The following is a 72,089-nucleotide window of genomic DNA, read 5'->3' on the forward strand; positions in this document are numbered from 1 at the left end:
AGCTTAACATGATCTACGAAAATAAGTGAGATTCTAGGTAAGGGTTCAAATTATTCCGAAGGGAAGGTGTTAGGCATCCTTCAGAATCCACAAATGTTGTTCCCGGCTGGACTAATTTAACTATACGAGCAATGTGTAAAAAGACTTGATTATTATTTACAAAAAAATATATATATATTAATAGAATTTAGACTAAAGAATAACTAACATGAATGTTTATGTAATAAAAGAGAATAAACATTTGCATGTGTGTGAAAATATGTATTATAAGATCAATAAATAAAATATGTAAAAAAGTTTTTTTTTTATGAACAAATATTTTAATGAATGTATATTGAAAATTAACTTTTAAAGAATAAAAAAAAGAATAAATTTATAATTTGAATATAATATACAAAGAAGCTTCAGAGGATGTAACAAATCTTCTGATGAATAAATAGCTAACAAATTTTTGACTAAAGAGTAAACCAGTATGAAAATAATTATTTACAACTCTAGCTTTAAGAGAATATAACAGGAACGTATTTGTTCTATATTAACTGATTTGCTTTTGAACAAACAGAAGATAAAAAAAATACATGTGAGATAAAATCAATCAAAAGTTATCTACCAATCAATTAACTTTATTATAGGAAAAGGTATAAAGATTGCACATGACACTATTCTAAGCCCAAGTTTATTCGATTTAACGTGAGCCAACTAATTTTAATTAGCTAAATGCATACACCTAACTAATTAATTATTTATAAGATCACATTCTGAATGGTAAATATTGAGGTAAACTATCCTAATTATTATTAACTAAAGTGTGCCAAGCAATAAAACTAATAAACATGTTAACTATAAAATACTAGCTACTACAATTAATAAGTGAGCAAGTAAATATATAATCTCCTCCTCTTAACCCGAGAGTAGCGTTTTCACTTATTTTATGCTTTCCAGAATTTTAAGAACGTAAAAAATAAAAATAAACAGAGAACCCGAGAAGCCGTTTGAACTTCTTTCGAGTGCCATCTTCAAGAAATAACTTCGGACACCTGCGTGAGACTTAATAAAAATATTAGTAAGAAAATAAATAACTATCGGACGAATTAAAGAAATAATGAATAAACTTAAAATAAAAAACCCGTCTTTGTACATGGAAGGCCTTGGAAATCGACGAAAATTTCTTCATCGGCCATAACAAATAGTCATGAGTCGACTTGTTATTAACCTTATCGCAACAAATGAGTGCTTTCTTTGACTTTTCAATTTCAGAAGCCATGTTCTAGTACACCAAACCTTAAGTTATTTGCAGTAACACTTCACAAAAGCCACAAAATTATTTGTGAATAAACCCCTTTTTCCATCAAAACATCAATTTCTTCGCCACCAAGAACTCATCTTGGAATAGATAACTCCAACTTCTTCATTAACTATCCATCCAAAAACCAGCGATTTTACAATATTACCCTAAAAGGACTTCCTTTTTATGTCAAAACTCTAGCACCTCTATTCAAATTCTTTGAAATACTACCACTCAGTAATCAATAAGACACCAAACTTCAGTAAACCATCCATCCGTAAAACAGCAACTACAACATTACCCTAAAAAGGAACTTCATGTGGATGTAAAAATTCTAGCACCTCTATTCAAATTTCTTTGCAATACTAGCCACACTCAACAATCAATAAGAAATCAAACCTCCAGTAAAAATTCAATCTTTCTCATTTTTTTTTATTTTTTTTTCAGTAAAGATTCAAACTTTCTGATTTTTTTTTTTCACCAAGATTGAAACTTTACATATATTTTAACTCCGAGTGATATTTGTGAAGCGAAAAGAAGAAAACAAAATACATAAGATACACACAAAAACAAAACAAAACAAAAAAAATCGTTATAGAGGAGAGGAAGATAGCAGCAACGTGGTGTGCGGGCTGGTGGTTTCGTGGTGGGTTTTCTGTTCGCCGGAGCTCGGAGCTCCGGCGTGGAGGGGCTGGCGGCGGCGGCTGTTGTGTGAAGTAGAGGAAATAAAAATGTTTAGGTTTTTATGGAGAGGGAGGAGTGAGAGGGAAACAAAGTGGGGCAGTGGGGTGAAGAGGGGTGTGACGGAGTTCGCCGGAGCTCGTAGAGAGCGGCGGCGGCTGGAAAGAGAGGTGTGAGGAGAGGGAAATGTTTAGGGTTTTGTTTTTTAGAAGAGAGAGGGGAGAGAAAAAATGTTTTGAGAGAGAGAGAAAAAATCCGTGTTGTGCTTGTGTGTGTATGTGTAAGTGTTGTGTAGATGTATAGAATGAAGACAAAGGATGAAAAAAATAAAATTTAACCCCACCCTTTCTTATAATATCAATGAACACCCTCTTTTGTCCAAAAAATAAAAGAATGCATCCCTTTGTCCCCTCAATGCTTATTTTAATCCCTTTTAAAAAAAAGTGATGAAACCTTGACTTGATCGGATTTTACTCCGCGTTTAAAAATTAATTACTCCGATTTTCTCTGCACTGTCAGACTGTACTAAAATATAGTTAATTAATACATATATAAATAATAACGCAAGTATAAAATATAAACATTAATGTCTATGATATGAAAATGTATTGCTATAAAATTAAGAAATAATTATTAATTGCACAAAAAATTGTAGTATCACGCTGTACATGTGCAAAATAATGATTCTTGAAAAAATGACAATAAATTGAGAAAATTCCTAAAATAAGGATAATCATCAATAAATTGTTGAAAAAATGTAAAAATGTGTAAAAATGTATTTCGTGCTTTTTAACTAATCAGCCCCCCCCCCCCCCCCAAACGATAATTTTAAGCACGTCGAACCAAAATTAGGTGTCAACAATATATTTATACTTGGAACTAAAAAGTTCTAGCGGTGAGTTCGATGAGCGGGTCGACGACTCGTCGATGTGTCAACGGTCCATCGACTTGCTCCATCGACCTGTACCTACAGATTAAAGGCTGCAGAAACACAATGACGCCGCATAATGACGATCCGTAGACGTGTTGACGGCCGGTCGAAGATGACTGGTTTCTACAGATTTTCTTGAGTTAGTTCAGGTTGTATCAATTCGATTCGTTCAACTTCTAATCCTGTAAATTGCCAGGAATAGCTACTGGTACCTTTGTACACGGGGTAAGACACTTCCTGTCGCCAAAACTGGGGCTCGGGTCTCTATTCCAAAGGCATACCCGACTAGGAAACCATAAGTTCTCTTACGACGAAAATGAGAGGCGTAACATTCCCCCGCCCCTTAAGGAACATTCATCCTCGAATGTTCAAACAAATCATGAGCTACAGGAATTTCGGGAGAGTTTCCCCTGTAATTATACCAACCCAACCTGCACACAGCGACCCAAAATAATACTACACAAGGCCACATATTACAACATACAATACGGTGGGCTCACACGACCAATCACGATAACTGAAAATGAAATAATACTTGGGGGAGATGATGCCTCAGACTGCACCTCATGAAATGCCGAAAACAAATACGAGTGCTTAATCTTCATTGACTCTTCCTCTTCCCAAGTCACTTCCTCAACATTATTATTCTTCCACAAAACTTTAACAGAAGCTATATCCTTGGTTCTCAATCGACGAACCTGCCAGTCTAATATAGCCACTGGAACCTCTTCATGTTATAACTGCTAGGTCACCTGGATATTCTCTACCAGTACAACTCTTGAAGGATCTTTGATGCATTTGCGAAGCATAATCACATGAAATATTGAATGTACAGACCCCAACTCAAAAGGCAATTCTAGCTCATATGCCACCTTACCCACAGTATGAATGATCTTATATGGCCCAATATATCGAGGGCTCAACTTAACCTTCTTACCAAATCTCATCACTCCTTTCATAGGCAAAATTTTTAGGAAAACCCAATCGCCTATCTCAAACTCTGACTTGCACCTTCGGTTATCTGCATAAGATTTCTATCGACTCTGGGTCGTTAGTAACCTCTCTTGGATGACTTTCACATTGTCAACTGTTTGTTGTATCAAATCTGGGCCGACTACTTGATCTTCTCAGACATCAAACCATCCTATAGGCGATATACATTTTCGCATGTATAAAGGTTCATAATGAGCCATCTGAATGCTGGAATGGTAACTGTTATTGTATGAAAACTCAATAAGAGGCAAATGGTCATCCCAACTGCCTTGAAAATCAAGTACACAAGCTCTAAGCATATCCTCAAGGGTCTGTATAGTACGATCTGCCTGTCCATCTGTCTGCGGGTGAAATGTGGTACTAAGACTCACCTGAGTCCCCAATCTATCCTGAAAAGATCTCCAGAATTTAGTCATGAACTGTGCCCCTCTATATGAAATAATGGTTGTCGAGACACGGTGAAGTCATACAATCTCCTTAAGGTAAAGCTTCGCGTAATCTTCAGCTGAGTAAGTAGTTCTGGCAGCTAAGAAATGAGCTGATTTTGTTAGCCTATCAACTATGGCCCGTATGGAATCATACTTCCACTGAGTACGGGGCAACCCTGTAATGAAATCCATATTAACTACCTCCCATTTCCATGTGGGGATTTCCATAGCTTGCAATAAACTTCCGGGCTTCTGATGCTCTATCTTAACTTGCTGACAATTCGGACATTGAGCAACAAATTCTGCTATCTCTTTTCATACCATCCCAGCAATAAACTTTCTTGAGATCATAATACATCTTTGTTGTACTTGGATGAATAGAATAACGAGAATTATGAGCTTCTCCCATAACCTGCTAACGGAGCCCTGCAACATTAGGTTCGCACAATCTACCTCTATATCGGAGTACTCCATCTCCTATAATCACAAAGGGTGTCTTTTCTTTCTGAGATGTTGTATCTCAGTAGTGAACTAGAACAGGGTCTTTATGCTGATGCTTCTTTATCTCTGCTGCCAAAGATGACACCACTGTATTCTAAACTGTAACTCCTACATCACCTGAGTCTATCAACCGGACTCCGAGGCTAGCTAATTGGCGAACTTCGTGTATTATCTCTTTTTTCTCTGGCTGCACATATGCCACGTTGCCCATGGATTTACGATTAAGAGCATCGGCTACCGCATTAGCTTTTCTAGGGTGGTAAAAAATATCAACATCATAATTCTTTAGCAACTCTACCCATCGCCTTTGTCATAAGTTCAAGTCCTTCTGCTTATAGATGTACTGGAGACTTTTATGATCAGTACAGATATTAACATGAACACTGTATAGATAGTGCCTCCACATTTTCAAGGTATGAATCACCGCAGCTAAATCAAGATCATGAGTTGGATAATTCTTTTCGTGCTTCTTCAGCTGTCTAAAAGCATAGGTAACAACCTTACTGTGCTACATCAGTACACATCTAAAACCACTACCCGAAGCATCACAATATATCACATAGGCATCTGTTCCTTCTAGAAGAGTCAAGACAAGTACTGAGGTCAACTTATCTTTCAATATCTGAAAACTCCGCTCACATGCATCTGTCCACTGGAACTTGGCCGAATTCTGAGTCAGCTTGGTCAATGGGGCCGAAAGAGAAGAAAATCCTTCTACGAACCTTCTGTAATAACTAGCCAGGCCCAAGAAACTACATATTTTCGTTGGTGTCATGGGCCTTGGCCAATCCTTAACAACTTTAATCTTTTGAGTATCCACTCTAATGCCTTCATCTGAAATATTGTGGCCAAGAAAAGCCACAGAGTTCAACTAGAACTCACACTTGGAGAACTTAGCATACAACTCCCTGTCTAGAAGGATTCTAAGCACTACTCGTAAATGTTCTGCGTGATCCGCCTCTGACGGCTAATAGACCAGAATATCATCTATAAACACAATCACGAACAAATCTAGGAAAGGCCTGAATACACGATTCATCAAGTCTATGAACACAGCTAGAGCATTAGTTAATCCAAATGACATGACACAGAACTCATAGTGCCTATATCTGGTTCTGAATGCCGTCTTCGAAATGTCTTCCTCCTTCACCCTAACCTGATGATACTCTGATCTCAAGTCTATTTTTGAGAAATATTTGGCTCTTCGTAGCTGATCAAACAGGTCATCAATTCTCGAAAGTGGACACTGATGCTTGACAATCACTTTATTCAATTGCCTATAGTCAATACACATTCGCAAGGATCCATCCTTCTTTCTTACAAATAATACCGGTGCTCCTCACAGCGATGTACTAGGCTTGATAAAACCCTTCTCAAGTAAATCCCTCAACTGCTCCATTAAATCTTTCAACTCCGCAGGTGCCATCCTATAAAAAAGAATAGATATTAGCTAAGTATCTGGCAATAGATCGATAGTCAAATCAATCTTCGCTCTGGCGGAATGCTTGAAAGCTCATCTGGAAACACCGCTGTGAATTCATTAACCACAGGGACAGACTGAAGGATCGGTGACTCTACTTGTATGTCCTGAACCTGAACCAGGTGATAAATGTACCCCTTTCTAATCATATTTCTTGCCTTAAAGTAAGAAATAAACCTACCCCTCGGCGAAGCAGCCTTTTCCTTCCACTCAAGAACTGGCTCTCCCGAAAATTGGAATCGAACTACCTTCGTTCTGCAATCAACATTAGCATAGCAGGAAGCCAACCAATCCATACCCATGATCATATCGAAATCAATAATGTCTAACTCAATCAAATCTGCTTAGGTACGGTGATTACAAACTATCACTGCACAACCTTGGTACACTCGCCTAGCTATAACTGGATCCCCAACTGGCGTAGACACCTCAAATGGTTTAATCAATTCAGGCTCTATCCTAAACTTGTCATCAACAAATAGAGTAACATATGATAAGGTAGAACCTGGGTCAATCAGTGCATACACATCATATGAGGAAACTGACAATATACCTGTGACGACTTCAGGAGACGACTCACAATCTTGCCTATCGGCTGGTGCATACACGCTGTGCTGAGGACTACTCGAGCTGGATGCTTTGCTCGTCCTTCTACCTCGTCCTGCTGGTGTCTGGAAAGCTTGCCCTGAAGGGCATACTGCAGAAGAAGAACCAGCCATAGACTCTTTAGGCTGAACCATACCCCCACTCCCTCTCGTCAGACACTGCCGCATCCAATGACCTGGCTGGCCACAAGCATAACAAACATCTGATCCCAGCCGATACTGACCTACGTGTAACTTGCCACACTAGGCACACCGCGGCAAAGGGGGCCTCATTTGGCCTGACTCCTATCTGTGCTGAGGACCTGAAGCTCTAGAACTCTGACTCGCTCCGGAATAAGAAGACTGATCGAATCTCGGACCTGAAAACAGCGGAGGTGCACTCCCTGCCGAATGGAATGGATATCAAGGATACTGCTGTCTCTGTCCTCCCCTAGACTCAACTCCGATATCTAAAGATCTGGCCCTCTTGCCAGCCCCGATCACGATCACGGTCACGCTCTGTCCTTCACTGACCCTTGCGGTCCTCCAAATTCTGTGCATATGCCTGTATACGAGAGATATCCATGCCCGGCTGTAATGGGGCAGTCGTACACGCATTTATTAAATGTGGCCCTAGACCAGTCACAAAACGATGAACTCTGTCCTCCATCTCGGCCACCATGGCTGGGGCATATCTAGCCATAGAATTAAAATACACACAATACTCCTGGACACTCATACTGCCCTGCTCAATACGCAGAAACCTATCTGCTCGGGCTCGTCGGACTTCTAGAGGTAGATAATGGCGGATAAAATCATCTAAAAACTCTCGCCAAGTCTGATACCACTGTACCGCAATATCACGAAGTCTATACGAAGCCAATCCATAGACTCGACCTCATCCGCGTGCATAGCCCTCAAGGTCTTCTGCATACCGTCAATAAAGTCGTGAGGGTCCATATTTTGCTTTATCACTGAAAACTCTGGAGGGTCTAATCCGAGGAAAGTCTTAACTCTCGAACTACTAGCCCTATCTGCCTGATCAACACCAACCCCCTGCCGCTGAGCTAGGGCGGCTACTAATCTGGTCAATAACTATACAGCATCCCGCACATCCTGGCACGGTGCAGCTGGCTGAGGAACTGGGGCAGGTGCTGGAGGCGGGGTATGTGAAGTCTGAGATGGGCTCTCACTTTGAATCTCATCCTTAGTCCGAGTAGCCCGCTGGGCACGACTAGTAGCCTCATAAGACACTCTCTTGCCCTTCTGGGCAGCTGTAGCTTTCTTGTGAGGCATCGTTAAAATCAGAACAAATCATTAGAAGGCGAACTCTTAACATATAGCTATATCGCACGATTTAGGAGTGAAAGAATGACATCATCCTAAATGTCCTGTAGCCTCCTATTTATAAGCGTGGTGCACAACACACCCGTAAATAGGACTCTACTAGACACGGTCTGTAGACAACCCTAGGACGAAAATGCTCTGATACCACTTCTGTCACGACCCAACCCGATGAGTCGTGACACGAGTGTCTGACCTTTAGCGACCAAACACCCCTATACACATATCTGAACCTTACTGAACATCAAGGGCCCATAAGTTACTTAAACTGATCTCATACTACCTCATAATTGGGAGTGACAAGATAAACTCTGTACAATCTGTATATACATATACATGTTGAAAATACAGTGCAAGACGGATATGCTGCTACATATACGGTACACAAAAGAATAGAGGCCGACAAGGCTACATCATCTGACTAATACATACAACTGTCTATAGACCTCTACTGGAATAAAGCTGTAGAAAGGACGGGACAGGGCCCCGTCATACCCATATGCATATACATCTCAAAAGGGGCATACTAATGGGGAGTCAGTACGGATAATGTACTGAGTATATAAGGCATAAGAACAACATGTATATATAAGAATCATAAATAAAATCTGAACTTATAAGCTGAAATGACTATCTGCATATAAATGTACGAACTAGTATCTGTATGTACCTACAAAAATCTGTATAACTGACAACGCCTTTGTGGGCACATAATATGCATGCTCTCAATGATAATCGTGCTCATGTATGTGTGTGTGTGTATATATATATATGGATCGGGCCGTACGTTTCACGGCACTATTATATGAGATATGTATCGGGCTGAACGTTCCTCAGCACCATGGCATATATATATGTGTGTGTGTATATATACATATACATATATATGTATATATCATCATCAAGGTGCACCAGCTGATCAGGTGGTAATGCGTATATAACACCTATCCCTTTTCCCCCATACCCCATATACATATAATACGCGCATATATGACGCCTATGAACTAGTATCTGTATGTACCTGCAAAAATCTGTATAACTGACAACGCCTCTGTGGGGGCATAATATGCATGATCTAAATGATAATCGTGCTCATGTACATATATATGTATATATATAGATATATGTATGCATATATATGTATATATGTTTTTTTTTAAAAAAAATAAATCTGTTTTGTTATGAATCTTTATTACACTGTTCATCTCTTTCTCTTAATCTTGGTTCTTAATATCCGTCTTATTTAACCACACCCCGGTTACCATGGCCAACATCGTCCCTTATCGTTTGGACATTAAAACGGCCTTTCAAACACCTAGGAATTTACAAGTTAATCCATCGAGTATATCAAGAAATTAAGAGAATAACCATATACTAAGAGTAATAGATTCATAACAACAGGTAAATAATTATTCAAACATTATCAACATAATATTTTAGTTGAACATAAAATAATTTACATAGTAGAGAGATTAGTACAGAAAACATAGATAAAACCCGGGGTGTGGTTAAAGAAGACGGATATTAAGAACCTAGATTAAGAGAAAGAGATGAACAGTGTAATAAAGATTCATAACTAAACAGATTTATTTAAAAAAAAAAAACACACACACACACACATATATATATATGTCATGGTGCTGAGGAACGTTCAGCCCGATCCATATCTCATATAATAGTGCCAGCACCATGATATATATATATATATATATATATATATATATCATCAAGGTGCACCAGCGGATCAGGTGGTAATGCGTATATAACGCCTATCCCCTTTCCCCCGTACCCCATTTACATATAATACACGTGTATATAACACCTTCTGGTCATGGGTCAATATGCATATGTATATGAATGCAATGCATAACTGAAATGTGTACATAGAACGCTCAGAGTGACATAAGGCCATATTATCTCCGATAGACAACCTTTGAGCTAACATCGTCAACATAAGAAATCTCAAGACCCATGAACAGAAGGAACAATTATGCGGGGGTATAGGAACATCAAAGACTGAAATACTCCTAGTGCTTCTAAGAGTAGAGTAATATGGAAGCTCTTCTACTCACTTGTTGGTTCATATCATAAGATCATGCCAAAAGAAAGAAAGGATAATCTTAACATACCTTGAAGTATATCTAATCATCTACCTTCTACTTCTCGAACTCGTAGCCCTACAATCAAGATAACATAGGCCTTAATTAGACTATTTACCTTGTTTACTAACTATTTAAATATAAAAGAGCTTAACAAATTGTGGACAATATTTCCCTTGTAAGCTTAACAACCCTTCAGCTTCCTATTCAATCCGACATCAACTTCAATATCCACAACAACAATGACAACACTTTACATATCAAAATATACTCAAATCCTTTCCCAATCATTTTCTTAAAAACAACCCCATTATCACTATTTTACCCTTCAACAACTTACCACTTTCATAGCTACCTTCTCTTTACTTAAAACTACTAAAGCTCTTAGTAATTAACTTAAGTACAAAGGTAGAAATCATTTACATACCTTGAATGATCTAAGATTCCTAGGATTAGCTTCAACTTCAACTTCCCAAGCCTCACAACTTTTATGAAACCCTAGGTGCAACCTTTTTCTTCTTCATAAGCTCGGGTTTTACGGGGCTCGGATCTTACCAAATCTCCACTATTATGATAAAAAAAATGTTGGGAGAAAATATAATAGGGTTTTCTCTGATTGGAAGAGAGAAAATGAGAAATAAAGTGTGGGGTCATATATTTGTACGTGGAACTAAAAAGTTCCGGCAGTGCGGTTCGACAAGCGGGTCGACGACCCATCGACGTGTTGACGGTGCGTCAACCTGCGCCTGCAGATTCAAGGCTGCATAAACACAATGACGCCGCACAATGACGACTCGTCGACGATGACTGGTGTCTGCAGATTTTCCTGAGTTAGTTCAGATTGCGTCGATTCGTTCAACTTCTAATCCTGTAAATTGCCAAGAATACCTGCTGGTACCTGTTTACATGGGGTAAGATATTTTCTATCTTCTAAACTCGAGCTCGGGTCTCTATTCCAAAGGCATACCCGAATAGGAAATCATAAGTTCTCCTACGACGAAAACGAGAGGCGTAACAAATTACAGGGGAAACTCTAGCGAAATTTTCATAGAATTCCTAAGAGTTTAACATTCATGGATGAATGTTTCTAAGGGGGGAGGAATGTTACACCTCGTAGTTAAGATTCGTTAGGTGTTAGCTGTGTAATTGTGGATACTGGAGTACTTTCGAGGATATATGAGATTGTATGCGCCTAGCTTATGATTATGAGGGTTTAAGATCATATAATAAGCTAGGGAAGCATTGAAGGGCAAGTGGATTAAGGAAATTAAGTTTGTTGGAACTTTGGAAAAAAGATGGGGGACAATTTTGGTTCAACTTGGAGGAAGGATATCTTTTAGCATATGAGGAGTTTTGAGGTAAAGCAAAAGCCTAAATTGAAGTTCGTGGAGTCTAGTTTCCAATGCAACAAACCGCGTATCAATCCGACATCGGAAGCAAACATTATGAGAATTCTAAGGCAGACTATCAGGGCAGGGAATAACCCTGCACGAACGCACCTAGGAGTGGTGCGAACGCGTAGAGGAGCAGGCAACAGCTCAGCGCGAACGCGACCCAAGGTGGCGTGAACGCGCTGAATAAATCCTAGGTCGATGCAACCTAACTCTAAAACCTTTTAAAAAGGGGCTAAACCCCTCAATTGTCATCCAAACACCCCTCCAAACTTCCCAAATATTATGGAAATTTCCCCCAATCTCCCATCATCAAATTTTAACGCGAATTAAGTATAATCTCCGAATTCTGGTCCAGACAGCGTATAGTTATGATTACAAAATCGTATTGCGGCGAGTCTTAGTTTGAATTCAAGGTGGAAAATGAAGACATTGCGGTTCTAGCTAAGGTAAGATATGAATCTCCCTTTATTGATATTGATTTAAGTTTATTTACGGAGATACAGTTATTAAATAGTCGTATAACAAGTTGGTTAATTGAGAAATTTAGAAAACATTGTGAGGGATGATTTATGGAGCATATTGGTGTTGATAACATTGTTGTTGATGTTGGTATGGTATTGTGATTTCGGGCTAGGGATATAAATAGGGGAGATGCTACCCAAATTTTTGTAGTTTCTAAAGGAGTTTAATTTAAAGACCTAAGATATGCGTATGACGATAAGCCTAACAATAGTATGATTTCTCTTGAATGTAGATTTATGAGCTCAGGAGAATAAACGTTAAGTAATAGAAGACCGAAAAGGTATGTTAAGGTTGTTCCTTCTTTTCTTGGCATGATTCCATCTATAGTAGGAATGCAAAGAACCGTTATGACTAGAGATGTGTCAAAATAGAGCTTGTCGTATTATTGTATAGTTTCTGAATATTGTGGTGTTCTTTCCGATGGGCCATATCCCCTCCCTATGTCCTTGAGTTTATAGAGAGACAGAAGAGACACGTTACAGTATCAGCGTTTTTCTGCACACACATGATATACTGCATGATATATATATATTTTATTTTATTTTATTTTTCCTTTACCCTGGCCACTTGGTCAGTGAGACATTTTTATTTTTATATTGCCTGGCCTATGGGTCAGTGAGATAGATTGCCTGGCTTACGGGTCAGTGAGACAAATATGCCTGGCCTACGGGATAGTGAGACAGATTGCCTGGCCGACGGGTCAATGAGACACATTGCCTGGCTACTTGGCCAGTGAGATTTTATGGTTGCCTGACCACTTAGTCAGGTGAGATAATTCGGGCATCTTTTGGCCTCCAGAGTGTATTGCCTCAGTCAGTTTCAGTTATCCTTGCCTTACATATTCGGTACATTATTTCGTACTAACGTCTCTTTTGTCGGGGGCGCTGCATTCATGCCTGCAGGTATAGATCGACAGACCGATAAAACTCCCCAGTAGACAGGATTGGATCAGCTAGTTGGTGAGCTCCCTTTTTTATTGGAGTTGCCAAGTCCTTGGAGTCTCTCCGTTGATTCTGATGGTATGGTACCGTCACATATTTCCTAAAGGCTTGTAGACGAGTCCTGTATATAGTATGACAATGTGATAGCGTTGTTGGCTTACATATGTCTGTTGGATTCTGATGGTTTGTACAATTAAAGTAGCCTCCTCGGCTTGCTCAGTAGTGTATATATATATATATATATATATATATATATATATATATATATATTGTGGGTGTGTGTGCCAGTTCAAGCAACACAACTAATACTTTTGTATATCTCCAGATCAGACATTATCAGTTTAAGTTGGGGGTCACTCCCCAGAGTCTCAGATTTAGAGTGGTTCGTTCGGACCTAGTTTGGCATCGGATGCCGGTCACGTCACTCCGGAACTGGGGCGTGACAACTTGTTTCAAATTATATTTTTCCTTAAGAAGTTAGTATATGCTTAATTGTTGAATTAAAATATATGTTAATTTGGATTATCAGATACTATAATCTCAATAAATCAATTCAGAGAAATAAATGAAATTAATTAACATATGAAAAGCTCAATTTAGATTATTGGATGTTATAATCTCAAAAAATTTCAGTAAAATAGAAATTAGAAAAGCTTTCATTTGTCTGATTTTTTACTTAAAAAAAGTCAATTATATAAATTAAGAAAAATACTTTCCTTTAACTTTCAGATACTTTTTTGTATTTCAATATCTTAAAATTCTTAGAAAATGTCAAATTAATATTAAAAAATAAACAAGTAAGAGTAAAAAGACGTTTAAAATAAATTTACAAATTTAAATTTTAATGTTGGTTTGGACTCAGGCGTAATACGGGCTAAGGCCTCATTTGTTTGCACTTAATGGAAGTCTGAATCTGAATGGTTCAGACCTTAAGCCATTAAGTGCATTTGTTTACATTAAGATCTAACTACTTATTTGGTCTGAATATGTCTTAATCATTAAGATCTTAAACAAAGTCTGAATATCATTAAGAGGTATTTGTTTGAATAATTTTTACCACCGGCTCTACTCCACCACCCACCACCCACCAGGCACCCCACCCCCTATACCAATCCCCACAACCCACCCCCGACCCTACCCCCACTCATGACCAATGTGATAGCGTTGTTGGCTTACATATGTCTGTTGGATTCTGATGGTTTGTACAATTAAAGTAGCCTCCTCGGCTTGCTCAGTAGTGTATATATATATATATATATATATATATATATTGTGGGTGTGTGTGCCAGTTCAAGCAACACAACTAATACTTTTGTATATCTCCAGATCAGACATTATCAGTTTAAGTTGGGGGTCACTCCCCAGAGTCTCAGATTTAGAGTGGTTCGTTCGGACCTAGTTTGGCATCGGATGCCGGTCACGTCACTCCGGAACTGGGGCGTGACAACTTGTTTCAAATTATATTTTTCCTTAAGAAGTTAGTATATGCTTAATTGTTGAATTAAAATATATGTTAATTTGGATTATCAGATACTATAATCTCAATAAATCAATTCAGAGAAATAAATGAAATTAATTAACATATGAAAAGCTCAATTTAGATTATTGGATGTTATAATCTCAAAAAATTTCAGTAAAATAGAAATTAGAAAAGCTTTCATTTGTCTGATTTTTTACTTAAAAAAAGTCAATTATATAAATTAAGAAAAATACTTTCCTTTAACTTTCAGATACTTTTTTGTATTTCAATATCTTAAAATTCTTAGAAAATGTCAAATTAATATTAAAAAATAAACAAGTAAGAGTAAAAAGACGTTTAAAATAAATTTACAAATTTAAATTTTAATGTTGGTTTGGACTCAGGCGTAATACGGGCTAAGGCCTCATTTGTTTGCACTTAATGGAAGTCTGAATCTGAATGGTTCAGACCTTAAGCCATTAAGTGCATTTGTTTACATTAAGATCTAACTACTTATTTGGTCTGAATATGTCTTAATCATTAAGATCTTAAACAAAGTCTGAATATCATTAAGAGGTATTTGTTTGAATAATTTTTACCACCGGCTCTACTCCACCACCCACCACCCACCAGGCACCCCACCCCCTATACCAATCCCCACAACCCACCCCCGACCCTACCCCCACTCATGACCAATACCAACCCAACCCCACCTACCCACCCCCTACCTACCCACCCAACCCCCACCACCCACCTACCCTGCCCCAAACCCGCCACACCACCACCACTCACCCCCACAACCCTCCCACCACCACCCACCCCCACCCACCACCATGCACTTACCCCACCCACCACCACTACAAAGCATCTCCACCGTTACTAGCGAACATAAATGTTTTTTTTTGTCAAATAATATTTTTATTTTATTAACCTTGTATTTCTTATCTAATATTTTGTTACTTTTTTATTTGAATTGTATATTTATTATGTTTAAAAAATATGTTATGCACATTCAGATGTTGAAAAATAAACAGTCTCAATCATTCAGTATTTGGATTTAGAAATAACATCTTAATCATTCAGACGTGCCTTTAGATTTAGAGGTCTTAATCTTAATGAAAATTAATGAGACCCGCACTAGTAAATGCAAGAGAAGGGAGTATGCGCTCGACGGCGCGCCACCAACTTTGATATCATGTGCAACTGTTGTCCCTAGACGCCACCAACTCATTGCCACCTTTGATATCATTTGCCTCAATTCTTTATATTAAAAAAATATAGTAGTATACTCTTTGTTTCTCCGCCCAACACCCTCATCCCTCAATATATCGTAAATTTAAAATCGAAATCCTACATCTGTGTGTCCCCCAAAAATGGCAGGTAATATTACTCATTCTTCTATTGCTTTCAAATTCCTGCTCTTTTCTATTAGAATAGATCAAGTCTGCTCTGAATTTTGTGTCCATATTCATAAATACCATACACAGAGTTACTCTAATTTAGTAATTGTATAGTTGAAGATGCGACATAGATTTATTACCACTAGTATGCATAATCTAGGGAGGCCAACGTGGAACCCAGAAATCACCCCTATATATGTCCCTGCTTCTGGGTTTGGGTTTTGTTTTCGTTAAATACTAGATTAAAAAAAATTACTATTTTCTTCATTGGTTTTGCTTAGTGAACTATTTTCTGCTTGCTGCTTGGCTGACTAAATAGTATTTCCGGGTAGAAATTGGATGAACTAGGTTATAGCTATAGTTATGCATATGAGTATCTCTAGGTAATAATGGAATATTTGGAAAATTGGAGTAAGATAAAGTGTATCAAGACATGATGGTGTAAGGATGAAATTGAAAAACTGTGATTTATTCATTGAGACCTTATAGATGGCTACTTTGATAATACTTGAAATCTTCAATCATGCAGCAATATCAGGGAAGATTATCCAACATTACCTGGTAGCAAAGTGCTGCCAGCAGGATAGGACAAAATACCGACTGCACTATTGTAAACTTAATAGGCGCAATTTGCTTCTCCCTGTAGGAGGGAAGTTGGCATGGAATAGCAACTCCACCATGCAACTAGGCGCCTTATCAAACTTTAAACGAGGAATTGTTTATTGCAATGGTCTGTTCTAGACTCTTACTATTCAGGTTGATCTCAGATTAAACCAGAACTTTCCAAAAAATATTTAGCATACCTATTGTTCAGTGACACTTCCTGTCAGTGCTTATTTTTGTTCTTAAATTGGTAGTCGTTTGATTTTTCCACAACAAATGTCTACCTTTCCTATATATATATTTTCGATTAAGTATCTCTCTGACTGCATATAAGCAACCATCTCATATATCATAAATAATGCTAAAATCTTGGATCTTTGTGCAGCTGCCTCATCGTTCACTACAATTCCATCTGTTGAGAAAAAAGACTTTCTTAAGCTTCAGAATGGAAGGTACTTGGTTCTTGCTAATTCATACTTGTCATCTTTTTTAAGGTGGATAGTTTGTCATGCTTCTGTCTTCTTTGATAAGTTTCAAAATTGGTTACTTGTATGGATGTAATATTCAATTGTTTTGCAATGGATGGTGAAAAAGATAATGGATGATTTGCTAGCTTGTATTTTTCATTCTGTACAGCAATTGAGTTGCCAAGTGTGGAGGAAAAAGAGAGGATGATGCAACAATAGCCAATTGTACTTTTCTTTTTTTGCCTCTCCATAGCTTGGTGTTTCGATTAGCGAAATAGATACTATATGAGTTGGAAGCAGTGAATCTCTTATTCTAAAAAAGCAAATAAACTGGTTAGTTTACATGAAAAAGAGAGGACAATTCAAAGTACAACTGATATTGCTTTCTTGTTTTTTTTTTTTTTTTAATTTGTTTGATAGCCTGGTGTTGTCAGTCTTGATACATCTGTTATGCTTAGTAGAGAATCTGACCATGCTTAGCGAATCATTTGCATATTCTCAGTGCAGGTAAAAGATTTTGGTAACTGAAGTTTCTCAGCATTTTTATTTGTAAAACTGGTATCCTTATCAGAACAAAAACTTGAAAGACTTAATTGGAAGAATGGTGGTCTAGACACGAATTAAGATAAGTGTGAATTCCTATTGATCTTTAGCTCCCTGTGGGTGAACCTTAGCTTTTCTATAAAAATCCACCTTTTCTTTGTTTTTATCATTTGTCTGTAGGTCATCAAGGTTTGCATGCTATATAGAGTTCAACTATATTTGGTAATTGTAACAGAAGCATTACACGGCGAAGTTTGTTTGAGAACTTAAAAGACACGTTCATCAAGTATCATCTTTGATATGGTTATCAACAGTATCATCTTTAATACGGAATCCATCTAAGATGACCTGCTATGCAGGACCATGGATACCCATCCATTTATGATGTAGCTAACAAACAGTTATTCATAATAAGTTCCAACATGATTTATTCCTCTTTATTTACCCAGTGATATACGTGGAGTAGCTGTTGATGGAGTTGAGGGAGAACCTCTTACTCTCACAGAGCCAGTTACCGAAGCAATAGCAGCAGGTTTTGCTGGTTGGTTGCTGGAGAAAAAGAGATATGATTCTTCGAAATGTTTAAGAGTCTCCATCGGTCACGACTCACGAATTTCTGCACAGAAGTTACAGGTATTAACCTTATATAAGAAAGTTAAGCTGTAGCCCTTTCATAATCATGTAATTTCAGCCTTAAGAAGAAATGTCTATGTTTGCTCCTTTTCTGGTGTAACATGGCTAGAATCAATCTCAATGGCGTATACAGCCATGATAGATTTTATTAGTACAATGCACAGTTTGTAGTTGGGCTGTACATACCAACCAACATTTTCTTTATGCTGGTTTTTCTGATCTAACACTAGTATCTCATTACTTATCAAAATCATGTAATTTCAACTATTATGAAGGGAGAACATTCCTTCTTGCTTTTTGGTTGTCTAAGTTGCCATAGATAATAGCCTTGTGGGTCCTTTTTTCGCCAATATTATTCATTAAAATAAGGCATGTTCTTTGCATCTTTTCGGGATGCAGCTAACATTTCTTAGCACAACTGCTAGAACCTCGCAGCAGTATTTACTTTTTTAATAGATAGAACAATTCTCCTTCATCAAAATTGGGGAAAGAATTCATTATCTCATATTTTAGGATTCCGGGAAAGCATGCTAGCTCTGGATGGTGATCTATTTGACTTCTTATTGGAATCCTGCTGCCATTATTATGTAAGGTCTCCGCATATATGAGGATAAGCAATCACTTTGAATGGGGTGGGATTCTTCTTATTGAGGGGATAAGGGGGTAAGCTTATCCCTTTTTACTTCATAACTTTTTCTGCCTTCCCATACCCTCACTTCTATGTCCTCCTTTGGGATTCTTCTTATTGAGGGGATAAGGGGGTAAGCTTATCCCCTTTTACTTCATAACTTTTTCTGCCTTCCCATACCCTCGCTTCTATGTCCTCCTTCTAAGTAGATTTGCCAAGTTGATCTGGCTGACAACTATGAATGGGAGATACAGTCGGAGTGGGGGATAAAGGGCTAGACACTTAAATCTTTCACTTCCTCACTCTTCTTGCTCTCTCGTGCCTTCTCCACTGTGTCTTCTTGCTATAGTCTGTGAGATTTGAACACTTAAATGGGAACAAATGTGGAGTTGGGGGGCTATCTCAAGGAGAGGATGGGCCCCTCCTTCTGAGTCTTCTGTGTCCCCTTGTCTTGTTGGTACAATTGATAACTAAAAAGGAAAACAATGATCTTCTACACTTTTAAAACATATGATTGAGAATAATAATAATAATAATAATAATAATAATAATAATAATAAATAAAAGCCCAAAAATGAAACTCCTTTGCCCCACTTTATGTGACACAATTACTATTTGGTGATTCGAAGGAATTTTTCGTTGGCTGCGTTATAGTGTTATCAAAGGCGCGCTTTAAGTGCGCTTAAGCCCTGAAGCGAGGCTCAAAACATGTTGAGCGCTTCGCCTCGCTTTATGTGCGCTTCAGTGTCATCATCAAAGGCTCTAAGACATACTTTTCTTTGCCAGTGAGTCTCTCTTGGAGAGGTGACACTAGAGGATTGATATTTCACTTTATCGTAATATTTTTACAATTTCTTTGTTCATATATTTGTTATTCATGCTTATTATTTTCAATCTTGGACTAAACATATATATATATATTTGTATTTTTGCACCATTGCGCTTTTTTTCATTAAAGCCCACGCTTTATTTGCGCTTTGCGCTTAAAGACCCAGCTGACCTTAGAGCTTTGTTGCGCTTTTCGCTTTTGATAACACTGGTTTCAAAAAACTTGAAGATTCTATGTCTGAATTCACACCGAAAATTAAGGAGTTTGACCTCGTACTCTGGATGGTGTCACATAAAGCTGGGTGGAGAGAGTACTGTACTTGAGCTTCTGTCCTGTAAACCTTCTCTTCCTTCACCGTAAAGAGTCATGTCAACTTTGGAATCTGGTTTCAACATTTTGGGTAGTAATTGTGCATGCCAAGATCTATTTTAGAATTTTATGCATGGCAAATGAAAGCCATTGCTAAACCTTTTCTTACTTCTTGGAACAGCATACCTACCTTCGTATGCTTAGATTATTTGAATTTTGGAAAGAAAGAAATGCTAGAATTCTTCAAGAATGATAATAATTAAGCTAAAAAACAATTGTATATTCTTGCGTAGTTTTTGTTGCGACATGGCAGTGGAAAATGTATTAGAGCCAGGTGGCCATACTTAACTTTCTCTGTTAATTACACTCCCTGCAAATGCTCATATACTTTTTGGATACACTCTCTTTCTAGCATTTTACTGGCATAACTTTTTCTGATAAAGTAACAAGTTTTATTAATGTTTGGGCCAAAAAGTGCCTGGATACGAAATATACCAAAAAGTAGAAAACCTACCAAAAATATGGTTTTCCACGAACCCAATCTTCTAACATAAAGGAACATCATGGGTGCACCAAATAGAAATAATGGATAAGAGGCTACTCCTCAATTATCCAAATATCAATTCTACACCCTCAAAATCTCTCCTATTTCTTTTTCTCTCCAAACCACCGACATAAGTACTAGAGGAGCAATATTCTGCGTCGTGCATCTTCTCCTTCTGCCACAATTCCAGCTGAACATTACCACTTTCACAGTGCCTTGAGGTATTACAAACCATCTTAGGATTTCTCACCATAACCTCGAAGCTACCAGACAATGTAAGAGGAGATGGTTGACATCTTCACTCAAGCCCTTGCACATAAAGCACCTACTGGAATAAGTAACCTTTCTTTTCCTCAGATTCTCAGCTCAAAAAATGAAAAAATAGAAACACAATAAAGGAGAAACCTGATAGTGGTTGCCTCCAATTGCTACTATATGTATTCGTTGTTTTGCTTCAACATGAAGACAATTTGGATCATCGTCTTTTTAGTTTGTTCACTTTGCTTTGTTACATCATGTAATAACTTCATCAATTGCTCTTCGTGTCACTCCTTTTAGTGATTGCGGGGATCAAATATATGCAAAGGTATTTGAAAGCCTATAGTTCAGTTTGTTTCCTATTATCAGTTCCTGTGTAAAAGGAAAAATGGGATATTGAATAAGCAAAGGGGAAACAGAAGAAAAAAAGAACAAAAAAAAGAAAAAAAAGAAAAAAAAACAAACAGATCAAAGAATCTGAAGACAAAAGGATCTTAACAAAGGGCAAACAACTTGGGAGTTGGATCTCTTGCTTCTTGGAGAAACTCCTAGTTACTTCTACATGGGGGTATTTTCTATAAGTTTGTGCACTTTGGCTTAACTACAGGGGTTGACGCTTAATCATGGTCTGTCCTTGTCTCTGCCTCTCTGGTTCATAGTGACTATAGGAATGAGATGCATCCAAAGTTTCATTTCCTATTAGCAGCTTCTTTAATTCTTAACAGGCCAAGAAAAATACGAGATGCCTTTGAGGTCTTGCATTGTTTAAAACAATGTTTAATAGCATTTAGATCCCTTAATGATTGCTAAAATTTGATTTTAGTCCAAGTGATTTTTGACTAAGCATATTTAACCTTCAATTAATAAAATGTGCACTTTTGATCCCTTTGCTCCTGGATATTCATATATTTACCATAACTATTAACCATTCCACCATTTAATTACCCATGTTTTACGTTAACCTTGTATTGTTACTCCATATTTGACGTAATATAGTTCTAAAAATAGTCCAAATGTAACATACTTGATACATAGAATGACCAAAAACACACATTTCAAGTAATTGAAGGTATGTGCTTTGTCAGATATTATGAGGACTAAAATCAGAATTTACTAATAATTTGGGGACCAAATATGCTATTACCCCTATCTGATATAATGATGAATCCATGATTGTTTGTATATTTCAATCATTCGCTGTAAATCCATCTTCATTCAGGATAAAACATAGGTAAGGCATCCTTCACGTCTTTAATTTGAAACTGGCGAAGAAAACAATTTCTTGATGTGGACTGTTACAGTTGTTAAGGACTTATTGGTGCAGCTTTACACTGTGTTAAGTTGAAACAGCAGAATTTACCTGGAGTTTTTGAAAACAAAGTTAGGCAGTTGTACACTATATGTTAAATCAAAACAGAAGAATCCACCCAGAGATTATGAAAAAACCAAAATGAAAATATTTCCTGTTGTGGACTGTTGCTTTTGAGGACTTCTTAGTTCAGTGGCATCCATTCTCTCGTACTTTGGTGCATTATTCTATCATTCACGTGGTACATTGCAGTTGTACACTTGTTCTGCTATTTGATTAAGGCCTGGCTATCTTTCAGGATGCAGTTTCTCGAGGACTTACTAGAGCTGGAGTTGAAGTCATCCAGTATGGGTGGGTGATGCTTTTCTTTAGATCCTATTTGTAACTAATATGTGCAAACTGCAGACTAGAGATTCTTTGCTCATATAACCCAGAACCTATAGGGATGGGAATCTAAATCATATTGAGGTGTATCTGATTCTATGTTCTGTTGGTTGCTGTAGGGCCTATAGGGGAGTCCTTAATATGAAGTATAATTTCAAAGAGATCCAAGAAGTTCGAATATTCTCCCCCTCCCCACACCCAAAGTAAAAAAAAAAAAAAAAATTCATAATGAATCTTCATAACTGGTGTAGTTGTGTGTGCTGTAATCTATAACCTATAGAGCTTGTTCTATGCTCTAACTTCAGGTGCTGATTTGGAAAATTTCTGCGCAAGTACTAGTTAATCGTTTCTAAAGCTAATAACCCATTTTTTGTTTTCTTGTTTTTCTAGAAAATGTTATAGATATGATTGGTTGAAATATCTCGGGTTAAAACAGCTGTAACGGGACATTTGGTCCTTAATATACAACACAATGCTGAATTATGCCACCCAATTAGAAATAGCTTGATTCAAATCTCTACGGAGACAACTTGCTTCATTCCCACCTCATCATTTCTTATTGGGTTTGGGAAACAAGGAATTTGTGTTAGCTTACTATTCGTGTACAATTAAGATATGTCTAGAAAGTGCTGTTTTAAGATTTGTTGATTGTGTTGATTAATTAGCACGACTTTAGGAGACATTATTTTTCCTGGCGTAATTATAGAAATTGAATAGTTCCTTTTATTGTAATTGATTGTCTTTCCTTAATTAGTTATAGGATTCATTGTATGAATACCCCCTTCTCATGGATGTAAAGACATACTGAATTACTGAGAAGCTTTCTCTTCTTTTGAAATCTACATGTTATCAAAGCTATTGCCCCTTTTGAGGTGAGTTTTTCTCCCTCGCAGCACTAGGGGTTCCTTTTTCTCAAAAAAAAGGTCGAGTTTCTCCCTCCCTTACTGTTACAGTAGCTTTCCGAGCCCTCTATTAGTGTTGTGGGAAAACTAATACCACCACAGGTTCCCATTCCTCCGGTAACCAGACCCAGAAAACAAATCTGCCAAAGACTGCCGCATGCGCCACCAACAGTCGCAGCTTGGGTGATGCATCAGCTTCACGCGCCAGCGAGTGCGACCTTTTTCGATGACTTTTTTGAATAAAATTTTTCCTTCTGGCACCCAGTTAGTTTCAACTTTTTCCAACCATCGGAGCTAGGGTTCTGGCGAGGCAGATCTAACTTCTGCAATTTTTTCAGCTTTTATTCTTCTAGAAGAAAATTCTATTTTCTGATTTGGAGTCCGATTGGGGGATACAAAGGCAGTGAATGATCTTTCTCTTTCACAAATTAGTGTTGTGAAAATATATGGGGCTGACATGTATCTTGCTTGGTCAAGGTCTTGTTTGCTCTAGATTAAGTCTATAAATTGCTTGGTTATATTAATGGAGAGGTGCTTGTCTTTCAGAGTGAAACAAATCCACTCCATGATTTTACTGCTCATGGATGTCCTTCTCATCATCTTTCTGCTTCCCTCTACCCACTCATACCATACAGAGTTGCCAGAAGACCATTTCGTAATGTCAAAAGATTTAAAACCTGCGTTGAAATAAATCCTATTCTCCCCCATTTTGAACAGAGGAGGTCGATGTTAGGGATCTGAAGAGAAAGAAAGGAAAAGCAACCGCAGAAGGCAATAGCTTGAGAGGCTGAAGAGAGAGGAGAAATCTGGTGGGATGTCACCAGAGAAAGGATGGTTCCCCCTCCTAAAAAGTAGGAGAGAGAAATTTCTTGGGAAAGGTGCCTGGGAGCATTTTATAGATTTAATCTAGAGGAACCTCGACCTTGACCAAACAATTTGCTTGGTTATGTTAAATCTAGAAATTTCTTGGAGATATTCAGGTAAATGCTTTAGGAGTAACATTGTCTTCGGATAGAATTCAACATCTTTGCTGACTCCTGATCAAGCTTGACACACCCTTTGTTGCCACATCTAATCATGTGCAGTCAGGTACTACCTTTATGCTCACCTTAATTCTTGGATTGTTGATTCTGGTGTGAAGACACATGACAGGCTCATCTAAAGGCTTACAAAACTACTCTCCTAGTCTCAAAGAAGACTATGTCAGAATAAGCAATGGCTCTCTGAGCCTTGACTGCGGAACAGGTTCTGTTGTCTGTACACCTGATATTACATTATCATCCATTCTTAGGCCCCGTTTGTCCATAGATACCAAAAAAAAAATTCACTTTTTTTTGGAATTTTGGAGTTGGAGTTGCGTTTGGCCATAGTTTTTGGTGAAATGTAGTTGTAAAAAAGTGAAAAAAGTGAAATTTTTTGAAAAACAAGTTTTTTGAGTTTTTGGTATTCCGGAATACAACTTCAAGTTGTATTCGGAATTCTCATGGCCAAACGCTGATTCCGGAAAAAAGTGAAAAAAATTTCCGGAATAAAGTGTATAATTCTTATGGCCAAACGGGGGCTTAACGTACCTGAGTTTCTGTTAACCTATTATCTATCACCTCCATCATCAAATAACTAACTTGTAGTATCGAGTTCTTCCGCAATAAGTGTGTTTTCGGGGATCTTTATAAAAGGAAGAGGACTGGGAGTGGTAGTGCATGATGGCTTGTACATGTTTGATGGGACTCAGGACTGGTCAAGAATGTTTGTGGAGGAAATAAGGATGTCAATCAAGAAATAATACAATGGCATAGGCGATTCAGGCACCCATCCTTTTTGTTTTACAGCAGTCAGCAGTTATATCTTAGTTTGTTTTCTAGAACTCGTTTGACTATTCGTTTTGTCATTTGTGATACTTGTTTATATGCCAAGTATACTAGAAACTCTTACCCTTTGAGTTATAATAAAAGTATTACTCCTTTTACGATTATTCTTTTTGATGGATGGCGTCCTATTAAAACTGTTTCTTTGTCTGAAGATGGACTGGCTTGTTATCTTTATTGATTGTTGCACTAAAATGACTTGGGTATATTTGTTAAAGGCCAAAAGTGAGGTATTCTCTTGCTTTCAGTCGCTTCATAAGATGATTTGTACTCAATTAGAGGCTAAAATAAAAATCTTGTGAACGGGACAACAACACAAAAATACATGGATAAAAGATTTAGTGTTTATCTGGAGTTCAACTAGTTTTCCTTACACTAGTGCACAAAATGGGATTGCTGCAAGAAAAAAATTAACATATGTTAAAAGTGGCAAGATCTCTTATGTTTACCATGAATTTACCACAAACCTACTGGGATACCATTTTAATTGTTGCCTATCGTATAGGCAGAATGCCACTTGAAACCCTCAATTTTCAGATAATTTCAATTAGGTCTTACAACATTTGAATATGAAGAATGCATTTCTTCATGGAGACTTCGAAGAAGAGGTGTATAGGGAGATCCCTCTTGGATTTGATACCTAGCAAAGTCAGGAAAAGATGTGCAGACTGAAGAAAGCCTTGTACGGAATGAAGCAATCCCCTAGAGCGTGGTCGGACAGATTATGCACAACGCGATGATCTTTTTTCGGTTACCAACAAAGTAATTTCGATCAGACCCTCTTCATAAGACATCAAAATGGTGAACTCGCTCTTCTTTATAGTTTATGTTTTTTTTTTGAAACTGGTAACTATTGTGTGTGTATATATATATATATATATATATGTATAAGTGGGCAACACAGTACATGGGCTGCATTGAAACCATATTTACAATTGTACTTCAGAAGCTAAACTGATCTACCTCATATTGAATCTAGCACATCAATTATGGTAGCAGTATCATTTGAAAATGTCTGTTTACACCAAAAACATAATAGCAAAAGACAATTCAGTTTGATCTTCTGCATACTATTCTCTATATTTTTAAAACATCTTGAATTCCTCTCCTTCCAGATTGTCCACCAGATGCAAGCAGGGACAATTCTCCATCTACTTCTGTTCTTTGCCATAGACCCTGCTTCCTCCCAACTCTGTAAAGCTTCTGTAATCTTTCCAGGCATGATCCAGGATATGCCTTTAAGGTTAAAGAAAATTCTCCACAGCTGTTCAGTCACTTTGCAATGTAGGAATAGATGGTTAACTGTCTCTGCTTTATCTCCACACAAAAAACATTTGGGACACAATGTTATCTGTCTTTTCATTAAATTTTCCTTGGTGAGGACAGCTTCCTTTGCCAAGAGCCACACAAAACAAGCCACTTTGTGTGGGATGTTAGTTCTCCAAATATGTTTCCAAGGCCAATTATCAATCTGCTGATTAGACCGATTCATCAACCTATATGCTGCATAGACCTTGAAATCACCACTGTTGTTACCTTGCCATCTCAATACATCTTCACCTGCCTGTACACCACTGAATTGTGCAAGTATGCTGTAAAATTCAGTTACTCTGTCCATCTCCCAATCATCAAGTAATCTTCTGAAAGTTATATCCCAACCTTGAGTTGTCCACATTTCTGCTATAGTCTTCTGTTGGTGAAGCACAAGATTGAATATTTCAGGGAAGTGTACTTTAAGAATCGCTATTTCATGCCAGTTGTCCTCCCAGAAGCTAGTTTTGTTACCGTCCAGGACTTTGATCTTTGTTTTGCTTTTCAGTTCACTCCAAAAGGTCCTGATGGACTTTGATCTTTGATCTTTGATCTTTATAGTTTATGTTAATGACATAGTAATGAAAAGAAATGACCAAATTGAAAAAGCTATTAGCACAAGAATTTGAGACAGAAGATCTAGGTAACTTCCAGTATCTTTTGGGGATTGAGGTTGATATTTCAAAAAGAGGAGTCTTTATTTCTCAAAGGAAGTATATTCTAGATCTCTTGGAAAAACTGGTGTGACAGGTTGCAAGCTAGCAGAATCACCTAAGGAAAGAAATTACAAGTTACAAGCCAGGGTTTGGAGAGTCGGTTGATAAAGAGAGATATCAAAGGTTGGTTGGAAGATTCATTTATCTCTCTTACACTAGACTAGACATAGCCTATTTGGTCAGCTTGGTGAGTCAGTTCATGCATGATCCTCGTGATCCTCATATGCAAGCTGTCTTTAACATTTTGCGGAATCTAAAGTCTGCTACAGCGAAAAGTTTGTTTTTCTCTAAACATGGTCCCGACATGATATAAATTTTTATTGACCCGGATTGTGTCGGATCTTTAGGTGATAAAAAATCTACATCTAGATACTCTATACTCGCAGGAGGGAACCTAGTTACTTGCCAGATCTAGTGCGGAAGCAGAATATAGAGATATGACGGGGTGTTTGTGAGCTTCTTTGGCGACGAAAGCTATTGGAAGAACGGAAGTTGTTGAAAAAAGGGAGACTTTCCTTGTACTACGTCAACAAAGATGCAGTAGGTATAGCTGAGGATTCTATATAACTGAACAAAACATATTGAAATTGATGGGCACTTCATCAAAGAGAAAGTTACTAGTGGTACCTTGAGTTCACTTCATGCAACGTCAGAAAAGCAACTAGTAAGATGTGCTTACAAAAGGCCTCAGCAAAAAGACTTTTCATTCTTTGATTTGCAAGTTGAGCTGGGACATCTTTGCTCCAACTTGGGGGGCACTGTTGATTGTGTTAACTAATTAGCATGATTTTAGGAGACATTATTTCTCCTAGCATAATTATAGGAAAGTATATTTCCTTTTATTGTAATTGATTGTCTGCCCTTAATTAATTATAGTATTCATTGTATAAATACCCCTTCTCATGGGATGTATAGACATACTGAAATACAAAGAAGCTTAATGTTACCATTGTTTAAAATTTCAAAAAAAAAAAAAAAACCTCTCTTCTTTCTCAAAATCTATGAGATTGAAGAGATATAGGTGCATATCATCTTTCTTTGGTTTAAATTGGTTATTTGATCTTCCTAAGCATTGGTTCATTCAAGTGATGACATGCCTAACGATTGCGCCTCTCTTTGTTTCCCCCTATTCCCCAAGGTAGATTGGCGTCCACACCAGCCATGTTCAATAGCACTCTTACAGTAAATGAAGAATTTTCCTGTCCAGTGGATGGTTCCATAATGATAACGGGTGAGTACATGAATTTTTTCTCTAGTTCGGCTTGAGATGTAATTCAACATTACTTCTATCCTTGGGGATGTAAATTGTTGTTAGGGAAAAGGCATAAGTACCTCCTTGAACTAAGGTTGAATTTCTACTTACACACTTTATCTTTGCCCTATTACCCCCCGAATTTTGTAAAAACCGAATAAATACCTGCCTGAAAAGTCATAATCAGTTCTATGTCAATGCAGTGAATAAAACGCAACTACCAAATGTATATTTCAATTTTTTTCTTACTCTTTTCCTTTTCTTTTCTTATTCTTTCTTTTTCTCTTTGTTTTCTTCTGCCTTTAGTTTCTTCCGTCTGCTGCTTGCCAGCGACGAACAAACTCCAAATGGTCCTCTTCTTCTTTTACGTTTTCCTTTACTTTTTTTCTTTACGTTTTCCTTTACTTTTTTCCATATTTATTCCTTTTTTTTCTTTCTTTTTCTTCTTATCTCTTCTTCTTTTGGGGGTGGTTTTACATCATCGGCGTCAAAGTGATATCGACTTCTGGTGGCGGCGACGGGTTCAGCAGCGGAGAAACAAGGAAACCCAAATTCTGTGTAATCGACTGGACCAGGTGTTTCAGTGATTTTTGTAATGGTTTTCAACGGTGGATTGTGAAGAAGGTGATGGAAGGGTTGTTAGGAAATGGGTTCTAATGGTGTTTTTGATGATTTTTCCGGTTGCTGCTGGTGAAATTTTCGTTGGAGAAAATTAACTGTATTTCCATGAAAAGGCAAAAATTATAAGATTTGACTCTATTTCACAAAGAAAGAAAGGAAAATAATTAAAAATATATCAGCTTAAGTTTCAATGTTTATTAATTATGTGTACTAATTAACTGTATAGTGTCCAATTAAAAAATGATATTGATCAGATTTTAACTTATTTTCGCCTCACATGTTTCCAAGAGAATGAGACACTCTCTGTGCCACCTCAGCACCTAGGGGTGTATTTATTCCATTTTAAAGTAGTTCAGGGGGTGTAATAGGTCCCCCACAAAGATAAAGTGTAAGATAATGTGTGTAATTGGAAATTCGGCCTTTGTGGGGTGGGTGTGTGTTGGTGGGGAGAGGGTACTTATGCTTTTTCCCTTGTTTTTACCATCTGGTACTTGCAAGTGGAGAGGGGCTGCTGCTTCTCTTGTATGCTAGCTTGGTTCACTGTGGGAGTTCATACAGTTTGATATTAATAGAATTTGGCTTAATGCTGGCTGGATAATTCTTCTATATGATAATTTTGTTTGCCAACAGCAAGCCATCTTCCCTACAACAGGAATGGGTTCAAGTTCTTTACAAGTGCAGGAGGACTTGGAAAATCCAACATCAAAGATATCTTGGAGCGAGCTGCTGATATATACAAAAATATTGCAAATAATGATTCTAAGGGGGCGGAAACAGCTGTTTCTCTATCTGTGAAAAGAGTGGATTACATGTCTGTTTATGCATCTAATCTTGTAGCAGCAGTCCGCAAAGCTGCAGGGAATATAGGTACTTTTACCATGTTTCTGGATTAATGAGAATATCATTGTTTTGAGGAAATAGATGCAAATCATAAGGATACTTTTGTGATGGTACTCCAATCAAACTGGGAACTTTTCCTGTGGTGTTGACCTGACCTGTGATTAAGAATCTCTTTTTGTGAAGAGTTCTGTGTACTTCCAATCTAATGAAAATATCCCGAACTTCTTCAGATATCTACCTTAATTGTTTCTCTGACCCATCTTGTTCAGGCTCTTGCTACTGCTCATTCACCTTTTTTTTCCTTTCCTTCTTTTTGTGGTTCAATTCTCAGAAAAGCCACTGGAAGGGTTCCATATCGTTGTTGATGCAGGTAATGGAGCAGGCGGATTCTTTGTGGTAAGTTTTATCCTTGTATTGTGTCTCAACAGCTTTTGCCTTCCATACATTGCATGATGTAATAAACTCGAGATAGATTTATCAACTAATCAGTCACCTCCACAATACTCAATGCATTCAATAGTCAAGTTACAACTTAATAATCTCAAAATTGCAATAAAACTCAGTCACAGTACTCAATACAACCAGATACTAATAGCTCGTCTAAAATAAACTATAACAACTACTAATTCAGCTCAATTGATCAACTCAGCAATTCCAGCTCCATTAGATAACATACCTGAAATGGAGAGCAAATTGAAGATTAGAACACGATCTGTAACTTGATAATGGTTTCCATTCACTTAGAGAAGATACGAAGCAACAGAATTGGTTGGGAAGAAGGGAATTTAGAAGAGAGAGAGAGAGAGAGAGAGAGAAAAGAATTAGGGGTTTTAGGAGAGAAGAAGAACACGAGATAAGGGTGAGAGATTTACCAAATTTTCACATGCTCCTCATCTGTATTTTGGGAGTATTTATACTTGGCTCCATCAAGCAATCTGCACCCTCCAGTCTCTTCTAATCTGAGCCGCACGATCACTTAACTAACTCTTAAATGATGCCCCTAATTCCGTTAATGAGCTGATTAGTTAAAAGGCCAAACGATGTTGTTTGTAGTCTGATTTGTTATTAATGACTCAGAGGTCATTACATTCCACCCTCCTTCAAGACATTCTTGTCCTCAAGAATGCTGTTGCTGCTGCTGTATAAACTCTGGAAATTGAGCCTTGATGAAGATCCAATCTTCCCAAGTTGCTTCCTCTGGTGCTAAGTTTGCCCACTGAATCAAGACTTTGACTGCGACACCATTATTCTCTTTCACCATTCTCCTCTGTAGTATAGCTGCTGGTTTGACTAACATCTGCTCATCAGAACTCACCAAGGGTAATTCCAGTTGAGGGACAACATTAGGACTCACCCTCTTCTTGAGAAGTGAAACATGAAATACTGGGTGTATCAATGCAGTATCAGGCAGTTTCAGCTTTTCAGCCACATTCCCAACTTTTTGTTCAACCAATTATGGACCATAGTACTTGGGACATAACTTGAGATTTTTTCTCAAGGCTATAGATGTTTGTCTGTAGGGTTGTAGCTTTAAGTAAACCCAATCAACAACCAATAACTGCCTCTCAGATCTCCTCTTATCAGCATACCATTTCATCCTTGCTTGAGCTTGTACTAGGTGATCCTTCAGTATTTGTTGAAATTGAATTCTTTGTAGAATAAGATCTTGTACAGATTGGACAGGGTGTCAATCATTGGTCCTAGTGGTAGTTGAGGAGGATTGTAACCATAGAGAGCAAAGAAAGGGGTACTTTGCAAAGCTGTATGGTAGTTTGTGTTGTACCACCATTCAGCCAGGTGCAACCAAGATTTCCGATTTCCATTGGGCCTGCTCATTGTCATTGCTCTTAAGTAACCTCCAAGGCATCTATTAAGTTTCTCAGTTTGACCATCAGTTTCTGGATGATATGCAGAACTCATACATAAGGTTGTGCCAGCTGCTTTGAAGAGATGTTGCCAGAAAGAACTGGTGAAAACCTTGTCTCTATTAGACACCATGGTGTTTGGAAATCCATGGAGTCTATAAATCTCCTTAATGAACAGATCAGCAACTTGAGCAGCAGTAAAAGGATGCTGTAATGTTAGAAGATGTGCATGGTTGGTGAATCTGTTAATCACCACCAAAATCACATCCTGACCATGAGATTCTGGCAATCCCTCAATGAAATCTAGGCTAATGTCACTCCAAGCCTGTTGAGGAATCTCTAAGGGTTGTAGTAGACCTGGTGGAGCTATATTCTCATCCTTGCTTCTCTTTCAGATATCACAAGTGGATACTAATTCCTGTACATCCTTCTTCATGGCAGGCCAGAAAAAATATAGCTGCAACCTTCTAAATGTTCCTTGCTGTCCTGAATGTCCACCCAAGGCTGATGAGTGCATAGTGTGTAGTACCTGTTGTCTGAGTGCTGTAATTTTCCCCACATAAATCTTACCTTTGAATCTTAGTATTCCAGCTGAGTAGTTGTATCCATCATGAGCAGCAGGATCCACTGAAAGACTGGTGATCAAGTCCTGTGCATGGTCATCATTCTCATAGCTCATTTCAATCTCTTGCATCCAGTCTGGCTGCTCTCCAGTGATAGCATTCATTTCTCCCCCATCTTCTGTACTCTAGAGAGAGCATCTGCTACTCTATTCTCTGTTCCTTTCCTATACTGAATCTCATAGTCTAGACCAAGAAGCTTGGTGATTCCCTTCTGTTGGATGGCTGTTGTGACTTTCTGCTCCATCAAGTACTTGAGACTGAAATGATCAGTCTTGATTATGAAATGTCCTGCTTGTATATAGTGTGTCCACTTATCCACAGCTGCTAACACAGCCATGAACTCCTTCTCATAGACAGATTTCCTTAAGTGTTTTGTTGCCAAAGCTTTGCTGTAGAAAGCTATTGATTTGTTCTCTTGAGTAAGGACAGCTCCAATTCCCCTGTGACTTGCATCAGTCTCAACAACAAAAGTTTTAGTGTAATTTGGCATAGCTAATATGGGGGCAGTACTCATAGCCCTTTTTAGTTGATCAAATGCTGCTTCAGCTTCCACTCCCCAATTAAAGGAGTTTTTCTTCAATAATGAGGTCAAAGGTTTGCTAATATTACCATAATTCTTGATGAACCTTCTATAGTAACCTGTTAAGACAAGGAATCCCCTCAACCCCTTAAGATTCTTGGGTTTAGGCCAGTTTTGCATAGCTTCTATCTTTCCTAGATCAGTAGTAACTCCTTCTGATGTGATAATATGACCAAGATATTCTACCTGGGACTGAGCAAAGGTGCATTTTGACCTCTTAGCATAGAGTGCATTCTCCTCTAATATTTTGAAAGTGATTCTTAAGTGCTCAACATGCTCATCCAAGGACTTGCTGTACGCTAATATGTCATCAAAAAACACTAGTATGAACTTCCTCAAGTAAGCACCAAACAAGGAGCTCATCAGTGCTTGAGTGCTTGAAATGTAGCTGGTGCATTGGTGAGTCCAAATGGCATTACCTTGAACTCAAAATGTCCATGGTGAGTCCTAAACCAGTCTTTGGGATATCATCTGGTTTCATTCTTATCTGGTGATAACCTGCCCTTAAGTCCAACTTAGAAAAAAATCTGGATCCTCCCAACTCATCTAACAAAACATCTATTATAGGAATAGGGAATTTGTCCTTGACAGTAATCTTGTTGAGCTCTCTATAATCTATGCAGAATCTCCAACTACCATCCTTTTTCTTTACCAAGAGGACTGGTGATGAGTAAGGTGAATGGCTTGGTTGGATGATGCCTAACTGCAGCATTTCTGCTAAGCTTGGTTGGATGATGCCTAACTGCAGCATTTCTGCTACTTGCTTCTATAACTAAGTCTTCTGATAATGATTGTATGTATGGGGTCTGAGTGATACAGGGTTGGGCACCTGGTATTATGGGAATGGCATGATCATACTCTCTAGCTGGGGGTAGAGTTTTAGGCTCCTCAAACACCCCACTAAAGTAATCAATTACATCTTGCACCCCTGGGGGCATGTCCCTATCATTACCAGCAACTACACCCTCCATAGTAGTGAATAAGTGAGCAAGAAGTGCTTGTCCCTTCTTAAGTATTTTACCCATTGTCTTGGCTGTGATCTGTTGCATTTCTCCTTGACCCAGATCCCCTTTCAATGTAACCATCTTCCCACGCTGCTTGATCCTTAGGACATACAATTCATAGTCAAAAGTCACAGGTGTGTGCGCCCTCATCCAATCACCCCCAAGCACCATGTCACAACTGCCCAAATTTAGTAGTCTAAAACTGTCACAGAATTCTACTCCACTTGCCTTCCATTTGACCAGAGTCACACTATGGTGACTATACATTTGTTGCCCATTTGCTACAGTAATTCTCAAGGGTGTAGCAACCTGAGCTATTAATCCAAGCTCTTTTGCAGTTTGACTATCCAAGAAACAGTGAGTGCTAGCTGAATCTACCGGTAGCAAGACTGATTTCTTCTTGATCCAACCTCTCAACTTAAAGGTGTTTGGTTCAGGAGTTCCTGACATGGCATTCAGGCAAACTCTCTCTTCCTCTATATCTACTTCTTCTTGTGTTTGAGGGATTTGCTCAACCCTCCTGGTACATCTGAACTTGGTTCTTCCTCTATAGCAGTCATGACATTCAATTGTTTGTCCTTACACACATGCCCTGGGTGGTACCTCTCACCACATCTCCAACATGCTCCTGGAATCTTCCTATAATCAGGTTTCATTTCTGGCTTAGAAACAGCATGAGGAGGCCTCTTTGGAGTAAAAGTACTTCTATCATTCATTTTGTTAGTAGGAACCACCACCCCTTTATGCATCCATTTATTCTTCTTTTCCCTTGCATTGATGATTCTCTCTTGCTTCCTTGCATAAGAAACAACTTGAGTCAAGTTGTAAAGTTCATGCATATTCACAGTTTCACCAATCTCTTCCTTAAGGCCCCCAATGAAACATTCCAACGAGAAATCTTCTGGAACTCTTGGATTCTTCATCAACACCAAGGCTCTCAGATCTTCAAACTTTTGCAAGTAGGCATTAACTGTACTAGTTTGGACTAGCGACTTGAAGTCATTCACTACCCTTTCACTGCCTTCATCATCATACCTCCTAGTCAGCTCCTCACAGAACTCTTCCCACCTCACCTGTCTCCTAGTGAGAGTGAAGAGAAATACCAAGCTTCAGCATCACCCTCCAAGTGCAGAGTTGCCATTTCTAGTTTCTCGACCACATCAGTGATCTTAAACACAGTGAAGTATCTTTCACACCTTCTTAACCAAGCTCTAGGTTCACCCCCATTGTCTATAGGAAAATGGAGTTTGGGCTGATGATCTCCCCTATTCACACCAGTGTTTTGTTCTAGAACTTCAACTGATCTTGGTCTAGGCAACAGTCCATCTCCCTTGCTACTTTCCACTTGTTCACTAGTAGCTTTCCCATTGCCCCTATCAACTAATCTTCTAAGAGCTACATGAGTGTCTTCTAGCATTTGTTTCATCTCAGCTTGGGTTGCCCCCATCTCGCTCAACTTAGCATCAATAGTTCCAAATTTTGAATCAGACTCCATTTTATTAGACTGAATCTGACCTTCTAGTTTCTTAAACAACTCCGCATTCTGTTTAGATCTAGTGCCTTCTGCCCCCGTCATCCTCACAGGTATGGTCAAGAACGTTGCTCTGATACCAAATGTAATAAACTCGAGATAGATTTATCAACTAATCAGTCACCTCCACAATACTCAATGCATTCAATAGTCAAATTACAAGTTAATAATCTCAAAATTGCAATAAAACTCAGTCACAGTACTCAATACAACCAGATACTAATAATTCGACTAAAATAAACTAGACCAACTACTAATTTAGCTCAATTGATCAACTTAGCAATTCCAGCTCCATTAGATAACATACCTGAAATGGAGAGCAAATTAAAGATTAGAACGCGATCTGAACTTGATAATGGTTTCCATTCACTTAGAGAAGATACAAAGCAACAGAATTGGTTGGGAAGAAGGGAATTTAGAAGAGAGAGAGAGAGAGAGAGAGAGAGAGAGAGAAAAGAATTATGGGTTTTAGGAGAGAAGAACACGAGATAAGGGTGAGAGATTTACCAAATTTTCACATGCTCCTCATCTGTAACTTGGGAGTATTTATACTTGGCTCCATCAAGCAATCTCACCCTCCATTCTCTTCTAATCTGAGCCGCACGATCACTTAACTAACTTTTAAATGATATCCCTAATTCTGTTAATGAGCTGATTAATTGAAAGGCCAAACGATGTCGTTTCTAGTCTAATTTATTATTCATGAAAACCTTTTGAACCAAGAAAAGCACTAGCTACAACTTATAAGAAAAACCAAGAAGAAGAAAAAGATGTGTGTATCCATTTGTATATATGTGTATGTGTATTGTTACCATAACTTAACATACTTAGCCACACCTTTTTATTTTTATCAATTTCCAGAAAAACCTTACCAGAATTTATTGGTCCACACCCACCTCCATGGCCCAATCACATCACCGATTAGGTCTCTCACCATTATCATTGTCAGATTAGATGGTTTTGATATCTCTAGGAATAAAGAGCAACTTAATGATCTGGCAACAACTTTCTTTGATAAGTTAATCTCACTACAATAACTCATCCAACCAAAGTTGCAAGTGGAAAGGAGAAGTTAGACGACGTACAACATGGACCCCAAGAAAAAAAAAAGATATGCACTCCTTTGTGTATCTTCTGGTAGCTATCAAGGGAAAGCAACAGTAGGACCTTTGAAGGAGTGGGGAATTCAATTAGAGTGAAAAGTGGTATCTTTTGCTAGGTTGCTTGGATTTGGGTGTGGGTGTCCGATACAGCTGTGGATCTAGAGGTCGGATCCATAAGGTTCGGGGGTATGGATATGGGTGCGGGGATTTGGCTAAAAGTAATTCAAATATCTAAAAATAGATTTATATGATTAAGTTATGAGACATTATATGGAAAACTTACAAGGTATTGGAGGAGAAAATATTGATCAAGAGGAGAATCCCAGAAGGAGATAAAAGGAAAAGGACTGACATAGAAATTTCTATATACAAGGTGTTCCATTTTCTTCAATTTCACCTTCGTTTTTTGTTTTGAATACCAAAATCATTGTATTTGTCCTGAATTTCTCCGTCGATTTTGGTCTAAGTACCCAAAATTAGTTGACCAAATCCGGTAGGGATCCCACACCACCCCCATGTCGTGTTGACACGGGTGCAGCACTGAAAGTGAAGAGTCCGAGCAACTTAGATCTTTTGTACTTGTATCTGTAATGTCAGTGGGAAATTCCATGCTGTATACATGGATGATTAAACTTTTGGGATGTCTAGTACACATTTATATCAAAACGGCTTTGTATAGTAAACTTCATTGTGGTGTACATAAGAGATATTTTTAAGAAAAAATAATTTCTTGGGGCCTCCAAGACGAAGACTAAAACTCTTGATGAAAATTTAAACTGGGAAAATTTTCTTGTCCCCACAGTTATCTGTAGAGAAAGTTGACTCCATGGAAGCCTAATGGCTTACTAATTTGGTGGCAAGTTCGACAGTCTTTTGATAGGTGACAGCAAATTATTGTCGTGAAATCTGCCTCTTTCTACTGAATACTATTGTTTCAGTAAGGTTCAATCAAGGATGCATCTAGTGATATCTCTCTTTCTCTCTACCTTATCTACAATATATTAAAGTAATAGGATTGCTTCAACACCTGATTGTAGGAGCTCTGTGTATATCACTGTTATCTTTTTCCACTGTTTCTCTTTAGATGCTTTGATCATATTTTATTTTTCTGGAATTTCAGGGAAAGGTGCTTGAGCCTCTGGGTGCTATTACTTCTGGCAGTCAGTTCTTGGAGCCAGATGGTAAGATAAACCTGCAATTTTCACATACAGATTTCTAAGTGACTCTTACTAATTATTTGATTCTCATGCTAGGTTTGTTTCCCAATCATATACCTAATCCAGAGGATAAGACAGCCATGAAAGCTATCACCAAGGCAGTACTTGATTACAGGGCTGATCTGGGAATCATCTTTGATACAGACGTTGACAGGTGACGTGCCGTATACAAGTCTTTGCTTTCAATGGAGGTAGGCGTTGGTCAGTTACCTTTTCTGATATGTGTTTTGGTCAGGTCTGCGGCTGTGGATTCGAGCGGTCGTGAATTTAACCGAAATCGTTTGATTGCTTTAATGTCTGCAATTATTTTGGAGGAAGTGAGTATCTCTTCTTGATAAGCGTCTGTAGAACTCTGTTGTGACAAGCATCTCAACTGTTTGCTACTTTTGTTAATGTTTCACCAGCATCCTGGGACCACTATTGTCACAGACAGTGTAACATCAGATGGGCTGACAGCATTTATTGGGAAGAAATTAGGTCAGATGAGAAGTCAAAGTCACCTGTGATATCCTTGTGGTGAGAATGGCTGCTAATTTTAATAATATTATTTCAGGAGGGAAGCATCACAGGTTCAAAAGAGGATACAAGAATGTAATTGATGAGGCTATTCGTCTGGTACGATTTGGTTATTTGATGCAGGGTTCTGATTGTAGCATCTCGATGGTCCCTTCATCTTTGTAAACATAATATAAGCATGTCCGTCATACGATGGATCTTTTTGTTGTCTTATTTGGTTGCCGTTGCCTAGTCTCAGATAGCAACATGCTGTCTTGAATAGGACAGTTTGGATTCTGTTTCATGTGCATTTGGTCGTCATGTCATAGCATTATCTTACTCACCTTTCTCCAGTGAAAAAAGTACCATCTCTCCGAATCTAATGTCCTTCACATTTCGGATTGTGTTGAATAATCTCCACCAATCCCTAAAAAGAAAAAGACGTCCTCTTTCTTGAAAAGGAAACTTTACTCCTTACCTAATATTCTAAACAATTTATGACTCCAGAAAGTTGTATGAGACCACTTGTGCTCTTTGCAAACTCTTTTGCTTATTAGTAAAGAGAAAGGTGAGCTCTGATCCCTGACCTCCGTTCTAATTTAATAACTTATCTCAAACTGTAACGTTCTGTTTATAATTCATGGATTTACTGGTTTCCACCAAGAATTTGATGCATTGTGCTAAGTCCTTTTATGAATTCTTCAACTACACAAACACGTGACTAGTTTTAGGAGAGACTGCTGTCATTTAAACTTTTGCTTGCTTCTATTGAAATTTTTTAACTTCATTTCACCTGGGGTGATGAAGCAACCTGAAAATTATCAATCTAGGAGAGAAGCTAGCAACACAAACTTGTGGGTTTATTTCTAAAATTGAGCACTCTCTTGAATACAATCACAAACTTTCAGGCTTGAGCATTGAGACAAACTGGAATCCTACGATAACTAATCTTCTTTTTCTCAATGACCTTAGAGTAAGTCTAGTATAGTAGATTTGAACTTCTAAAACTGTGGCCATTTCCAATTTCTTTGCTTTTCTAATATTGCTTCAAACCTTTGTTGCCAACCTTTAAGTTTCTCTGAGATAGATTGTGCTTAATAGTAGAATATTAACAGAACTCAGTTGGTGAAGAAGCACATTTGGCTATTGAAACTAGTGGCCATGGAGCTCTCAAGGAGAATCATTGGCTTGATGATGGTGCATATCTTATGGTACATTTCTGCCAAAACCAGTCTCTGGGCTCTATCTATGATTTTTGTTTTCAGTACATTTTCTAGAACTCGTTTGTTGGTTTTCATCACTTGCAGGTGAAGTTACTGAATAAGCTTGCATCAGCTAGAACATCAGGACTAGGCGGCGGCAGCAAAGTCTTGACTGACATGGTGGAGGGTCTCGAAGAACCAGATGTTGCTGTTGAACTTAGACTAAAGATTGATCTGAATCACTCAGATCTTAAAGGAAGGTATGCTAAGGTGTCCCTTGCAATTTAATTTGGCTGAGCTTATTGTATTTCTGTAAATTGAGGAGCATGCTTGTGCCTCCAGATCCTTCCGTGATTATGGTGAAGCAGTGTTAAAGCAACTTGAGAATACAGTGGACTCGGATGCTAGGCTTCTGAAAGCACCCGTTAACTATGAAGGGGTAAGCTTTTAACAGCTTTTGTCCAGGCAGAAGCAGATGAAGTTATTCTCGTTGATATCATTGATTTTTTATTAAAAGTTCCTTCAAATTGGAGCATAGTGAATGGCAACTGTTTATGGCCAGCATATTTCATTTGTTTAGTCGTAGTAGCTGCATGTGCATATGTATCCTGCTGTTGGTCTGCCATTCTTTTACTATCATTTGCTAATCCTTAGACATCTGCACATATATATATTGGGAATAGTAGTCAAACAATCAATTTTGTTTGATGACAGGTTAGAGTTTCTGGTTATGGCGGGTGGTTCCTTCTAAGACTTTCACTACATGACCCCGTTCTACCCCTTAATATTGAGGTTGGAACTATTCCTTTTGATTATTTCTTAAGCTCTTGCAATTTTCTGCAACTACAATAATCTGATATATACTATCTAATAATTTTAGGCACCAAGCAATGAGGATGCTGTAAAACTTGCTCATGATGTGCTTAATGCCGTGAAAGAGTTCACCGCTCTTGATACCTCCGCCTTAACTAAGTTTGTTGGAGTGTGAGCTGTTCTTGTGCGTTGAGTTTATCTGTCGTCTAGACGATCATCAAAAGTTGGACTACTTGACCTCAGTGCTGCTGACATGATGGATCTTTGAAATTTTGGAGAAAAGTAGTTGTTTTTTAACGAATCAAGAGCTGTATGTAATAAAGTTACATAATCTGTCTGTACAGAGAAAATTTTGAATGATAGCTACCAGGAGACAATTGTGATTACTTTGTTTACAGTAGTAGTTTTGGTGCATCTTTTCCTTCAAGTGCAGATGTCCAATGCCGATTGGAACTTTGTGTTGAATAGGGATATCCATTATGGTTTGTCAAAACCTGTACAATCAAACAAGAATCGCCGAGAATGAAGTAATCAAATGGGATCCTTATTACTACTTCAATAGTTCAGTACGATTGCAAGTAAGTCGAGCAATCTCCACCTGTGAGTGAGAGTAGAAAACTGGGTAAGAATCAAGGAAGAAACAGAGAGAAGAAAAGAACACCGAAGATTATCAATTGTCTTAGTTATGTCAAGAAATCAGTTCCTCTTAACATCTCAGTTGTTGGATGATCCAACCTGTGAGAATACTATCCACCCTTGAGGGACTGATTCCCTTTATCTTTGTGGATATAACATTCCCACCTTAAAAAATGCCCTTGTCTACAAGATGAAGGTGCAACACCTTGTAGCTTCGGGCGAAGGTTTGACTCGTAAGATGATAATATAATGAAACCAATATGAGGGTTATAAGAAGTGTTTTGAAAACTAATCAAGTCATAAGAAATGTCTTTGGGCAAAGCAAAGTTGGAAGCCACTCTACGGGACATGTTTGCAAGTGAGTTTGTAGAGGGTCTTACTTTTAACGACCATAACTCCTTTATTAATTAGGAATTTGGGAAAAAGTTGTAGTCTTTTGAAATATCTTTCCAACGGTATATTATGGGGGTCAAGGGGGCATTTGTACAAAAAATTATGGCTATTTTACTAAAGGATTACAGAGCAGTATACGAACTGGTTATACGGACTGTATAACTCGTCCGTACTTCATGAAACCTCAACTCGACGTTCTGTTTTGTGCCATGATAAAATATGATCATATTATATGGACTGTATAACTTTATACGGATCGTATAATATGTCCATATAATTTCCGCCTCACTTTTGTATAAATTCAAGCCTTGAGTTCTTTTATTTCATTATTCACTATTTCAAGCCCTATCAACAATCCAAAACATCAAGATAAGTCAATCCAAACCTTTCCAACTCAATTCTAACATATACTCTAATAATCTAAGCAAGAAATTATTGTTCCTAATTTAGGGTTTTCAAGAAAACCCATCTCAAGATTCAAGAATCAAGATTTAGGAAATCTTCTCCAAAATTCAAGTCTTTAATTCACGTTTTTGAGCAATTAAGGTATGTAGAACTTCTATCCACATGTGGGAATCTCTACGTTCTTCCCCATGCTCAGTTTCTTGATATCCATGAAGTTCAAATCCTAGGACATTAAACCCAACATATCGGTAGCCCGTATTTATGTACATGAATTCTGTATCTATATTCGTTATTGTATTCCTAATCTTCCATTACGGTTATTAGGAACCCTAGCTTAATCCATGAATCATGAATTCTTCCTCATGTGTTCTCATTATGTTTATGATTTTTATCTAGCAAGTTACAAGCATGTTTTCAAGTCAATTATATATATAATTATAAACTATTGCTATAACTCATGAATCAAGAATATATTTGCAAGATTATGACAAGTTATCTCATGAAACCATGTTACAAGATATTTCATGAAACCATGTTACAAGTTATTTCACGAAAATCATGGGCTTCTTAGCCAACTATATCATGTTCATGTTTTTGGGATTTTCTTAGTTAACCGAGAAGGCTCAGTAAAGTCTGAAACTACGTAGCCACCGTAGGATAAGGATTGTCAGCAAGGAGGCAACATTTTCATTATGCAGTTTGGATCCTTACATGCTTATTATTACTTAAATCTCATATCCCTGACAAGGTGTGAGTGTTCTGCTGGTAGGACGCAAGTACCAAATCATGTTGTTGGTTATACTATAGCATTCCCCACGTTACAAACAATTTTATATACATGTATTTCCATTGATTTACTGTTTTCAGACTTTACTCACGTTTCGTGCCATATTCAGTTTCAACTCATGTCATATTCAGTTTCAGTTCATGTCCTATACCTATGTTGTGCCATGTTCTTTATTTCAGCAGGTTGTACATACTAGTACTATTCACCATGTACTAACGTCCCTTTTGCCCGGGGCCTGCACTTCACGGTGTAGACACAGGTTTTAAGGAGCATATACCTGCGCAGTAGTATCACCTCAGTTATCAGCTTATTGGTGAGCCCCACTTCTCTCGGGGTTCAACATGGAGTCTGCACTAGTATTTAGTTTATGGTAATCCAGGGCCATGTCCTGGTAGTTAGTATTCAGACATGTTTTAGAGGTTTCATAGATAAATATTAGTCCACAGAGTCAGTTATGCTTTTATGTTTGCAGACTATTACGTTTTCATGATTTTTCATGCTATGAGATAATTTCAAGACTTTATTCCGCAATTATATTTTCATGATTCATTTAAATTGCATCATATAGATTATATTGTTTTGATGCCCATGTTGACAAGCAAGCCATGAGATTCGCTCGGACACATGCAAGCAAGGCCCAAGTGTCATATTACGCCTAGGCCATGGTTCGGGGCGTGACAAAGCTTGGCATCAGAGCTTAAGTTCAAGTGTCTTTAGGGAGTCTATGAAACCGTGTCCAGTGGGGTCACTTTTATACGTGTGAGGGTCCCATACATATAAATAATTGGCCACCAAGACATTTAGGATTGTTTCACTTCCTTCATACTCTAGATCGTACAGTTAAAGCAGTACTTTCAGGATGCCTTTCTAATTCGTGCGTGTACGTATTTTCAGAAAATGCCTACGAAAAGGAAGTAAACTGTCACGACCCAACCCCGTAGGCCGTGACTGGCGCCCTACTTGGGCACCCTGACGTACCTATTCAATCGACTCACAGACAAATAACATATACGGCCATAAATACTATATGTCGTCTCAAACTATATCAAACTGTTTCAAACACATTTCAACGCAACCGTGTGCGGACATATATATATATATATATAACGAAAAGCCGGCAAGGCTGTCAAATATGTCAAAAGCCGACAAGGCTATCAAATGGCACAACGACCCAAAACATATACAAAACGCACGCCAACAAGGCTGCCATAACGAAAGAGATCATATAAACACAATTGTACAGAAGTAGGCACACACACCCACAAATACGTCTACAGACCTCTAAACAGACCAAACGAGTCATATGACGGGACAGGGCCCCGCCGTACCCCTGAACGAATACATGCATACATAGCGAACAAAAGTATATACCAAAAGATATGCTCTGAAAGGAGAAGAGCACTCCAACAGCAAAAGGGGGTGTCCTAAACCGGTGGATCACCAAACTGTGCGTCGGTACCTGCGAGCATGAAACACAGCCCCCCTCCCCCCCCCCCCGAAGAAAGGAGGTCAGTACGAAATATGTACTGAGTATGCAAAGCAGAATGTACAAAAAGCAATTATAAGACATAAGCGAAATGGAAGTATCAAACATAAGCGCAAATCCAACATATCAAAACTTATTTGCTTTCAAAAATATGTAAGTCATGCATAGGGTACAGAAGAATATGGTCGCCCGCCTGTCAACGGCGCCAATACACAGCATAACACCAGATGTAAGTTTCAATTCTCCGAATCCCCGTCACATATCATAACCCAACATAACGCCATATACAACATAACACCAAACATAAGTGGAACCCGACCCTCATTAGCGAGTAGCTCGGAGAACCATAAACACAGCATAACTCCGGAGTATATCAAAGCGCGCACGATAACAGAACCGGCCCGGGACTCGGCGAAGGGAATAACAATATGCACGAATAGAGTCGTGAGTAGTCATATGCATAACATCATTATCATAAATTCAAACATAAGTGAAATGATCATATTTGAAAATCGAAATAATAGTCTTAACAAATTCTTTCAAAAGTTCCCGAATTACATAAAGGAAAGTCGCGGGACCCGCGGGCGGGAATTTACCCAAGTCGGGCCCGCTCATGGAAAACGTACTCATTATACATAATGCAAACCTTTATAAAAATATTGGAGCAATCCGAGCATTTATGTGAAAGGTATGGCCTTCAAAAATTTCGAAGTTCTTTAAAGCGAACCTTTTTGCGCAAAGTTCGGAAAGCGATTATTTCGAATACATAAAGGTTCATATTTCATCAAATCATACATAAGAGTGCCAAGGAACATATACGGATCATAAGATGCTCGGATTTCGAATTTAGAATTTCCTTAAGGCTTATAATCTAGCCTATACAAACTAAGGCATGCCAAAAGAAAGAAGGTTGCCTTACATACCTCGTACGCACTCCAAGATGGCCAATCTTAAGCAAATATCCAATCTACGCCTCGGGCTCCCTAAGGTCTATAAATACGCCAACGAATACCAAGCATTAGCTAAGGGCACTTAAGCCATTCTTTCCACTAATCATTAAATTCTACAGAAAATTCGGCAGCATTTCCCCTGTAAATAGGCCATCCCGAGAATTTAACTCGCTCAAAATCAACAACAACAACCACAATAACCAACCTAGCAACATCGACAATCAATTCGAAAGGCAAAATAATAATAGTAGCTCTCTTTTTCACCATTCGACAACTTTCCAATTATTCAATTCAATGGCCTGCTTCAAGCCGCGACATCGTTCGTACATTCGATTATTAACCCGAATCCTTTCCCACAATATTAGAGGACTTTTAAACCATTCACATAATTTTTCCAACGATCCAAAAAAAAAAAATTCCAAGCTGGCCGAAACCAGTCCCTAACCGAGCAGCCCTCTTTTCATTTTTCCTCATTTTCAAGTCATGTTTTGTCTCAACAATTGACAATATAACGATATACTTTTCATAAATATACGAATTACATCAAACGCGCAATGATCCTCAATTCATCCCACAAATGTCAACATCATTCTTGAGTCACTTAAACACTTATTTCCAACTAGAATTCGTAGCGACGACAACCAAAATACTAAGCGATAGTAATGCGATCTTCGACACATTATAAGACTCACATTCGTCCACACTACACACACACACACACACACACACACATATATATATATATATATATATATATATATATATATATATATATATATATATATATATATATATATATATGTTAATGGTTCTCATATATACGAATTTCATTCAATGCACAAAGTTCTCCAAATCAGTCCGCAACGCTTACTATGTCAATTTGGGACATTAAATTCTCATTTCCAACCTACAAGTCATCACAACAACCATTACGACGCTAAACGACATTAATTCATCCTTCGTCACGCATTAGAGGCTATATACTCGGCTAAACCACACATACATATATATGTTGATGATTTTTATTCTCTTCTCCACTCTACAACAATCTAACATGATATAAGAATTAATTCATCAATTCCATTTTCCACACCCATATACACGGCTAGAACACCCATCACACAACCCACTTCCAACATACTATACTTCATGATTTCCATCCATATTAATATACCATAACATGAATAAAACGTCCACAACACATAAACAAGAGCAAAACTTACCTTTGTTCTTCACTTCCACCAAATAGCTAGGGTTTGCAAATCTCTTAAATGAAAGACTTGATCGCTCCAACGATGCTTCCACGTTATTTAGGGACCTCTAACTAGTTGATTAACACCATGGAATTATTTTTTAGGAAGGCTAAAATGGGGGTTGGTTTTCTTGGTTCCTAGCCGAGAATGGAGAGAGAGAGAGAGAGAGAGAGAGAGGTTGAAGAGTGTCTTCAACTCTAGATATTTTTCAAGTGTAAAGTGAGGAAGATGAATTAGAAGTCATCTTTTAATTGTATATGTGGTGTCCAAGTCTCCATGGCCCACACAATGTGTTGGGCCATTTAAAATTGGCCACACAATGTGTGGGACCATTTAGTGGACCACACGGCCAATAGAATTCACAAGTGCATTCCTGGACCACTTCATGCCAATAGAAGTCAGAGAAGCTAAGGCTAATGGTAGGTCAATTCAGGACTACTATTTAGAATTTATCAGTCTGGCTAAGCGTGCTCCAAATATGGTACCGGACATGAGGGCACGAGTGAAGAGGTTTGTTAGGGGTCTTGATCCCTATTTGTATGATGGGGCCAATATTGCCGCACAGAATGGGGGGATGACTACTCCAAAATGGTTGCATTCGTACAAGGAAATGAGACAAGGCTGAAGGAGGAGGAAGCCTTGCAGAAAGAGAAAGACAAGGAATTCAACAAGAGGGCCAAGTCTACCGGACAGTTCAGCCGTAATGAAAACAGAAAGCTCTTTAAGAACAGGTCAGCCGGACTTGCTCCGTCCACAGCAAGTGCTCCAGTTTCCAAGTTTAGGAAAGATAGCCGTCAGCAGAATTTCAAGTCGACAGGCTCCCAGTCTCAGGCCAGCGTGACTTAGAGTAATTTCACCAATCCGATTTGTGCTAAGTGTGGGAAGAGGCATCCTGGGGAGTGCCGCTCTAGATCGAATATTTGCTATGGGTGTGGCCAACCGAGCCATGTTCAGTGAAATTGCTCTTCAATCAGACAGGGCACAGGAGGTAATCGAACTCAGTCAGTAAATTCGTCAGTTCTTCATAATAACCTGACTCAGGCAGGACGTGCACCAGCTAGATCTGGCAACACAAGCAGTGGCCCAAACCGTTTGTATGCTTTGACCGGGCGTCAGGATATCGATGCCCGTACTGATGTTGTCACAGGTATACTCACCGTTTTCAGTTTTGATGTTTATGCTCTTATGGACCCTGGATCCACCATATTCTATGCCACCCCTTATGACCTGAAAAGCTAAAAGAACCTTTTGAAGTGTTTACTCCAGTTAGTGAGTCAATCATAGCTCGACGTGTCTATAAGGGCTGTCCAGTCAGATTCTATCACCATGTTGTTCCAACTGACCTATGTGAGTTAGAAATGGTAGATTTTGATGTAATCATGGGCATGGACTGGTTATATGCATGTTATGCGTCAGTTGATTGTAGAACCAAAGCTGTAAATTTCAAGTTTCCTAATGAGCCAGTTATAGAGTAGAAGGGTGATTCAGTAAGTCCTAAGGGTAGGTTTATTTCTTACCTTAAAGCAAGAAAAATGGTGTCTAAGGGTTATATCTATCATCTCGTTCGGTTTAAGGATTCAGCTTCGCAGACCCCAACTCTTCAGTAAGTCTCTGTTGTTAATGAGTTTCCAGAAGTCTTTCCCGAGGATCTTCCCGGAATCCCTCATGATAGGGAAATTGATTTCGCAATTAACCTATTCCCAGGGAAATTATAGGATGGCTCCAGCTGAATTACGCAAGCTTAAGGCTCAACTCAAAGATCTTTTAGAAAAAGGTTTTATCCGACCCAATGTCTCTCCATGGGGTGCCTCAGTCCTTTTCGTTCGCAAGAAAGATGGTTCTTTGCGCATGTGCATTGGCCAGCTCAATAAAGTTAAGATTAAGAACAAATACCCTCTTCCACGATAGATGACATATATATAACTATGTGCATTCCATAATCAGCCTTATCACTGGCAGTGCTGAATTAATTTTGCAGTTGCGACACTGGTTTTCTCTTATTCTCTTGATTTTCCTGTGAGAAAGCTCATAGTGTTCTCTGAGTTACTTCGTGCTAGCATGCTTCTTTTCACATCCTAAAAAGTCACATCTGGGGTTGTCTTTCGTGGGTTCATCTTGACGCAAAGCTCATTTCCTTTCTACAGGAAGTTCATCATATTGTGACATGACATGAGAAAAAAGCTAAAGAGAGTTTGGAGTTGGAGAAGAACGGTAAAATATTCTATTTTTCAAGTGACAGTGTAAATAGAGCATGCTTCAGAAGTTCAGTCAAAGGACATCGAATGTGACGTTTTTACTAAACAAAATGGAAGACAAGCTGGCTTCTTTAGGGTCAACTTGGATGAACTAGCAGCAGCCATTGGTCTTAAAGGCTTAAACAGCCTCCTCTTGCCGGGTGCTTAGTGTTGTCCTTTTTATTTTGTCATACTTATTGTTTTAGAGTAGTATTCTTAAAAGAGATAGAGCCTTATACTTCACATTGTAATATTATTATTTATAATAGTACGAATTAATTCAAGTTAATAAGATATTAGCCACGTGTTTTCAATACATTGCCTTGGATGTTGTTGTAAAAACTTTCTTCATAGTAATATAAGATTTGAATAGTTTAGTTCAAAGTTGTAAAATATTTCTGTTAAAAAATATTTTTTTTTTCTTTCTTTCTCTTTTTAATATAAGTTATATATATATATATATATATTTACAATCTTCAATATTATCCAAGAGAAAAATAAATTTACAAAATTTATCATAAAAAACTTTTAGGGCCTCAAAATTTGGAGGCCTAAAGCAAAGGCTTTGCTAGCCTCACCCTTAAGCTACCTCTGCTGTCCATGAATATTTGCTTAGAACATCAAGACAATTATTTTGTTGTTATAAGGCATTCTAGGCCAAAAAAAAAAAAAACAGGTACTGCAAATATTTCCCTTCTCAAAATGACGGGAAATAAAACAAATGAATGATATGATAAATATGAATTAGCACAGAAAAGCTGACCTACAAGCAACAAGAAAAAGATGAAATATATGTAAGACTTGTGCGATTTCTCAAATTATATATATTTTTAAAAGTGTATATATATGGCAAAAGTCATAGATAGCCCCCTAGCTTTATCACATTTTCCGCATGGCTACCTAAACCGAGGGTTGTACCTATTGGGTACCTAAACTACTCTGAATTTGTACCACATAAGCACCTTTTGCCTTTTTTTTTAATTACATCTGGGAGCGTATACACGCCCCGCTAACGTGTACTTTCGCTCCATTTAACGCCTCCCACATGGAAAATAAAATCCACGTGTTTTTTTTAAACGGTTTCCTAAAGTAAATGGGCCTACCACTAACCTAATTCCCAATTTGCTCGTTTTCTCTCTCCCCGACCCCTCTCTCTCTCACGGCGATATCGCCGACGGTGAGCATCACCGTTGATTAAAGGTGTTTGAGGAATAATATCTTATGTGTAAGTATCTTAAACCTTTGTATCTTTCTAGATTAGCTGTTAATCGTGTTCATAATGGTTGTTTAAACTTGCTAGGTTTTTAGTTTTTGAGATTAATTTTGGTTTTTGCTTTTTAGAATATTCTGTCCCTTTCCGTTACTATATTTGTAGTTTAGTAGTTGTTTCTCGGTGGTGAGTGGGATTAGAAAGTTAGTATATTCCATCCCTTTCCGTTCCCTTTCCGTTACTATATTTGTAGAAAGTTAGTATATTCCATCCGTTTCCGTTCCCTTTCCGTTACTATATTTGTAGAAAGTTAGGTTTTTAATTTCCAAATTTGAGGTTATGTGTTTGAGAATATTCCCTGCTCCATTTCTGTAAAATGTACCTTAAAAGTGTGCCCTTTTGGTAATTTTGCTGAAATTAATTCATTTTGTGATTTTTTTTTCAGGTTTACCTTACTAATTGACCATGGAGGAGGTCATATTTACACACATTCACTACGGTGGGACCTTTGTAGAAAATCCTGACCCTAATTACCATTCCTTTTTATTGCCAGTCATTAGGTATATCGAGAAAGGCTACTATTCCCTAATGGAATTGCTTCATTATACTAGAGAATTAGGTTATTTAACAGTTGATGTTTTTTTTACCAAGATGCAAATACTAGAGAATTCAATGTTATTGAGTCTGACAAACATCTACTGCACCTAATAAAAGACTTAAAAAATGAGGACCCCTTTCATGTATATATCCTTCATTCGTTGGATACTTACTGCCTTTGCTGAAACTGATGGGCTTGTTGGTCTCTTAAAACGCCCAGAAGTTTCTTCTAGTCAAACTAGGTCATCAAAAGGGGTTGGGGCTGCTGATAACTTAGATAAATAGGTTGTTAGGGCTGCTACTGATAACCTAGATCACGAGGGTGTTTGGTCTGCTTATGATAACCTAGATCAGGAGGGTGTTAAGGTTACTCCTGAGCTTGTATATGGGGCTGCTAGTGACAAGTTAGGTGAAGAAGCATCTAATATATCTGATTGTGTGAGTAGTGATTCAAATCTAGGAGAAATACCACCATAAGATGGGTCAGATATAGATGAGGAGTTGAGAGCTATTAGACAAGAAAGAAGAAGTAAACAAAAAAAGAAAAAAAGGCTGCTGCAACTGAAGAAACCCCAGTTGGAGAGGCTAGTAGTATAGATAGAGGGTTTGAGGATATTGGGTAAGTCTAACAAATATGCTGGGAAATTGGGTGGAGGTGAGGAATATATTGATAGCTCTGATTGTTGGAGTGAAGATAGTGAAGAACAACTTGATGTAGATGTTGTAAGGGGGGTAGATTTACCTTCTAGAAGGAAAAGTAAAAAAGTTAGGTATGATTAAGATTGTGAGGTGGCTGTTTTTGAGCTTGGAATGATCTTTGATGGTGTAACACAATTTAGAAAGGCTCTAGCAGACTATGTTGTAGAATATAGGAGGCAGTTAAAGGTAAGACCAAATGATAGCCATGGGGTGAGGGCTAAGGGTAAAAATACCAAGTGTAAGTGGTTGTTGGCAGCTAAGCTTAATAGGGACACATGTGATTTTATGGTGATTACCTATCATCCCATTCACAAGTGTATTCCTTTAAACAAAAACAAGATGTGCACTTCTAAGCTAATAGCAAGGAAGTTTAAGGACATAATTATTTCTCAACCTTACATAAGGATATGGGAAATTCAGGAATTGGTAAGGGATAAGTGTCACGCCCCGAACCTGGTCCTAAACGTAACACGGCACCCGGTGCCTGACTGCATGTGACTGAGCGAACCAACTGGCTGGCTGAATCAACATGTGATACCAAAACATAACTAATTTATAAAATAAAACTAACACATGCTGATTGACTAAAAGTCTGACTGAAATATCATAATGCGAAAATACTTAGACAATGTGAACATATCTGAAGGTAGCCAACACGGCTAAACCAAAACAATTGAACGACTGAGTATAATTGTCTACAAGGCTAACATAACAAATATCTGACTATCTAGACTGTGTCTATGAAGCCTCTAAAGAATACAAAAAAGTAACTGTCTAGAAAGCTGTAAGAACTGTACGACTGATATCGCCCCGAAAGAAACTAGGGCTCACCACAGTAGCTGATACGAACACTCCTAAGCAGTTGGATCGTCAACCTGTATGTCGTTACCTATATCGCGAGATGCAAGCCCCCAAGCAATAAAAGGGGACATCAACACATTTGAACAGTATTGGTATATAAAGCAACAAAAGCAATAAAATACTAGAGCTGAAGCTGAAATTGAACTAAACAAGAAAGCAAGAAGCTGAAGTACTCCCTGTTTTGGATGAAGAATCACCTGTAAAACTGTAAATAAAAATATGGCCTAGGGCTCAAATAATGTGCACAAAAACTGTGGCCTCAGGCCCAAGAAATACGTATACATAAATTGTGGCCTAGGGTACAGATACAGGTGTTCAATATTAACAATTTATAAGACTGAGACTGGCTATAACTGATAGCATGATAACTGTTTCTGATTATGGGACTCATGCAAATAACTGGTTATACACTGACTGAGACTCATGTGATAATAATGCATAAGTCTATAAAGATTACGTGTTGAGTTCATGATGTTCAAAGTGACAACCATGACGAATTTTGTAACTGTAACCCTAGAAGATAACAGTTCAATATCATATTATGAAACTAGGGATAAACTATATTCTGAGTCAAATTATTGACAAATATGAAAAATGAGGCGTAGGGAGAATCATGAACATTCCCTAACGTAGGTAGTTAGCCTCACATACCTTAATTCCAGCCTTTGAGCGTAATACAACGTTCGTCAATCTTTTCAACTTTGATCTATACCAATACAAGTCATGGGGATTCTATATTAGCAATAATATTCATGCTTTGGTCATCTAAGCATTTTATCAAACACTTGGTGGGCATAAAGCTCCACAATCTCCATTAATGGTATTTCTTCACCCAGTTCCCATTCTATTACTTCTAGGTGATTCTACAATCTCAATTCGATGAAAGTAACATCATTCTTCATCACTCATATGACTACAACAATCCTAAGTTAATAATCCAAAACCCTAGCATAGCTCATATGATACTCTTTATTAAACCCATTTACGATTCTCCCAAGAACTCATCAATTCACAACTATAAGTAAGTAGAGAGTAGAAGTATTATCTTTTGAAGTTCAATCCTCTTGAATTCGGATTCTAGGGTTCCTTTTTCCAAGACGAAGATTCAATCGATAATCTATGGAATAGATTAGGATTCTAGCGTTAATATTTGTTAGATTGGTGTAATAGTCAATGGGGTTTGAGTAAGAACTCACCTTGTATGCTTTGTGGAAGCCCTAGAGTGTTTTCTCTCCAAAAAGACGATTTAGAAAGAAGTGGGAAAAGTTTTTCGGAGTTGGATACATATAAAATTCAAAAAAGGACGTTTCAGGCATAATTTGGCCTGGTGCGTCGCCCAAGGCGGGGTACTAGGCCTATATTACAGGCCCTGATAAAAAAATATGTTTTCTGCAAATTTGGCTTGGGGCGGCGCCCCTGGGCCATTCTGACAGCGTTTGGTAGAATGGGCATAACTCTAGCACGAGACTCTGTTTTGGCTCCATAATATACCGTTGGAAATATATTTCAAAGGGCTACAACTTTCATGTTTTACGTTTTCTTAAATTCAGAACATATTTTCACAAAATTGGGATGGAAAGCAGACGTATCAAAACTTAGCCGATTCTATTGAAATCTGAGCTCTCCTCTATTAGCCATTTTGAGATGATCATACCTCTTTGATCCGGAACCCGATTGGCTTGATCCTTATATGCCTAAAAGGTATTTCTAAGTACTACAATTTTCATTGGGGTACTTTCCCAAATTCCCAACTAATAAAGGGTTTATGATTCCCCAAAGTAGGCCTGTCAACCATTTTCGGAAAACGTTCAAACCTTCAAATTTCCTTTGGAACTCTAACGATATGAGTCTAACCTTTATTTTAAGATACGGGGTGTTACAACAAGCTTAGTCTTTATGTTGGTAGGACGGTTTGCCACAGGGCAAAACAGAGGGTTATGATAGAAAATATGGGTGACTGGAATCTGGAATTTTCCAGATTATGTGACTATGCTGACATGATCAAGCAAACCAATCCAGGAAGTAGTTGTTGGGTTAACATTGATAAGGAGACTAAACCTAGGAAAAACTTTTTTGTGTACTTCTATGTGTGCTTCCAGGCATTTAAGCAAGGCTGGTTGGATGAGCGCAGAAAAATACTAGGATTCGATGGTTGTTTCCTGAAAGGAGCTTGTAAGGGTGAGCTATTGGCAACTGTGGGAAAGAATAGGAACAACAAATGTATCCTATTGCCTGGGCAGTGGTGGATACAGAGACTAAACATAACTGGAATTGGTTCATAAAGTATTTGATTGCTGATCTGAATTTGGGAAATGGTGAAGGGTTGACTGTAATGTCAGACATGCAAAAGGTACCATTTGTGTTCCATTTACTTAAAATTTCAATTTAGTAGAGGACATTTGTTTACCTGTTTTTTTTTTTTTTTTTTTGTACTTTACACACTTTTGAAAGGGACTTATTCCTGTCTTGTTGGAGCTGCTACCAAATGCTGAGACAAGGAGATGTGCTAGACATGTTTGGAGTAATTGGCACAAAGAGTGGAGAGGAGAAGAAAGAAGGAAGCAGTTTTGGAGATGCTCTAAGGCTAGCTTTGAAGTCAAGTTTAAAGAGGAGATGGATAAAATGGCCAAATTGGGTAAGCCAAAGATAATGGAAGATTTTATGCATTATGAGCCTTTTACTTTTTGTAAGGCATATTTCAAGTTTCATTCCAAGTGTGATGTTGGGAAAATAACATGTGTGAGACTTATAATTCTTGGATCTTAGCTGCTAGACATAAATCTATTATCACCATATTAGAGGAAATTAGGCATAAAATGATTAATAGGCATGTAGACATGATCAAATTTGCTGAAACTTGGATTGATGATATTGCCCCTATGGCAAGAAGAATATTGGAAGAGAAACAAGGAGTTGTCTAATAAGTGTCATGTTCAATGGAATGGGCCTCCAATGCCAAGAAAAATGCCTGGGAGATCAAAGAAGAAAAGAATGAAGGATAAAGATGAGCCAAAGAAATATGGAAATTTATCAAAGAAGGGTGTGAAGATGACTTGTTCACTGTGCAAACAAGTTGTCCATAACAAGACCGCCTGTGGAAGAAGAGTAAGTACAATTGAATTTGTCATATTCTTAAAGTTAGCTTCTTACATATAAGTCTCTAATTTTCATCCAATTGTTTCTATTTGCTAGCATGGAATGGGTGGTCCTTCTCAACCAACACCCTCAACTGAAAGGCAAGGAAGTCAATCTCAACCAACTCCACTAACTCAATCCAGCTTTGTTTGCAATGACACAAGTTCTGTGCCAAGAGATGCCCAAACTCTTGCTCCAACACCAGCAGTAAGTATATCTTGTACAAGTTATTTACATCTTCATTTAAATTGTACAAGGTATACACTTTGGATCATTTATATTTTTAATTATGTAATATAGTCTAGAATGAAGGGTCCTGCATATCCAACTGCTAGTTCAGCTTATGCAACTACATAATCAAGCTCAATTTGTGGTGACACAAGGGCTGTCCCAATAGCTCCACAAAAGAGGGCTCAAGTTGAAGCTGGCAGGGGAAGGGCCAGAAAAAAATTCACAAATGCAAGAGGGGTACCATTTGTGAGTGCAAGAGAAGACTCTTCTTCAAGTCAATTGCCACCATTATCAGGCCACAAAAGGGCATATACTACTGCTGGTTTTGCTGCAACTACTGGAAATAAAAGTAGGCCTACAACTGGTTTTGGTGTATACTCTAATCCTGTTACTGGAGCACAAGTCTTTAATGTAAATTCACCTTATGATTTGTGTTTATCTTTGTTCAACACAATTTACTAATGTTTCACATTTTAATTGAAGCCTGGTACAACAAGTGAGAGGGTTCTACATAGTGCAACAAACTTGAAGAGTGCTTCACCAACAAATATTGATATTGGTTATAAAGCTCGTGGACTGAAATGGCAAGGAAAAGATGCAATGACCACATCACAATTATCCCTAATGAGAGCCCACAAGAGAAACCAAAAGCCTGCATCAGTAGCAAGCAGATCGTCAGTAGAAGGAAACTCCAACAAGTAGTTAATGTAGGAAATTTGTCACATTTAGGGTATTTGAAACAATGTCTTTAATATATGTAAACTGCAACAGTGCTGTCTAGCTAGACTTATTATTATGCATTACTGTTGTGCCAATAATATTAGCAATGGTACTCTTTGATTTGTGCTAATCAAATTTGTGCCAATACTACTCTTCAATTTCTGCCACTGAGTCAAACATGCACGGGGCAGATTAACATTTGTGCTAGAATATAGGCAGTCGTGGCAGTTGCGCCGATTCAAGACAAAAAACACAATAAATGGGTCAAAATACTCAACAACCAAATAAATGAAACGGTTGGAATCAAATACAACTAACTAGGCCATATAAATCAAAGACCACATCAAGTTAATTCAATTCACTTCATTGAATTCACCCCATCCAACTCCATCCAATTCACTTAATCTTCCATTTCAACCATCTATAAAACCCATTAACTTCATCCCCATGCTCTTCATCCCATTCAAATTATCCCATTCACTTCTTAAAACAAGTTCATTCAACCTCAAAATGTTGGCATATTTCGAGAAGAAATTAGCACGGTCATACGTAGAAAGCGATGATTTCGTACGGTTAATTTAGCATCCATGTTTCATTTGCTATTTTTATTGCAATAGTTTAGTAATTTTTCATGTTTTTTTGCAGGTGCTTCCTAGTAATATACTTAACATTCTACCAACCAAAAAAACTCATGCCGTTGTTGCTTATGGAGAAAAACTTTACACTATGACTTATAAAATTGGAGAACACGCGTGCCTCTGTCTTGGGTGGAAAGACTTTATGGAATCCGAGCAATTGATGGAGGGAGATACATTCTGTATTTGGGTCTGCGAGTGTTAGTGCCTGGAGGGCATAGGATTCAATGTTCAAAAGAAGGAAGAGGAATAAGAAGAGATCATAGTTGTTGACTGGGTCTCTATTTTCTTTTCTATATATGATGCTCACCTTTTAATGAACAATTGCTATGTTTCTTTGCTGGTTTATATTTGCAGATTCTATTCATGTCATATTTGAGACTAATTCACAACGCCAAACACAAGCCAAGTAATTCACAAAATCTAATAACTAAAACATTACTACAAACATATAAGAAAATCTTTGTAGGAACATTACAAACAGTAACTAGGAAACAATTAGACTACCCAAAGATAATTTTTGCAAGTAAAAAACATAGAACAACAACGACAAGCCTGTTGAATTTGGCTTTTGCACAGTCCCTCTCTTGCTTAATTTCCTTCAATTATTGTTTCAATGAATCAAACTTGCCTCCAAGTTCCTTCATTTTATATTTCAATGTATCTCTTTCTTCTTCAACCTCTTTAAGTTTCTCCTTCAAAAGCTCAACCTCTGGAGATGGATCAATCCATTTAAAATAGCCATATCCATCGTTATCCTACATAAAAGTAAAAGAAACTTATGAACACAAACAAATTCGAAAAAATGGCCGAAAATCAAATTTTCAAAAAATCAAACTTTTAAAATAGCTACTCACTTTTGGCATCTTGCAACCAAAAAGTCTACGACCTGGGTTGTTAACTGTTGTCGAAGTTCTTACATTACAAGAATTACCACAATTACAAATAACATTTTCATCTATAATCCCTGAATTTTGTGACATTGCTATAAAGAAGAGATAACCAAGAGAAAAATAAGAGAGAATACACACAGCAACAACTATAAATCGAGAGACAAGAGAGAAGGAAGAAAGAAATTGAACAGAAAGAAGAGAGGGAAACGGGGGAAAAGGAGGAGAAATGAGAGAGAGAAACGGGTGAGTAGAAAGGAAAGAATTTGGAATTGGGGTTTTAGATTTGGGGTTATTAAAAAAAATGAACGTTGGGAGTTGCCATGTAAGCAACAAAACAACCCTTCACGCGTCCATTTTGCGTGCAGCACAGACGAGCTGCCATGTAGGCAAAAGGTGCTTATGTGGTACAAATTCAAAGTAGTTTATGTACCCAATAGGTACAACCCTCGGTTTAGGTAGCCATGAGGAAAATGTGGTAAAATTTAAGAGGCTATCTATGACTTATATATATATATATATATATATATATATATATATATATATATATATATATATATATATATATATATATATATATATATAAACACCATGTGCATTTTCCTCGTTAAATAATATTGCAACTAAATCTCGCCGACACATTAATTAAAGTGCAATTATTCATTAGAAAATATGGATGTATAAAGTGGACCAAACTTGATTGCCATCAACTTAGTGTGAAAGTTACAGAGAAAATCAGGTCTGTGGCATCACGGCATCTTTCTTATGCAGGAAAGTTACAAGTTGTAATTCAATTCTCTTTTCTCTTCACAACTTTTGGGGGGCAGTATCCATCTTGCCCCAAAGTGTGTTGAAGGATGTCGACAGGAAATGCCTATCTATGGGGCAGCAGTGAAAATGTTAAGAAATAGCCCTGGTAGCATGGGAGAAGGTGTGTAAACCAAAGAAACACGGTGGGTTGAATATTAGAAGTTGTAGGAAGTGGAATTTGGCATCGGTTGGTAAGTTAATATGGCTACTTGTGACTGATAACGAGGCTCTGTGGGTTAAATGGGTTCATGGCATTTATATGAAATCTGATGTGGATTTTTGGAGTCATACTCCACCTGGTGATTGTAGCTGGTACTAGAAGAACCTAAACAAAATTAAACTAGGGATGCAACAATGGTTTATTCAGAGAAGGTGCATGCTCACTATGGATGACAACTACTCTGTCACGCTGAGCTACCTCACACTATTGGCTAATACAGTAACACTTGAGACACATGATTTGATATGGAGTAAACTACTCCAACCTAGGCATAGGTTCGTACGATGGCTGGCTGCTCAAAAGAAATTGCTGACAAAAGATAGGATGGCTGGTATGGGCATAGGATGTGATAAAGCAGCGTGTGTTCTCTGTGATCAAGATGAATTGGAGGACCACACACATTTGTTTGTTGATTGCGAATGGTCTAAGGCAGTATGGAGCGGCATTGAACAGTGGCTGGGGGTTCAGGTTCCTCAAGTAGAGGGCAATATGGTGTTGCAGTTTATCCAAAACAAACATTGGTGCAGAATGAAGAAGGAAGTTATAGCTGCTATCCATGGTGCAAGAATATACTTCATTTGGCAAGCTAGCAATTGGAGGATATTCAAAGGAATTACTATCAACACGAGCTCAATAGTGCAACAAATACAGTTTATAGTGCGAGGAAGAATAGGAATGTTTATAGATACAAAGCAGGCAAGGAAATGTATAGGATATTTAGAGGCTCTATGTAATTAGTAGTGACAGAGACATGGTGTTCTTGACAACCTTCCTGGCAAGGTGGTTAGGAATCCAAGTGCTCTTCTCTAGTTGTTTTGTTGATGGTTGGTGGTAATAAATTGTTTTACAGGTTATTACCAAAAAAAAAAAAAAGCAGTTAAAGCTATTCCTAGACTTTAAAGCATGAGAAGATGGATTTTACAAAAAAAAAATATGGATGTATAATACTTCAGAATTTCAAGAAGGCCACTTACTACCAAATTCACCCCCATGATAAGATTTTTTCTACTATTTGGTTGTATTTTTACAATACAATCATCTCGTATTCGAAATAAACTAGCTCCGATTAATTCAAATTCATGTCATGTAGAGTTGAATAGCCCATAGGGGAACTTTCTCCCTACATGAAGTTTCCTCGCTCTAAGGGAAGCAAGCTTTTGAAATATGAAATCTCTTACTAAGAATAAAGATATCTCATTCATTCAACCACAATTCTTGATGGTTACTGTTTGGTTGTTATTCATGGTAGAGTTTGGCAAGAGGCACAATATATTCTTTTGTTCTATAAAGGTTAACATTTATACGTATTTAATTTTTAAGGTGAATTTAAATGTAATTTTTTTTTGTGAAATATAGCGTACTATTTAGAAGCTACAAAAATGTATAAATCATATATTTATGGTTTTATAATATTTGAAAACATGTGTATGAAAATTAGTAGTTACATAAAAAAATATTATACCTCACTAATAACGGTAATAAGTGTCATAATTTTGAAACAGATGGAGGGAATTATGTTAGTTCTCTTTTAAACTTGAGTCAAGTTTGCATAGTGTTAGTTAATATAAGTATATTTTTATTGTCTCATTGAACCCAAAAAAAGAAAAGAAAAAAAAAAGATAACGCGAGGTAAAAGAGGAAAAAAATTGGAAAAAACAGGACAAAAAGTTATAGATTAGATGAATGAAAAAAGAAAATAAATAGAACATGCCAACATGGCATGACATAACTTGATGTTGCGTACAACTCACAATGTCGTGTTAGTATTTATAAATATCATAATTATGCCGTTCAATTATTTTAATATCACGAGTCTCCTAATCGGATTTAATTTATATAAGTATATTTTAACATGTTATAATATGTTACATATCTCATTTAAAGCTACTATTAGCTTTACTTATTATGGATGATTCTCCATAGTTGTACGACCAAAAATTGGCGTACAAATATTTTTGCACTGAAAATATATAGTTAAACTCCTAACTCCTAATTTATACCCAAGAAGTAGAATATTTTGAAAACAAAAAGGAAGTTGATAAAAGGGACCCTTTGTCTATTAGTAGCCACTCATTGTGGCTTTAATATACATGATGTTCCCTTCTATATATTGTTCTACTATTTTCCAACTTCTTGTTCTTTCTACACTAATCTTTCATATTTCATCTTTTTTTGTTCTCTTCATATATTGAAGAGAAGAATCAACATCTCCTTCAACCTCTCATACAAACAACCACCACAAATTCAGTTGAAAATGACTACAAAATCACCTCTTCAAATGCAATTGTAATCCTTAGGCTTGTTTTGGTCATTTTTGTAGGAGTCATCTCCTTATGGGCAAGTTATGAAGCCTCCAAAGGTTTTGCCATAACCATTGTCAATGAAGACAACGATCAAAGTACATTTGCAAGTAAGCGTTTCAATCTCTTTTTCGTGTCGAACGATGAGGCCACACGTTTAATCTTGAAGACTAGTAAATTTGTTGAAAATATTCTTTATCCTATGAGTGATCATCAGTTCTCTTACCAACCTCAGATCAAGAAGCAAGTCAAACATGTCAGCCTCCGGCTATCTAGCCGGAATTTGACTCGTCCGATCATTGTTAAGTCGTCCCAACATGACGATGAGTTTGTTCTACATATAAGTCCTTCAATTTTGGAAGGTCCAAATTATAAGCATGACATGTTTTTGGCGTTGCAAAAAGGCGTGGCGCGTATATGGCTATGGGATGGTCAAGGTAACGCCCCGTCTAATCTTGTAAATGGCATGATTGATTATATTACTAGTTTGGCTAGTTCATCCGGACATGTTACGTCAGAATCTGAACTAGTCGAGTCAGTGGCCTTAGGCCGGAGGTGTTGGAAGAGCAAGGATATAAGGACCATAGTAAAGTTATTGAATTATTGTGAGGGGAGAAGAGAAGGATTTGTTAGAAGATTGAACAAAGAGATGAAAAATGGTTGGCATGAGAACATGATTGATGATGTATTAGGAATGCCAGCTTGGCATCTATGTGAAACTTATAATAAAGAAGTGTTCTAAAAATGTTTATGATCGAGTACATAACTTTATGAATGAATGGATCAAATCGAGTTGAAAAATGGAAAGATTTATAGGAGTACAAGTTATACGTTTCGTCACCACGGCCCCTTCAGAATTTGGTTCTTTTTGGAGTTATAGCTGATGAATGCTTTTTAATTCCATCTCTACTCCAGGACCGGCCTTGAGAGTTTCTTCTTATTCAGCTCCTCGCGGATAAAAGGATTCGAAAAAAATTAATTATTCTTCAAGTGAAAGAGAATATGGCATCTGGAAACTGCCACAATATGTGTTAATTATTTCTGTTACGATCAAGCTATTACTCTGGATTGCAACATTACGACATGCCCCTATATGTGTGCACCAACAGAAGAACATGGTTGTAAACGAGAGAAATTGAAGTGGTCTTTTTATTTCATTAATTTTTATTTATTGAAGTGGGGTTGGGGCATCAATTTCCATCTTCTTTTTTCAGATAATTGACAGAATCATTTTATGATTCTTTATCTTGCTTTATTTTTCTTTATATCCTTTTTTTCTGGCCAACTATTTTGTATGGTGATTCTTTCTTTGTTTATATGTAGTACGAGTGATATTTATCTTGTTCATTTGATTATTTAACTCTTTCCAGCTTCTAGTGTAAATATCTGCTAATTTAAGTATACTGGCTAAGTAAGGGTTAAATTCTGTTTCTAAAATACCCTAGCCTGATTAATAAGAATGATTTTCCATCAAGTAGCCCATTAAAGATATAAAACGTTCTCTATCAATTCATTTTTAATTCTAAATGCTCGAATCCAATATCTAGCTGAGGTTGGAAGGTTCTCAACCATCCCACCGTATTTCTTGCTGATATTGATAAATATTTCATTCCAAGAGTTCGAACATAAAATTTTGGATTGAGGATTTATGGAAGATTATATTTATAAGGATTGAGGATATATGGAAGATTATATTTATAATGAATATGGCTTTCTATTACCATCCCTCATTGGCATAATGTTGGAGGGTTATCATATTCTGAGCATTGACCATGTCAAAAATGTCAATGGATTATTCAAAATATAGGATACTTTTGTCATTTGTTTTGCTTTTGGCACAAAAATGCATTGATGTTAGTTAAATAGCTTAAAAATGTCCTTTCACAATTCAAGTAGCTCAAAAGTACCCTTCTCACTATATATAGTTTATATATACTAATAATATATTAAAAAAAATACTATCAGATCACTTAAAAATATGTACGGATAAAACTGGCGCAATGTGGCAATCATTCAATCAATCTTCAACATAAAAGGAATACATAATCCTATTTCATGTGGTTACATGCGAGTGTGATGTTCCTTTCCTACACATGATGACAACACAGAATATTTGGAAAATGCATTTTTCAGTGACAAAATTGGAATATGAGGAATTTTCCAGCAAAATTACTTCATCTGGATGATTACGACATAAAGTTTGAAAGAATCTTAGTTAATGCTACAATATTTCTTTTGGTCTTAAGGATAAATTTAAAACATCATGCAACTACTTCATCTACCTAAATCTGAGTCAAGTAGACCGGTTTGACCAAATGTTTCGGATTTGAGTTCTAAAAATTAAATTCTATTTGATAAGAAGTCCTTTATTCACAAAGAGGACTTTCCGGTACAATTCCAAATTAGTAGGCTCCAAAAGAGATAGCGAACATCGAATGAGGGGGGGACAAGTCAAGTCGTTTTTTCTTTTAATTAGATTTTGTATTTAGTCTAATTTATCACGTAAATTGAAACTGATGGAGTAGTATAGTTTCAAATACACCAAATAATTAATCTTTTCTAATATATACTTTTTTGGATTTCCATGTGGTGTTCGGTTCTATTTGAGTAGGCTAATTCGAATTCATATTGAAAAGTCGCTCGTTAGAGATAAACTGCACAACAAAGACAACTTTATTAGTTCTATAGTAAGATTTAATAGTACTTATCGCTCCATCATAATATTTGATGATTTTTTCCCCTCCGTCCTATTTTATGTGAAGATGTTATTGTTTGAGGAGTCGGATAGTTTTTACTTTAACTACAACTTTCTTAAATTTTTTAAAAATATTTAAAATTATTATCTAAGTTGATTTTTAAAAGTTTTTATATAATTTTTAAATATATAAAAAAAATTACAAAAATATGCAATTAAATTTATAATCAAAATTAAATATTTTGACCCTCGTGGCCCGGAAGCCCTTCACCTAATGAATTGGGACAGAGAGACTAGTTATACTCCAACAAGGAGTTCCAGGCAAAATCAAAGTAGTTTTTGCACGGATTGTCCTTCAAACGCACTGATCTTTAATCCTCCCTCCCCCTCTTTAACAGCCCAGCCTGCTAGTGATATTGTTCGTTTTGGTCCTAGGCCCGCACGGCTTTAAAACGCGCCACTAAGAGGTAAGACATGCTTACTTATATATACCTAGCATCTCTCTTGTGTTTTACCGATGTGGGACTTTCCTCTTAAGCTGGGTCATGACACCGTCCCCCCCTCCCCTTCTCATACTTGTGGCTTTTAATTTTTGTCGTTTCTGCTTTTTTAATGAAAATATACAAATTTGTTTCACCCGGCATAAGTTCTGTAATATTTTTATCTTCGGAAACTGAACTTTTGACTCGCTCGATATAAGTTTTGTAGGAATTAAGTTGTGCGGCATTATGCTGAGCGTTGAAAGTTTTGTCTTTTCCGGCATAACTTGTGTGGTTGTTATGATACATGTACCAAAGCTAAATGTAAACTTTGTCGAGCGAAATCTAAACTTATGCCATTTTCAGATTATGTTAAGTGTTGAAAGTTTTGTCTTGTATGGCATAACTTGTGAGATGTTATGATGCATATGCCGAAGCTAAACATAAACTTTCATGAGCAAAAGCTAAGTTATGTCGTGCCAAAAGTGTTGAAGGACAAAAATAAAAAACCGCAAATTTGAGAGGAAAAAATTAAAGACTACCCCGATATAGGGACATTTGTGCAAAAAGGGTCAAAAAATCCCTCCACTTGTTTTAATGGCTAAAAATATCATCTGTTACAATTTTGGATCATTTATGTCTCTGCCGTTATGAAAGTTTACAAATATATTCCTCATTTGACGGAAATCCCCAAATTAATTCAAATAACCCAATTTCACAAAAAATAACCCATTCCCATATTTTACTCGCGCCGACCCGCCTCCTAAAATAACTCATAGCGATCTCCTACTCTCACACACTCTGCTACTGCCAGGGGCGGACCCACGTGGTTTCAAGTGGATTCAATTGAACCCACTTCGTCCGGAAATTTACTGTTCATAGAAGGAAAAATATTACTAAATTTTGTATATAAAAGCAATTGAATCCACTTAGTACAAGCTTTGGGTCTGGAGCAATGGTCAAGTGGGTTCATACCACAGTGACAATGGGGGATCGATTCTCTTTTCTAACATTGCACAGGCTGTTTTTTGTTGTTTTTGGGTCAGTACTCCTAGGCATGGCAATTGGCCAACCATTTTACGGAAAGAAAACAAAACAATTGACCATTAGACCAACTATATTCAATTAATGCTAGTCAATTGCTAGCTAGTGAAATTTATTACTTTTATGTTGTCTTTCTTTATTCTATTTCATCTTTTATATTTTGATTTCTTACTCAAATTCAATAATAATATTCTAAAATCTATTTTAGTTCAAACAAAAATTAAACTTTTTATAAATGGAATTTTGGTACTCTGTTTCATAGTTTTTTGCTACAACATGCAACTATATTTGTTGAAACTATATATAGTTTGTAGTTTATTTTAATTTAGTTAATTTTTATATTATTTTTGTTTTGTTTAAAACATTTTAATATTGTTTTTCGTTCATAAATAACACTGATAATTATAAATGATTTTGTTAATTACATAGAGCTATTAATTTTTAAATTCTTGGTGAAGTAAATTTTTTAAATTAGATAGATCTGTTTAATAATAAATGTAAATATTTTTTGTGATTATTTTCAAAAAATATTTCTCAATTTTGTTAAATAAAAAAGAGTGGAGTTTAAAATAACTTTATTTTTATGTTACATTACTAACAAAAAAGAACAAATAAAAGACCAGCTGATAAATCTAGCGTGTTATGCTTGATGTTGCTTACTTTATTAGTTATCACCATCGATCCTTATTCAGTAATTGAACCCGCTTGTATAAAATCCTGGGTCCGCCACTGGCTACTGCGTTAAGATGGAAAAGGAAATAGCAAAGAAGCAGCAACAAGTGTTCTCTACTACTGAGTTGAGATGGAAGATGTTACTCGCAAAATAGCCCCTAATGTATGATGGTAGACTCAAAATCATCCCGGGGTCATTTGGTATGATGGATAAGGGTAAATAGTCCTGGACTAAGAATTTAGTATTATTATTCCACCCTCTGCCAGTATTATAAATAGTACTGGGATAAGTTAATCCTGACAGAGGGTGGAATAACAATCTCAGGATTAGTTATCCCAGGATAAAACAATGAAGATGACAAAAATAGCATTGAGGCCCTGAAACCTTTTTTCTACTGATTACGATGAAGGTTATTTTTGCAAATACACAACTTTTTCTTAGAAATCATACAATGCATGTTACTTTATCACAACAAATCAAACAATCAACAAGAAATTATACCAGGATAACTAATCCCAACATAACTAATCCCGGTATAACTAATCCCAACATAACTAATCCTAACATAACTTATCTTCAAACCAAACAACAATGTCTAGTGCATTTTCTTGTGTTCCATATTTTAGGATTTGATGGGACTCTATTGATATTTATGGTCAGATCTTTTTTCTTTTTTTCCCAACTGTTCCAAATCTAACAGACATGTTAATATTTGACAGAGACTAAAAGTATATCGGTGTATATAAGGGACTATTTTGAACTTACTCTCAAACATAAGGGATCATTATTGTCATTCTGTCTTAGTAAACCATCAGAGCATAAACCTTAAAAACACACACACAAACAAAAGTCTCTCTCTGCTGTGTTAACTATGGAGAATTCAACAGTAAAGAAGAAGAAGCAAGTGCTTCTTTACTACTGTGTTGAAATGGAGGATGTTGCTCGCAAAATTTCTTCTGAATCTGACTCTATTTGTCACGACCCAGCCCCGTGGGCCGCGACTGGCACCCTACCTGGGTACCCAGACTAAATCGCATATTCATTTCCGAATCCAAGCTTATTTCAGAATTTTCAAGAAGTTATATCAAACATAATTTATATCGAAAATATGTCTTTAGCGGTCATATCAAATCAAACTCAAACAAAGCGGCGGAATAGACATCGCCGGTCAAAATACAAATATATACAAAAGGGCCATGTGGGGCCATCATATCAAACAGACCGCTTTAAGACCCGATAGCAAAATCAGACCATAAACACATAGGACCCTCGCCCCACAAAGATGACTACAGGCCTCTACGAACTCAAAACATAACATAAGGCGAGACAGGGCCCCGCCATACCCAAACTGTCAAATATACAAAGTATATACAAAGCAAAAAGAGTCTGTACCAAAAGTGGACTCCGGATCAAATAGGAGAACTCCGGAATAGCAAGAAGTGAAGCCTACTGCGGAGGATCACCGGTATCTGCACCTGCGGGCATAAAACGCAGCCCCCGAAGAAAGGGGGTCAGTACGAAATATGTACTGAGTATGTAAAGCACGGAGTACAGAATTATAGGTCAAAACCGAAAGCAAATCAAATGTCAAAGTGGGGTACAAACTGGTATGTCAAAATCTGTATCGGAATCATATACATATATTTTATGCAAATAAAATCATGCAAACGCTTAAGAATGTGGTCGCCACTCCGACGCTGGCACCACACACAGCATAACACCAGAAGGTTTCAAATCTCCGTACATCCCCGAACATAATCATAATCATCGGTGAGCGTATCGCATCCCGAGCCATATCACAGCATAACTCCAAACGGAACCCGGCCCTATGGCGAAGCCTTGGGAACCGTAACACAGCATACGGCCGAATTGTCATAAAACGCACGAATCAAAACCGGCCCGGGAACCGGTGAACGAAGTCATAATAAGGCACGAGCGGAGTCGTGAGCAACCAAATGCAAATCGTATTTCAAAATAGTGTTTCAAAACAAAGTAAACTCATAAATCATATCCTATTACAAAATAGTCGAATACTTAGTCGACATAAGGTTTCATTTTGCAAAACGATTCCAAAATGGTCCATATAGTTCAAAACCTGGATTAGTGCATCGAATAGTCCAAACATACCCCGTGGAAGGATGTTCCAAAGATCAGAAGTGGTACGTTCAACTCTATTCTCAAAGATGGCCCGAAGGGCAAATCGGGCATTTTGGGGTAGCGGACCCACCTCGAGTCGAAGTGAGGTGGCGAACATATTCTTTTTCGAGCAGTAATATGCCAAAGGTCATACATAATCATTTCTAGGTTACCCGACCACATTTCGATAGGTTTCGGACGAATAATGGCATTCTAGCCAAAAGGGAGCCTTTAGGCTTCAATCGAATTGAATGAATAGTAACTTTCCTGTGGATCGGGTTTCGAGGAGCAGAAATGCTCCGGAAGGTCTCATATTCAACTAACACACTAAGATATGCCAAATAAAGAATTGGGAAGCTTTACATACCTCACAGACGTCGTAAGCCCTTCCAAAAGTCCCGCCCCGTTTCTTCAAAAATCTGCAAATGGTCAAAGTTACCAATTGAGATTCTTAGGCTCAAAAAATGCCTTTAACTCCATATTTGCCTACCGAAATTTCGGCAGCATTTCCCCTATAAATCTAACATCCCCGAGGCGTAGCTCGGCTCAAAATACAACAACAACAACAACAGCCCACACATCAACAAACAACACAAACAACAATCAAGCCATTCTAGCTTCAAAATTCCACTTTGTTATCTAAGTTGGCAACTTCCATTCAAACTTTCAAAACTCCAATTCTACATCTACATAATTGTATTCATTTCCACATTCAAACTTATATAATTACAACCTAACTACAATACAAGCCATACCCGAAATTACACCAAAATCCATTATGTTCCATAATTCTTCAAAACAATCAAAAGTTCACGACGAACATTCTAACTCACGTCGTTTCATTCCGAATTCATTAACATCATTATAAGTTCATATCTAAAGTCTCTAGCACCCTAAATATACAATGATATACATAATGATACCAAGGGTATACACTTTCCGATAATATCCAAAATCACTTTTCAACGCCAATTCCATTTATCAATTAATCTTTTACGACATAAAGGTCACAACAACACATTATACCAACTTAACCAAGATCAATTCACATCAATTTCCTCTCTATGGCTCACGGCCAATACACACTATACACACACACCCACGGCTTTCTATTTATATCAAAATCACGGGATTCTCGTCTATTTCCAATCCTTAACACATTCATATCAATTCTATAACATTAGAGGGGCAAAATTCTTACCTTTTCTTGATTTTCCGACTTGTCGCAAACGTAGTTCTTGTGCCAAACTAATTATACCCCATTAAAGAGGGTCTTGAGCACTTCACAACTATGAGAAGAACAAGATTTTTGGATCACAAAGAAGCTTGGAATTTTTTTTCTTTCTTTTCCTTTGCACTTCGGCCGAAACCCCCTTTTTGTGAGTTCTTTGATTTTTTTGTTCTTGAATTGCTAAGGCTCCCTAGTATATATCCATTTGGGGTCATGTGCATAGCACATGACCCTTTTAAAAATGGGCTTGGCCGGCCCCCTTCTCTTGCTTGGGCTTCAATTGTAATCTTTTTATTTCTTGGGCCCACTTCTTGAAAAGTCCCGATTTGTAATTCCCGAAACTAATTTCCGAAATTCCAATTTTTTTATCCTCGGCCTTCCCCGAGGTCTTAGCATTAAAGATTTCACAACCACATAGCCATATTCACAAAAATTAAATTTATGTCCTTATAACACACAAGTCGTAATTGTTTTTCTCGGTTTCCAATTATTCGAAAACACGGGACATAACATTCTTCCCCCCTTAAGAACATTCGTCCCCGAATGTTAAATTAATCTTATAGGGTCTTATGATCAAGGCAGGAGTGTCCCTTTTTTAATGACATACATAATTTATTTTATCACTCAACACAACAAACTGAAAAAAAGAAAATTAGATTACCTGAGGATGTCGGGAACAAGTGGGGATATTTCTTCTTCATCTCGTCCTCCGCCTCCCAAGTCATCACCTCCCGATTATTGTTGCGCCACAGGACTTTGACGGAGGGCACTTCTTTAGTGCGTAGTCTCCGCACCTGTCGATCCAGAATAGATATAGGCTGCTCGTCATAATATAACTGCTCCATCACCTGAATGTCATCTACTGGGAATATCCTGGCAGGATCACCAATACATTTCCGCAACATAGACACATGAAACACCGGGTGTACGGCCTCCAAGTCGGATGGTAAGTCTAGCTCATAGGCGACCTCGCCTATCTTTCGCACGATCTGATACGGTCCAATGTACCGGGGGCTCAGCTTACCCTTTTTACCGAATCTCATGACACCCTTCATGGGCGACACCTTCAGGAATACCCAGTCGCCAATCCGGAACTCTAACGGTCGACGTCGTCTATCTGCATAAGCTTTCTGTCGACTCTGAGCAGCCAATAATCGCTCTCGAATAAGCTTTACCTTATCTACAGCTTCCTGGATCACATCTGGCCCAATCAGCTTAGTTTCGCCCACGTCAAACCAACCAATAGGAAATCTGCATTTCCTGCCATACAGGGCTTCGTACGGAGCCATCTGGATGCTGGAGTGATAACTGTTATTATAGGCAAACTCAATAAGCGGCAAATGATCATCCCAGCTGCCCCTGAAATCAATAACGCAGGCCCGCAACATATCTTCGAGCGTCTAAATAGTGCGCTCGGCCTGCCCGTCGGACTGAGGGTGAAAAGCTGTACTGAGACTCACCTGAGTCCCTAATCCCTCCTGAAATGACCTCCAGAAATTTGCTGTAAACTGGGTACCTCGGTCAGTAATAATAGATATCGGGACTCCGTGAAGTCTGACTATCTCTCTGATGTACAATGTGGCATAGTCCTCAGCCGAATAAGTAGTCCGAACCTGAAGGAAATGGGCAGATTTCGTTAGCCTGTCAACAACAACCCAGATAGAGTCGTACCTGCGTGGAGTGCGCGGTAATCCAACAACAAAATCCATATTAATCATCTCCCACTTCCAGGCTGGAATTTCCATCTCCTGTAATAATCCACCGGGCTTCTGATGCTCGATCTTAACTTGCTGGCAGTTCGGGCACTGACTAACAAACTCAGCAATATCTTTCTTCATGCCGTCCCACCAATACAAACACCTGAGGTCCCGGTACATTTTAGTGGAACCAGGATGGACAGAATATCGTGCATTATGGGCCTCGCCCATAATCTGCCGCCGTAAGCCCGCAACGTCCGGTACACAGAATCTGCCGTCATATAATAATACTCCGTCAGGCGAGATCTCAAACTGAGTCTTTGATTTACTAAGGGCCACATCTCTGTACTGAATCAAAAGAGGATCCTCAAACTGGCGCTGCTTTACCTCCTGAATAACAGATGACTCAGCAACTGGACGGACAGAAATCCCAGAATCTCCAGAATCCACCAAACGAACTCCGAGGCTGGCCAGCTGATGAATGTCACGAACCAAATCTCTCTTATCAGATGGAACATCAGCCAGACTGCCCACGGACTTGCGGCTAAGCGCGTCAGCTACCACATTGGCTTTCCCCGGATGGTACAGAATATCAACGTCGTAGTCCTTTAGTAACTCAAGCCATCTCCGCTGCCGCAAATTTAGTTCCTTCTGTCTAAAAATATACTGGAGACTCTTATGGTCCGTATAGATATCAACATGGACCCCATATAAATAATGCCGCCAAATCTTCAAAGCATGAATCACCGCGGCCAACTCAAGATCATGAGTGGGATAGTTCTTCTCGTGCGGTCTAAGCTGCCGGGAAGCATAGGCTATGACTCGACCGTGCTGCATCAATACACATCCTATCCCAATACCAGAGGCGTCACAATAGACAACATACCCGTCAGATCCCTCTGGAAGAGCCAAAACTGGTGCTGTAATCAATCTCTCCTTCAGCATCTGAAAGCTGCGCTCGCAAGCATCTGTCCACTGGAATTTTGCTGCTTTCTGGGTAAGCCTCGTCAGTGGTGCTGAAATAGAAGAGAAATCCTCCACGAACCTGCGGTAATACCCAGCCAATCCAAGAAAACTACGCACCTCTGTCGGTGTAGTAGGCCTGGGCCAATTCTGCACAGCCTCAATCTTCTGCGTGTCAACCCGAATACCATCTGCGCCGACAATATGGCCCAAGAATGCCACAGAAGTCA

General features: G+C 37.8%; 2 protein-coding genes across 3 annotated transcripts; both read left to right on the forward strand.

Annotated features, from left to right (window-relative positions):
* Positions 1 to 15,801: 15,801 nt before the first annotated feature.
* On the forward strand, positions 15,802 to 40,916 carry LOC132629640 (uncharacterized). Of its 2 annotated transcripts, XM_060345100.1 has the most exons (18): positions 15,802 to 16,022; positions 16,572 to 16,772; positions 17,031 to 17,097; positions 18,105 to 18,288; positions 22,464 to 22,516; positions 28,486 to 28,574; positions 29,847 to 30,083; positions 30,388 to 30,452; positions 37,883 to 37,943; positions 38,016 to 38,133; positions 38,215 to 38,296; positions 38,384 to 38,456; positions 38,533 to 38,594; positions 39,590 to 39,685; positions 39,782 to 39,936; positions 40,019 to 40,115; positions 40,391 to 40,468; positions 40,557 to 40,916. In XM_060345100.1, exons 1-18 carry the CDS (start codon positions 16,016 to 16,018, stop codon positions 40,662 to 40,664), a joined length of 1,833 nt encoding a protein of 610 aa, XP_060201083.1. In that variant the 5' UTR covers positions 15,802 to 16,015; the 3' UTR covers positions 40,665 to 40,916. The 2 variants fall into 2 exon arrangements, with proteins under 2 accessions (XP_060201083.1, XP_060201084.1); XM_060345101.1 differs by lacking the exon at positions 16,572 to 16,772 and having other exon boundaries at positions 15,804 to 16,022.
* A 17,890-nt stretch (positions 40,917 to 58,806) lies between these two features.
* On the forward strand, positions 58,807 to 62,281 carry LOC132627232 (uncharacterized). Its single transcript, XM_060342456.1, has 2 exons — positions 58,807 to 59,337; positions 60,793 to 62,281. The coding sequence occupies exons 1-2, from the start codon at positions 58,807 to 58,809 to the stop codon at positions 61,681 to 61,683; spliced, it is 1,422 nt and encodes a 473-aa protein (XP_060198439.1). The 3' UTR covers positions 61,684 to 62,281.
* Positions 62,282 to 72,089: the final 9,808 nt, after the last annotated feature.

This window comes from Lycium barbarum, chromosome 1 (assembly GCF_019175385.1).
Source record: "Lycium barbarum isolate Lr01 chromosome 1, ASM1917538v2, whole genome shotgun sequence".
Classification (NCBI taxonomy): Eukaryota; Viridiplantae; Streptophyta; class Magnoliopsida; order Solanales; family Solanaceae; genus Lycium; species Lycium barbarum.

Excerpts from the sequence above, each read along its gene's own strand:
- LOC132629640 (XM_060345100.1), top strand. Across the intron at positions 22,517-28,485 it reads GTTGAAGTCATCCAGTATGG|ATTGGCGTCCACACCAGCCA; the intron begins GTGGGTGATGCT and ends TCCCCAAGGTAG. Across the intron at positions 39,937-40,018 it reads CACTCAGATCTTAAAGGAAG|ATCCTTCCGTGATTATGGTG; the intron begins GTATGCTAAGGT and ends TTGTGCCTCCAG.
- LOC132627232 (XM_060342456.1), top strand. The coding sequence starts at position 58,807 with ATGGATGACAACTACTCTGTCACGCTGAGCTACCTCACACTATTGGCT. Across the intron at positions 59,338-60,792 it reads TGTTTATAGATACAAAGCAG|TCTTTCATATTTCATCTTTT; the intron begins GCAAGGAAATGT and ends TTTCTACACTAA.